Here is a 60,948-nt window from a genome sequence, read left to right on the forward strand (position 1 = left end):
ATTTGGCGATTCCTACAAAGCAACGAAAACAAGACCAGACCTCCCACCAAGCAGACAAAAACAGAGCAAAAAGCTCAGAATTTTCGTTGCGACCCTTTCGCTCACTCTACCGCACAATTTCACTGACCCTTTCATACTCTCATCTAAATGTTTCCCTTCTCTACCTTCTCTGCCAACTACTTGAGCTTCTGCCGACCACTTTGGCTGTTGCATCTTCTTGTTCTTCATCTTCTATCTTCTCTCATCTATCTTCGTCCGCACTCCTGCTGAAAGCTTCCCGATTGTGGCGGAAGTTCACCTTAAGGCGCCACTATTTTGGCGGGTTGGTTATGTCAGTACATCACCAAAAGATTCACAATTGTGCCCTAAGGTGAACTTCCGCTAAAATAACAGCACTTTCAATAATGTCCTCTCGCCCTATCTTCCAATAGGGTGAGAGGACATTATTGAAAGTGCTGTTATTTTATGTCCTCGGAAGCACCACCATTGTGACGGAAGCTAAGAGAAAAAGAGAAGATAGAAGATGAAGAACAAGAAGATGCAGAAGTGGTCGGCAGAAGTGGAAGTGCTCGACAGAGACGGTACGGAAATATTAGAGCGTGAGAGAGTGAATGACGATAAGAGTGTGAGAGAGTTTCTCAAAATTCTAATCAAACTATATTACACCAAATATAAGTTGCATTTTAAATTCTATATATACCTGTTATCGTGGCTGGTTGCGGATGATGGGAGTGGTTACCAAACACCCGTTACCAGATAACATTCCTTCTTAATGTTAGAAAAACAACAAATACACTTGTCCGCAGCCAAAACTTTCCTGCTTTTTCAGATGCTTTTGCATAATCGTATATTTTTAGACTGTTTATGTCATAAAGTACGAGAATGTTGGAAACTTGCTGAAACTGGTTACTTTTTATTTTTAAAGTGACTGTTTAGGGTTATTAGATATGACGCTGGAGTTTCTGGCTGGATGACAAAAATAATCTGGGATTGAAAATAACATGTGACCCCCCCGGCAGGTTTTTTTTTTTCGCATCTAGAGTCAGCTGGTTCCATTGGGCAGATGTGAGAATGTTAATAAACAGACAAATAAAAGGAAGTTGTTGGATTGTAATTAACATATGCCATTAGTATCTGTCTCTTTGGCCAGACACAGCAGACAGGCTGAACCCATACATACAAATCAGTGTCTGCCTGAACTGCAGAGAGGAGAAAGAGAGATGATTTCATTGTTAGCGTCTAGTGTTGTCAGCAGCTTTACACACTAGTACTTAGAAACAAAAACAATAAAGACCATTGTATTCTAGAACAATAATACAGCATTTAAAATCCCCTTTAACTCTTTGAGTGCCGCACTCATGCGCAACCTTCTCTCTTAAAAACAAGGCTGTCTGCAACTTTTTGGCACTCAAGGGGTTAATTTAATAACCCGTACTATACACTTTTATTTTCTAATACAGAAAATTAATCTTTATAGTAGTTCTCTTTGGAAGTGAAAATGTTTGCGCTCTAATAAAATGCTGGCAATTTGGTACCAAAAACAGCTATGACTACTAACACTTTATTGGTTGTATGTGGAAACCATAGTGATTTTAGCACTTTGATCGGATTATGAGCATAAAGCAAGACAAGGCGGAAGAGTATTAGATTTCATAATGTTTATTTTAATAACATTAGTTTAAGTTGAATATCTAAAGCTGAGATTTCAACAGCAACACCATAAGCAGTTTTGCTATCAATAAATACAGTAAAAAATAGATTAAATCATTTAGTGTATAAAACCGTTTAAGTACAGTGAGGGGATTTAAACGCACATGAGAGAGGCCTAAAGCTATCCTGAATCTATGACGAGACCAAGGACCGAGGTTATGTACATCAGGAGAAATAGGCAGACTAGATGGGCCGAATGGTTCTTCTCTTCCGTCAGGTTCTATGTTACCTGCTTTTTGGCCAGACTAAACCATGGGAAGTGATGATACACACAGTGCTGAGGGGTGTGAGCGGTGGATATTGTGGTAAGATCGGGGTAGATCCAAAATCATAGCACCAAGGAACATGGCCGCCCAAATAATTTTTTTCTGAGGGATGTGGAAAACACTTTCCTTTGTCTGGCGTAGAGACATTACATGACGTGACGTCAAGGCGCATGCTGCCGCTCCTCTCGGATATTCAGACGAATCGCTACATTCTGCCAGTGCAGTCATCCAGCAGAAGTTCTTATTTTTAAGTAAGCAGGGGAGCTTGTAATAGATTTATCACTGCCATTTTGCAGGTTATCCGGAACCATCCATGTTCAGTAGGATAGACAATTATTCAAAATGCCTGTCCTTTTTTTTCAATTGTTAGGCGAAAATTAAGTCAGAAAATGCAGTTACATGTTAAAATGAAGTTGGTTATTCTGTCGGGCACCAGCCCTCTCATTTTTTCACTTCCTTCCATTAAAGTGATTGGTGGTCCTCATCATTAAAAGGCAATGCTGGGGTAATTTCTGCCGTGAAATCCTGCCCTGGACAAATAAAATAAACAACTTATATTTAGAAAAGATATTCTGGTACAAAGTGTGCAACCAACAATGGGACACAATCTGCACAATAATTTTATTGCTATGGTTAGAAGACAATTGTTGAATATCTTTTAAAAAAACTTCCAATGCGTGTATGTGAATTGGAAAAAGATTTGTAAGATGAATGTGATATGCTAATTATAAATAGTTTAAAAATGGAGCAAAAATGGAGCAAAAAAAGCAAAAGAGCCCTAGAGCTCCTAGATTTGTGTGAGGGAATCATGTCTCAGCATGTTACATGTATCCAGCAGGCAGCTGCACTAGAAAGCGTTGGATCAGCCGTGCTATCAGATAAGCAAGAAGTGCTATTCGGTACCTGCCCACCAAATCAAATTCTAGGTATGAGTAAACTGGGAAATCTGTTTCAAGCTGTGCTCAGAAAGTCTACCATGATAGGACTTTCAGATTATTAAGTGATCGGATGTATTATGGTATATATACATACTCATATAAACCAGAAAATCAGAAAATAATTGGTAGTTATTACACATTGCAAGCATAACTGTTAGAAAACATACTAAGAAAAAACAATAGATTGGAAGTTGATGGCTAAATCAAGTCTGTAACAGAGCTGAGAAAAAATAATTGGCTACAAAAGCATCTGTCAGTGGGTACGGTAATGAACTGATGAGTGAAAACAGATTAATACAAAAAGTAACAGCCAGTGGCTATTCAACAGTGCAATATAGTAAGTGAATCGACTAATATCCTCTGGAACCCAAGATCGTTAAAATTAATGAGATTATCACCATATTCCATCCATGCTGTTCAAGAAGTCTCTTTACTATGTTAAATAAATGTTCACTTTAAGGCATCATGAAAAAGAAACTACGGAGTTACTACAGAGTTACTACAGAGTATGCTCATTATATATCTGTTCCCTAGAACACTAGTTACTCTGATATCTTGAACAAGAGGGAGGGCTGGGAAAGCAGGGATACAGGTAATTGCTGCCTAGGTTTCTTTGAGGATACAAATGAGTCCAGGATTACCTCTTTTTATTTGAGTTATTACTAGAAGTTATTTCTATTTTACTTGTGTATCTCCGTAACATTAACATGATCACCAGATCCCTTGAGAACTTGTCACATTGCATGAAAGGTAGCAATTATCCTTAGTTGTTATATATAATAACAATGAAATTGCTCTGGCAATACAGACTTCTCTCATACATATCTACACCCAGCCCATTGTCTGCTGTGCTGGTACTGGGAATTTTTCTATTACTGACAACCTTGGTTTTGGGGAGACTACCACTAAACAACATCTGTTCTAACATCCACCCATGCCCAGACTATTCTACCCAGTGGTCTGAACATTAAAAAGCCTTATTTTGTATGCTGATTACTCTCCCTACCCAATACATGTACCCTGCTAATCCAGGGACTATCAATGATGTCAATGTTCAAAAAGTATACTTTGTGCATTCACTAGTACCTACATTTCCACTACAAAACTATTACAAATGTAGACATAACACAAATAATCATAGATAAGTAATTTGTGTTTGCACTTAGTTATTTACCAAAACTATGGTGAAAAAAGGGAATACGTTTCATAATGATCAATAAATAATGTAGCCCATTTATATTTGTTTTAACTTTTAACATCAAACACTTGTACTGTTGATAAAAGTCTAGAGCTACATTGAAAAGTCAGTGTTCATTCTGTATCACAATCATGACAATCATGGAATAAACAGTTGTCCCAGCTATTAACGTAGGCGTAACATTTCCTAAACCTTTAAAAATCATAAGGTTCTTCCTTTGTTTTAGCAGATGGATAGATAACCAGATAGCTAGATAGATAACCAGATAGATAGATAGATAGATAGATAGATAGATAGATAGATAGATAGATAGACAGAGAGACCCTATCTGAGTATAAAAGCTAAAGAATAGATGCACTAGACAACCTTCCCTATTACTCAAGACGTATTACTTCTAATGCAAGGAGTTGCCAACAACCCCCTCGGACAAATAGCTAATATTTTGAGAGAAGCTACTACGGTGCAACTTGCCATGTTCTTTTTTTTAACTGTTTTGCTTAGATGGGAGCTGGATGGAAAACATCTGACATAAATAAGGTGTCTTGGGCCTAAGAAAATGTATATATAATCTGTGACACACAATCATACATGATTATATATGATGTATATGTATATGTTTATATATAGAAATGTGTATATATTGAGAGAGAGAGAGAGAGAGAGAAAAGGGGAAAAAATAAAAATGGAGGAGAGAAAACAAAAACATGAGAAGAGATGAAAGATAAAAACAGCGAGAAAGGCGAAAAAAAGAAAAGGAAGAATAAGATTTGAGAAGAGGGCGAAAGTAGATGAGTAAGGAAGGAAGTCGAGCAGCAGGCAAGGAGTGAAGATAAGAGCAAAACAAGACTTGTAGAGGTGGCAATCCTATCCCAGACGTTGCTGAACACTGTATAGTGTTTTCCGCTACTTTTTACAGCTCTATACATAAAATAAACCTACATCATGCTATATATGTATATATGTTTAAAAAACTATGCTCTGTCTGATGAACAATATTATAGGACAAGCGTTATATAAGCGTTACGGCTGTTTAATATATGCATTTATAACTAATCTGGAGGGCTCTGAGTTACATTGCCAGTAAAATGGATTACTAACCCACAATACAAACACATACTTATTTAAAGGAATAGTTGTAATTTTTTGTTATTACTTTAAGTTTGTGAAATATTCTTAATTTTAGGAGAAATCCTCAACCATGTTAACATGAGGTCAAAACAATTATGGTTCCATTTAGTGGAAGGCTTCATGAGTGGCACAGTTTTATTTCTGAGAGTTACTGTTCTAAGCTATTAAGAGAAAGAAGAAACATTAATTTCCCTTAACAAGCTAATCATATCTTACCTCGCTACCAGCAAATATATAATGCATAAGAGCCATGCTGGGCTTGTATAGGCTGAGACAATTTTAGACATCCATTTGGGATAATTACTGCATGCTGCTTTAAATGGAACACGCTTTTCCTTCACCTCATTTTTATCTCAATGGGACATCTTTTGTTTACTTCTATTTTGTTGCCCTGCTACCATTCCCGTGTTAAAATAACTATGTCAGCCAAAAGAAAAGCTGGAAATAGAACCCTTACTAACTCTCGGCAGCTGCAAATGTGACTTGTTAAATAATGGAATAGGTGAAATCAGTGGCAGAATAAAAACATTATTATGTTTGTTCTTTAGTACAGTTACTATGTTAATGACAGGAGTTTTGCAATTAATGCACTAGAAAGAGTATATTGCAACATGGAACTATGGCCTTCTAAAACACCATGTAACCAACTGAACCTTAACAGTGACCGCTGTCTTAGGATTGTGTTTTGACTTCTGAGGGCATCTTCAATGAACCTCAACTCATTAGGTTTGCTTTGGAGACGTGTCTCCAAATCTAGGTCAATGTAATATAGTGCATTGTGAGTAGTCAACATTAACAGCACTATAAAGAACTTGAATTTAGTAATGTAAACAATTATATTGCTTTCAACAATTTCTAGTAAAGTTACTAGATCTCATCAAGCATTCGTTCTATACACAAATATACTGCAACAAAAAGTACCAAGAAGCCCTTCAACAAAGTCATGTTGGATTCCCCTTTCTGGACATGCAGTCTTTGGTGGCATAATGAGGGCACGGTTTATTCATCCACCCTTGGGTGCCTTTTCTGTACTAAAAGTAAATGTAGCTGTGCCCCTTCCTGCTAAGAGGGAGAGCATTACTGCCACTTGGTTACAGGGGCTCAGCAGAGACTACATCTACCTTCTCCAACAAACCAGTTGTTCCACCACTGATTCCATATTCAGGTATTGGCTGAAAAAAAAGAAATATTGGCTGCTATGGTTAAAAGACTACTCTTAAAAGTTGGCACTAGAGTTACTCTTCCGAAAAAGCTCCCATCATGCCATGTTTGACATTTGACATAATTAACAGTCTTTGATTAATTTTCCTCAATATGCACCCAGAAAATTATCAGTTTGATTCCGGGTTGGATTTTTGTTCTTACTACACAAATCTGTAACCTTCCATTTATCATGTTAAAACGCAATTATTGCTTATCATTAATAAGCAGGAATTTTAAGCAAAATCTACTGCAGAAATTATCTATCCTACTTTAAGTCAGCAAGTTTACATGTATTTGTGTAATTGCCATGTGTGAATATTTTGATTTTAAAACATAGAAAAAGGGAGAATTATAAATAATTGGAAAAATGTTTTAGCAAGGTTACTAATGTCAACAAGGGGCAAGAGGATTATGCCAATTACCATAGTGTTCCAGCCTGGGGGGGGGGGACATAACTATGGGCATGGGACGTCTGAGGAACATTAATGTATTCTTAAAAAAAACATGTTTCTGTAACAAATTTTCATAGTCATAGTTTCAGCTCAATAATTCCCATTTTTTAGCTTTCATTTAATTTTATTTATTAATGTATAAAATGTTTGTTTAGTTGGATTTCATAAAAGCAGAAATAGGATTCAGGACAGAGCTCAAAATGATGAATTTACTGGAATTCATATATGTTAGCATGAAAAGAACTTATTATATAAAATAATACATTTATTTTTACTTACAACACATTTTTAAGCAAGCAGATATAAGATCTTTAACAGTTAAACACAGGTCTCATATGTACCTCGGCACCCACATGATGAAACTTTGGTTGCTTTTCATCTGTTCCAAGTTACTTATTTACTACACATACCCATAGTTTCCCTTTTGGCCTTAGGGAATTTTGGTTTGGGTTAAATATTTAACTATTTTTTCCTCCAGGTTATAATAAACTATGGTATAATACTGTTATCTGGATTAGTGGGTTTTTGTTATGGACCACAGTAGCAATCTACAAATTTTCTTTAATATTACAACAATACAAAGCACAAATTACAGGGATTACTGGAGCCCCAGAAAATTAAAGGAAGTACAGAAATGCATGAAAAATCACATTTTGCACAGAAATGTAAATACTCAAGCAGAGCGTTAAGCACCAACATATTCCACAGCAATGTACACCATTAAAGGCCAACCCCTGCAAAATTCTAATGCAGGAAGGTCTGAGCTGGCTGTTGTTTCTCATGAATTACGTGAAATATTGAACAATAGCAATATAATTAATATATTAATCACCGGTCCGCACAATTTTAAATTACAGGGTATATTGAACTGACCTTGAAATCATCATAAACAAAACAGATAATTGGTTAGTGCACTTATCCATCTGCAGAGCCCGGAATGTGCAGTGCCGCGGGTTTTTAATGGATCCTCTTTTGCTTTAGGTTATATTGGGTTGCTAGATTAATATTGTACACCGGTGATAGTGTACTGTCTTGTTATGAATGCATTTTGTATTTACACTAATTGAATTTCCCCTGCAAATAATGAGGATAAGTACTGCAAAACACAAACTCGTTATATAAATACTAATCATCATACTCTGGCTTACCTAATATAGTTCCAGTTTTAGACAGTATATTACAATTTCAATAGTCCTAGACTATATGTGCGTATTTGAAAATATGTATCATTAATTTTGTACCGTATTGGCTCGAATATAGGCCGCACTTTTTTCCCCCACTTTAAGTCTTTAAAGTGGGGGTGCGGCCTATATTCGGGGTCTAGCGCCCGACGCCCGGGACATGCAGTCCCGGGTGCCGGGCAGGCAGCGGGGTTAGGATACAGATCCCCCGCAGCGGTGCAGGGGACCTACGCGTATTGCGTAGATGTCCCCCGCCGGCCCCGCAAGACACCCGGGAGTCTGCTCTGGTAAGTCGTGGGGGCAGAGTGGCAGCATATCTCGGGGGGGGAGGAGGAGGACAGTGGCAGCATATCTCGGGGGGGGGACAGTTGCAGCATATCTCGGGGGGGGAGGACAGTGGCAGCATATCTCGGGGGGGGAGGACAGTGGCAGCATATCTCTGGGGGGGGAGTGGCAGCATATCTCGGGGGGGGATACAGAGTGGCAGCATGTTTTTTTGGTGCTTTTTTTTAAAGAAAAAAACTTTTTCTTTAAAAAAGCACCAAACTTTTAGGGTGCGGCCTATATACGGGGGCGGCCTATATCCGAGCCAATACGGTAATTATATATATTTTTTTGGGGGGGGCTTTAGTGCTAGATTCTTGCACAACATTGTGTTCTTAGACTAGAACCAAAAACAGGCCCCGCATTTACCTCATAATGGAGAGCCGGCCATGTGCTCTTTATGCCGTATGCACCGATTCTCTTTGAGTAGGTTCTTGAGATTCTCCATATAACCGGCCCCACATACACTGTGGCCTGCAGACATTTCATTTACTATCGTATTTGCTCGATTATAAGACGAGGCTCTCAAAAATACCCCTCGTCTTCTAATCAGGCATCGTTAGGTCAAGTATTTCATCTTATTAGACAAAAAGTACTTGAAGACGTGTTTGTGCTTTGAATGTAAATGTGCAGACAAATCGATTTTCAAAAGTGGCTCAGCCAACAATAACAACATTTTCTGAAAGGTATTTTTTTTCTTTACAGGAATGATTCCATTGAAACGTGATAAAAGCAGGGTCATAACCAGTGGCGGAACTACCGGGGTCGCAGGGGTCGCGACTGCGACCGGGCCCCGGCGGCAGGGGGGCCCAAGCCAAGGGGCCGCCCGAAATCTTTTTTACGTTTTTTTTTTTTTTTTAAATAAGGCAGGGGCGTCCAACATGCGGCCCGCGGGCCAAATGCGGCCCGCGAGACTTCAAGGTGCGGCCCGCGTAAGATCGGCAGCCAGGGCAACCGATCTTACACGAGCCGCACCTCAAGCCCTGCTACTTACTTGTGGGAGGGTCTTCTGGACAGCACAGAGGAAGCGGAGTTCACGTGACATCCTACTTCCTCTGTGCTTTAGCAGAGAAGGCAGAGGGAGGCCGCGCCCCCTGCTGAAGTCTGTGAGCGGCATCGAGGAGCTGCAGTGCAGGTAAGGGGGTGGGGAGGGTGTTTGAATGAGTGTGTGTGATTGAGGGAATGAATCTGTGAATTAATGATTATATGAATAAATGAGTGTGTGTGTGTGTGTGTGTGTGATAGCATGGATGTGTAAGTGCTGGAACCTAGACATGATGGGACTGTGATTGCTGTTAGCAATCACACTCCTATCATGCCAAGTCAGCCAGTACATGCTGAAATCTGGCCAGCTGCCCCCCTTGTGTAGTGATGCTGCCAGCAGTATGGGGTCTGCACTTACAGCCACCCTGTACCAGCATGTACTGGCTGACTTGGCATGATAGGAGTGTGATTGCTAACAGCAATCACAGTCCCATCATGCCTAGGTTCCAGCATTTACTGGATGGATGTGTAAGTGCTGGAACCTAGGCATGATGGGACTGTGACTACTGTTAGCAATCACACTCCTATCATGCCAAGTCAGCCAGTACATGCTGAAACCTAGCTATCTGCCCCCCTTGTGTAGTGATGCTGCCAGCAGTATGGGGTCTGCACATCACTTACAGCCACCCTGTACCAGCATGTACTGGCTGACTTGGCATGATAGGAGTGTGATTGCTAACAGCAATCACAGCGAGCACAGTCCCATCATGCCTAGGTACCAGCATTTACTGGTTGCCTGGGTATGATAGGAGTGTGATTGCTGTTAGCAATCACACTCCTATCATGCCAAGTCATATTGCTAATTTTGTCCAATTGTGTGTTACCTACTTTTATTAAACATGTGAGTTTTTATTATTATTTTTAAAGGTGGGGGTCATTTTCGGTTTTGGCTAAGTGAACCCTGAATGTTTTGGTCCAGAATTTTCATTTTAGTTCATCCCTAGAATAAATCTAGGGAATCCTGAATTTGTAGTCGCAAAACTTTCAAGGCCCAGAAATCAGTGAGAGGAAGAGTAAAGGTTTTGTGTTATTTACTTTATTTTAATCTGCATATTTTATTAAAGGCCATATTTTGTGTCACAGTAAAAATGAGTGCGGCCCGCGCACGTATACAATTCTGATGAAGTGGCCCACTGCAGAAAAAACTTGGACACCCCTGGATTATGCCCTTTGTACATGCCCCCCTTTTTCTTTGATTTTTTTACAGATATGATTCAATATGTAAATTGAATTTGTTGAATTAGTTGAAAAAAAATTGTTGGGTAAAAATCATGTTTTTTTGGGGGGGTGAGGGGGTGGGGGGGCCCTTAACAGATTCTCGCACCCGGGCCCTGAGGCGTCTAGTTACGCCCCTGGTCATAACATAGAACTTCGGCCCATGTGGTGCAGAGGGGCTACCTACGGCTTTTCATTGCTGACACTGCCATCTGAAAATCAAATTAAATAGAACCAACCCTGGCTAACATTTTGGTTATAGAATGGAAGAAGGTATTGGAGGAGCACCTCAAACAATCCCCTTATGCATTTGCCTCTTTCCTTGCCCCTAGTCCTCTGCTGGCTCTTTCCATTTAGTATTATCGCTGGCTCCAGCAGGAGTCTGGGGGGTAACAAGAGCCCCTTATATGCATGCGCTGAAATCACTACAATACATTTTCTTGCCGTTGAATGGCTACTTTAAACCAATCTTTTCTTTTACATGGGCATATAATAAATAAAATGCCTACAACGCTCTTACTAAACCTTGGATAAACAATAAAGGGACAGGGATCATGACATTACATTTTGCTGCACAATGATGCTTGTATAGTTTAAAACTTAATTAGTGTTTGTGTTGGCAATTAACTATTACAAATGAAGGTTCCCTTGCCAGCACAGATATGAATATAGATTAGATGTATTAATTAACCATGAAGTAAGTAAAGGAAAGGTTACCTCCTCTGTGGATTTTTCCATAGAAAGATATGTCTCAATGGATTTTGATGCTAGAAGCACTTATTTCAGTGCAACAGAAAATGTTCTGTGTGCCAGAGTAGAAGTGAACAGCATCTTTACATTAGATTACCATACCTGGGACTTGGCCCCGAGAAATCTGGGAGAAGGGGCACTTCTCCAATTCTCCAGGTCAACCCCTTACGAAAAATTACTGCAGTTTTTCTGAAGTAATACTGCAGTTTTTTGGACATGAAAAAACTGCAATACTGCACTTTTACTGCAGTATTACTGCACATTTACTGCAGTTTTACTGCATTTGTACTTCACTGTACTGCAGTATTACTGCACATTTACTGCACTTTTTTTTTATATTGCAAACCTGCAGTTGTACTTCAATGTACTGCAGCTTTATTGCATTTGTACTTCCGTACAAAAATAACTGCAGTAAAACTGCAGTACAGTGAAGTACAAATGCAGTAAAACTGCAGTAAATGTGCAGTAATACTGCAGTAAAAGTATTACTTCAGAAAAACTGCAGTAATTTTTTCGTAAGGGACACCCGAATCCTTTCGGGTCGTGGGAGCAGGATCCTGCCACTCCCTGCCTTTTTACCCTTTAAATGGGGGTGTTTCCCATGATGTCACCGGGAACGCCCACTGATGCAGCAGGAACACACCCAACATTGGTGGGACAACCCACTGAGATCAGTAGGCAAGCCTGGGCCACAAATTCCCAGGTATGAAGATTACATACAGAACCATTATTACCTGGGAACTTTCTGGCTCCGACTACCTGGAGCCCTCCCTTTCCAAGATGCAGATGAACAGTCCTACTGACATTGATGGGCTTTCCCAAATTCTATTTGTTATTGAGGTTTGAGATAAATCATTAAGTATGATCCTTTATTAAAAATATATTGAGAAGAACGGTGGATGTTGCTCTTTAAGTGGATATTAATTAGGCCAGCACTGAGCCGAGAAATAAAGTGATAATTATATGCATAGGAAATTGTGAGGACTGACTAACACTAAATAACTCAGAGAATGGTGTATACGGCAGTGCACAAAATTCAACAAAATATTTACTTCTCAGGAAATTGATGTCTTAACATACCATATGTGTTCAGGGCACTCGTTGTGAATTTCTTTTAAAAGAAAATTCTAAACAGAAAATGTCAGGGGTAATCAAATTATGCATCTTTCTGTTTTATCTGTATCGTTCGTGGATTCCAAGTGTTTCGTTCCAGCTCATCTCTGCTCTTAAAGTTCAGATTTCTTATTAATCCTTGTAGACTACTCAGGATATACAGAACTCTTTTGTTGGCTTTGACCCAGCTCAAACAACCAATATTATGCGTCTTAAATGAAATAGGATGTACTGCTGTTACATAGTTTTACAATTACTTTCAATCTTGCTTATCAAATTACATGCATAGTTGGCATGGTTACTTCTTCCAAGATCCAAAGCAGATGCTAGAACATAATATTATATTTATTATAAAAAGTACTTGGATCCTCTGTTATTTGCTTGTTCTATTTTCCCCTCTGTTTGTCAATTCACTACCTCCTACTTTTGAACTAGAATAACAGATTTTTATGTGGAAGAAGCTGTATACTTCAGACAAATGGGGCCAAGGCAGGGGCGTACCTAGAGTTTTTGGCACCTGGGGCGGATCCTGTATATGGCACACACACACACAACACAGCATAACTACTATCATTATATGCTAAGACAGATATCACAGTGGAACAGCTTAACTACTACTATCACTTTACACTGAGCCAGACATTGACAGCATAACTGCTATCATTATATAGAGAGTAGGGTGACCACATCAGACATGTTTTTTAAGACACACATTTTATCTGGGCTGGTCATCAATATGAAAAACGTATACATGTCCTGAAAAAACATGGCCAACGTGGTCACCCTGAGACAGACATTGACGGTGGTATATAGTGATAGAAGTTATGCTGTACCACTGTCAACTAGATTGGAAGCTTGCAAGAGCATGGCCCTCTTCTCCTTTTGTGTCCTTATGTGATTTTTAATTTTACTGACTGAATGTAACAGCGCTACCGAATCTACTGGCGCTATATTCATTCATATAATGTAATGTCTGTCTCGGTATAAAGTGATGGGAGTTATCTACTTAAGGGGATGGTAGTACAGCATAACATCCACCACTATACACTGAACAAGACATTGACAATAGTGCAGTATATCACTCTCACACACTTACTAATGCTTTCTTACCCTCCTTCCTGCTCTCTCTCCCCCTCTCTCCACACTTTCCCTCTCTGGCTTTCCTTCCCTCTCGCACTCTTTCCCTCCCCCTCTCTCTAGCTCTCTTTCTCCCCCTCCCTGCTTGCTCCCCCTTCTCTCTTTTGCCCCCTCTCTCTCGTCCCCATCTCTCCTCCCCCTCTTCCCTCTCTCTCTCTCCCTACCTCCCTCCTCTCTCTCTCTCTCTCTCTCCCTCACCCTCACCCTCTCTCTATCTCCCTCTCTCTCTCTTAATGTCTTCCTACCTCTTCTCTTTTTCACTGTTCCTCCTCTTCATTCTTCCTCTTGGATCTTCTTCTTCTGTGTTCTTCCGGTGCAGTGAGTACGGAAAGCAGTGGGTGCGTGAACCACAATTAAAGTTCAAGCATATTTATTGAAAGGGGTCATACAAACAAAGCAAACAAAATTCTAGCATGGATTTGATAAAACCCAAAAGGTTTGGAAGTTATGGGGCCCAAAATGAATATGCCTCTTTCCTTTTTTTCCAACTTGAATTTTTAAATATTTTTATTATGTGACATCTACGTCTCATTTTGAAAAGTTTAGCAGAGCACCAACTCAAAATACCCCAAAGAGGTATATATTTTTGGAGAGAATACAAGCCAGGGTATTTCACTAGGAGAATTTGGACACTTATCATGCAACCAGTGGGTCCCCAATGGCAGATGGAGCTGTAAATTTACTTTCCATGTTTCTTAGGATTATTTGCACAAATTACATGCAACTGCAAGTGGGTGGCGGTGGCTGGTTGTGCCTTTATGTCTTATCCTCTAAGTGCCAGCCAGCTGATCTAACTATAGATCAGCTGGCAACCTGTTGCCACACTTTTTTAACTTTTTTTTTTTTACTTTATTTTGCCCCTATGCATGACTAGACCTTCCTCTAACCAAGGTTAGAGGGAGAGCCCCAAATAGCCTACTCTGGGAAGTTACTAGGTATGCTTATAACTAAAAACTTGTCTTGGTAAATCCATCTACTTTATTAAAATTATGAAATCAAAATCACCCCTTCCCTTTTATCTCGTTTTTACTGTGAGACCAGTTAATCTTAGTGATACACAGTCATACGCCTGGATTTGTCTGTCAATTCACTGACTTGTCATTCACACCAAATAATGAGCCGAGACAGAAAGTTGGCTTGGATCAGGCAGGTGGGACAGTGGCCAACAACAGTGTCCTGTACTCAGCGTGCAGCCACAGGCTGGATATGCCCGGCAGCACCCAACATGACTTAAAGTGCCAGGTCCAGCCCTAAACAAAAAAATGGGGTTGAGTGTCTTCACCTGGATAGTTTTAACTATATTGAAAAATAAATAACTTGATTGGCCTATATTTGTTTAATGTCTTTAATCCCACTAACTCATTTTGTCTTTTATAAACTGACCATAATGTAAACCAATATCATAGTATCAATAAACAAAAATCAATAGAAAGTAGTAGTAGAGCTTTGTCACAAAATGGCAGAACATAGATACCCCACCACTAAAAATAGTGTTCTAGGCACACACCTATTCTACTATATGTAAAGAGCTCAGTATCAAGCTGTTCTACATATAGGGTCCCTTACATTTTTCATAGAAATGTATGCCACGATTGGACATACATCAGAAAAGCTGTTTAGACCGTTTCCTAATGTAAGGTCGTACGCAAATATTCGCATGCAACTGTTTCTTGAGATATTTCCATTAAATTAGCATTATGATATCTCCTTTCCATATGTCTCACAAATGCTTCCTGTACGATGTATTGTAGTTTAGAAAATAGTTTCCAATATTTAGTTACATAACTAAAGAACACGGAATGCTACTAATATTATAGGTTTTAATGGAGGAGGCATGCTTCCAACACAATCCCTGATTAAATATAAAAGAATCCTTCCAGACTCTAATTCTAAAATATTCTAAAATAATCAGACACAATGATGGCAGATGAAGCTGAATTGCTTTTTCATTACAAAGATGCAATTTCAGTATGTGTATTAGTCACATTGTGGTGACTCACTGAAAGGCCATTATGAGTATGAAGCAGAATACTAATGTTCTCGTATAGTAATGGAAAAATACATTTTGATAATGAATCTGACATCACTAAGGCTACTATGACATGTATTTTTTTTTATATAATATATATAATAATCTGTGACACCGAAGTTATGAATTTGGATAATTTCAGTTTAGTTTTATTGTTCATTAGTTTTATGGGTTTATCGATGAAAAATGTTTACCGCGGGGCAGGGACCTCTTTGCTAATGTATTTACACCCATTCCTTATTCTAAAGGTCTGTAGACTGTTTATTATTATATGATTGCATTTAATGTTCCTCTCATTTATTAAACCGTAACAATCTATTAGCAATAAAAATATACATACATAATCATACCTTCCTTATTTCTGTCCAATTAATATGAAACTAGTATGTGAATATACAATTTTCATAAAGAATCAGAACATTTTTAACTCTGAAAAAACACCAGATGCTCATGCAGCGGATAATGAACACACTCTAGTTGCGCATGAAGATTGAGGTTGTTTGGTTTTTCTCACATGTAGAACTTTTGTTGACTAATTTAGCAATCTCACAAAATTTGTTCGAACAATTTGCGATGCAGAAATCTGATTGTTACTATAGAAACTACAGACAGAAATTGCATGAGAGTAACTTTGTCTGTAAATAGGGACTCACGGGAATTGGGGCAGCAATCAGATCATTTTTTTTAAGGTGTTAAGAGTAGATATAGTATGGAGCACATTATGTAGTAATGTTGGGTGAAAAACCTTCTATTTAGGAAAAAAGGGTTGAACTGTGTGCTGCTGGATATTTTTTCATATGTAGCAGTTACTCCAGGGTTTGTAGACAATGCTGGGCCTATAAACCTAAACGGGGAATCAGGAAACCAAGAGGCATTGAGGGGAACAAGGTATCCTAATAAGTTGCCTAATAACTAAAGGCAACTGCATAACATAAAACGCCTGTAAGGGCAGAGTAGAGTTCACTGAAAATAAACCGAGAAGTAAATGAATGTTGGAGGGAGAGAGAAGCGGGTGGAGGAAAAGGTAGAGGTAAGACAGCCGAAGCAGTAACTCTAAACAGGGAAAAAAGATCTTTTTCCGTCCCTCCACCCTGACCAATACCCTGTGGCTTGGATAAAAACTGACGTATAGGTCCAAGTTGTGCTACCATCTGCTCAGGGAAGAATCAGAGGTCTCTACAGTGTTTTGCACTTCACTGGGTGAACCAAAAAAGAAAATAAAATGTTAGTGGCTAGTCAAAGTGTGTCGCTGGTTTTGTGTCTGTTATTATGAATCCTTATCGAGTATTGTTCAAGTGCTTCAGTGAATATTAATGAAGTGTGCTGCAAATGAGCAAAACATTCAGTCTCCTAACCCAACTTCCTACAGTAAATTCACGAGCTGGCATGTCACAAAACAGTATAAGCCACCTTCGTTCCTACGTAGATATAGAGGGTAGGGTCACACAAGCAAGCATGACAGCAAGGACGAGGGAATAACACTATATGCGCACAGAAACACACACAAACGCTACACACACAAATACTACCCTTACGAAAAAATTACTGCAGTTTTTCTGAAGTAATACTGCAGTTTTTCGGACATGAAAAAACTGCAATACTGCACTTTTACTGCAGTATTACTGCACATTTACTGCAGTTTTACTGCATTTGTACTTCACTGTACTGCAGTTTTACTGCAGTTATTTTTGTACGGAAGTACAAATGCAATAAAGCTGCAGTACATTGAAGTACAACTGCAGGTTTGCAATATAAAAAAAAAGTGCGGTAAATGTGCAGTAATACTGCAGTACAGTGAAGTACAAATGCAGTAAAACTGCAGTAAATGTGCAGTAATACTGCAGTAAAAGTGCAGTATTGCAGTTTTTTCATGTCCAAAAAACTGCACTATTACTTCAGAAAAACTGCAGTAATTTTTTGTAATGGTATGTACACAAAAACACACACACTATGTACAGGCTAACACTATACACACAAAGAGACTACTGTAATAGTCACAGTGTGTAGTACACAGAAACAGAGACAAACTAGGGGTGCCAGCCAAACCCTGCAGCCAAGCAAGGGAACTCAGCCGGGCCTGGTACAAAAGTACCGGGTTTACCCCCCTGATTGTGGCCTTGCATGGGGTTAAATAGAGACAATTTCATAAGGTCTTCCTTTTAAAGTAAACAAAGCAGGGCCAAATGTTTCATACCTACATTTAATGGAGAAATAGATGCCCCGGAACATAATATCCCCCAAAAAACCATTGTAAAGCTATAAAATATTAAACTGACATTTTATTACAGATGAAATATATTAGTAGCTCCAAGCTCCTGTAGATATGAAAGTAAGATTTCCGCTTTCCCTAAAAAAAAGTTATCTGTATCCCATTCCTATTGAACAGACTTACAGCTCCGGCACTGCACTGATTTTAATATAAGACTTGTGCACAGCGCTGGTTCTATGTTACTAGGTACTTTCTTCTTATTTTGTATTTATTTATTATTTTGTCTGGATTTTTTTTAAATGTTATTTAATTTATTTCCGCGAGTGGGAACAACCAGTAATTTCCAACAATTATGCTGTATGTTTATTGCTCTAAGCACTTCTACCTGATTTAGTGGCCCTTGAAGGGCCGGCAGCCACCACATGATACATGCAGTTACAGACTGGATATGAGTGGCTGCACGTTACATTTACACTTCAGTCAACATAAGTCTTGGATAGAACTTGTGGAACTTGTGAGCAGAGCCTTTTCTACCTAATGTAACAGTTTGTCTTAGTCTGTCAATTCTAGTCTTGCCATATACCCTGAATACAATGTATTGTAAGAAGCGCTGCGTTGGTGGTGCTATATAAATGATCAGAGGTCAGGAAGAAGCGGCAGCAAACCAACTAACTATCAGACAGAGGGACAAACCAAAAGCCAGAAATCAGGAAGTAGGTCAGCCAGGAATCAGTCTGATCAAGAACACCAAATAGAAGAACAATCCAGGAGGGCAAAACAATGCCAGGAGCAGGGTCAAAGACAGCACAGAACACATGAGCGCCTATTTGGTCTGCTGGTGTGCCTGACATACACCTAATTGCTTGATTGAGCACAGGTGAGATGGAACCAAGCAAGGGTGACCAATGGGAAGAGGAGACCGAGAACCAATTAACCCTCCTGGTGAAGACATAGGTAGGTGTGGGATCTTACAAACAGAAGGTTGCTGGGTCAAGTCTTGTAGCTCCTAACAACAGTATTATCTCCAAAGAAGTCTCCATGGTAAATTGAAGGGGAAAATTAAACTATTACTAATAAAACAAATTTTAATGAGATGTACACTCATACTGCCCACCCCCAGCCAACTGATGCAAACTCAAAAACACCAACCACTCAGACCTACTGATGAACACTCATACTGATCACTCTTTGCCACTGTGACACAAACTCAAACACTGACCACGTTCAGCCACACTGATGAAAGCTGAAACACATTGGCTACTTGTGGTAAAATCAAAGCAAACTCAATGACCACTCAGCGCCATGCTTACATCCAGTCAAACACACATACGATTCTCACTCACACTAATGCACACAGTATTCTCTACTGAAATAAACATCACTGATCTCAAGCAAATTAATTATTCAATAATTTTTATCTATTTAATATAGTGTGTGTATGTGCCTGGGTATGTTAGAATGTTTCTAAGGGTATGTTTGGGAGTGTGTGTGTCTGGGTATATCAATGTACATGTCTGGGTATGTTAGCGTGCGTGGCTCTGTGCATGTGTGTTGGTGTGTGTATGTGCTTGGGTATGTTAGCGTGTTTCTAAGGGTATGTTTGGGAGTGCGTGTGTGTGTCTGGGTGTGTCAATGTACATGTCTGGGTATGTTAGCGTGTTTCTTAGGGTATGTTTTGTGAGTGTGTGACTGGGTATGTTAGTGTGTCTTTGTGCATGTAATAATACTAATGTCCGCTAGATGTACTGCACAGAACACAACACTTGCTCCTGGAAAGAAAGGAATATATATTGCTCAGCTTTATTTAGGTACGGATGTAGAGAGAATTGTAGTGGCAGATATTGGGCATCCATGTGACTAGGGCAATATTATAAGAAAGGAAATCTGGCCCAATAGACCTGCAGGGCAATTAAAAAAAATGAAGAAGCAATAAGTGCAAAGGTAAGATGTGAAATGTAACTGTAATGAAAGATGTGAATAATGTTAAAAACAAATAAGGGAGAAAACACATCAACTGAAAGTAAGGCATGAGAGTGAGACAGGAAAGACTTTTTCATTGTGCTTGGCAACATTTTCATGAACGCTTGTGAGACAGAAATCTAAGTTATATATGCATGGGTGCCGTGGCACCAGTAGATGGTGCTATTGAGTCATTATATCTATATGAAGTTTACATTTAAGAACCATCAGGATTCATTATCAAAAGTAGTAGGAAAGAGCAGAGGTATAATGGCCTGAAAATGACAAATCATTATGTGATAGGACAAAAGAGTCAAAGCAGAGTTCAGAAAGTACTACTTGTGTCTACGATTGTTTACATAAAGCCCCGGTGTCTAGTCATTATCTTCAAGCCACAAGAATAAATGCGAGTAAAAGTAAGACCAAGTGAAATGTATTTTTTGTAATAGGTGCATGTAACATGTACGTCCCATATCTGTAAAAGCAGTTATACTGTGATGTAATTTTTACCTGGTAGATTATTTTTAATAGCTTCATATTATTGTGTATATATATTGTAATATAATGTTATAAAAATACACAAATATATTGCTATAGAAAGTGTATGTGGAATATATTTTTTTTTTATTGACACCATAAACTGACACGTTTTCCCTGTCTTTAGCTCTGGAGTGCATACAACGCAAGGAAGAACTGACAGAGGTTTGTCACGACAGGTAGACACAGAATGAGGTTCCTACGTGGATATTATGTGACGTGTTGGGGGTATATAACGTATGGGTGCCTTTCCTCCATACACACTAATACTGGCCTTTGGCTGCTTGTTGGAAAGTTAAAGGCCAACATGTTATTTGAATGTTAACATTGTCTCTGTTTTACATGTATATTTATTGTCTCAACGTGTCAAATGTTATTTAAACCAAAAGAAACACACATATATATTTTGAGGGACTATAAGAATACATTGGCATTTATAAAACCTATTTAAAAAATAATTTATTATATATAATTTTAAAATGTCAGCATATCTAACACAGTTGAAACAGCAAACCGCACACCGCCTGTGTTCTTAGTTATACAGTAAGAAACACATAGCAGTCAAAAGCCAAATGTCACAATAACAATTTATTTACTCACCCAACAACTTGCTGAGGCATTTCCAAGCCACGGCCCTAGGATAAATGTCACTTGAATTTCTATGTATATGGCTTTGACATTTAACTACAATAAAGGGAGTGTTGGCTCACAATTTATCATGAAGGGCAAACACTGCCAAGTTTCTCGAGTAAGGGCTGAGTCGGACCTGCATAATGTATAACTTAATGGGTGATCTAATATCCATAATTGCTGCTTTTTGTGAAATCCTGCCAGGACATATGCCTTCCTAGCTTATTTATACGGACACTTCAGTTGCTCCATTCTGTTTCAAGTAAAGCAACAGATTGTACATCAGCAAACCTGGCATGGCCTTGTGGCATCACATCTGCAAAGTGAACAAACTGACAGGCATCTCTTCTCCATTAGGCAAGGTAAGTATGTGCCTTGGGCATCCTAAACATAAAAGGGTACAATGCGCCAGCTGTCATGTTTCATATTTTACTAGGCTGTTCCAAGTTATTGTCCACGTCGAAATAAAACCATAAAAGCTACAGGTCTGTGTGCTGTGGAACCAAACCAATACGCTGTGATGCTAAAACCACAGATCCTTTTCTGTTCGATAGATGGATCGATAAGGAATCAGGGCTACCAAATTACGTTTAGTTTACACATGAGAAATAACATGCAGTGAGCATGACGACACACAGGGACTCAGATTTTACCTTCCCAGTATCAACTTTTATTGTATATTTATATAACTGATCCAGTTAGCAGCCTTGCTCTAGAAGATATTACGATAACTTGATTTCTCCATGAAGACTTACTTCTTCCATTGATATACATGAAGATACAATACATTACAGAGATAAAACTACAATAGTTAACCTCCATGCTAAAACTCCCACCGAGTTACCATAGATAGATGGACTTTTGCTCAAATGAAGGATGTGGTGAAGTAATAGATGCAAATGAAGGGGTTGTGTAGTAATGTAGAGTACTTCTAGTTTGTGGAACTTCATCTTAGGTACAAGATGCAGTCACATAAGCCTCTAGCACTTTCATGAGTCTACCTCTTTTTCTAAGGATACGATGACCCACTAAACATGTGCCATCTAACGACTAACACAGCAATACCCATTGTCCTTGGGTATGCAAGGACACAGTAAAGATGTTTCCTGCTACCCCAACTTTATACATCCCAAGTGTCCCCTGTTTATGAGGGGTGATGATCACTCTTCAGTACTCAGATGCATCTGTCCTCCCCTTATGTTGTTTTCTAGGAGCTTTCCATGTATCTATCGCAGTGTTCTAAAGTCCTAAAAGTTGCCATGTGTACAGAAACAGCAGACATATTTAAAAGCTAAAATGTATAGATAAAATACATTATGGCTCTTCCAATATTTCTTTCATTTTGGAATTATGGGGTACGACTTGCAAATTACAGAGCATTTTTGAAAGCCAACATTAAAGCAGTTATTTAGTCTGCCCAATGTCCTGTTGAGTGTTTCTATGCTGCTGGTACATCAGCCTGTTGACTGGGACAAAGACATGACAGCGGGCTACTGGGTCCAATCCCAAAATGAGCCACCAGGAGGAAAATAACTTGGAATTAATGGCTGTTCCCAGAACTCAGAAAGAAGCAACTGGGTTTCTAGCGAAGTATTCATCAACAATAACACAGCTCAGATGTATCAGAGACAGTAAAACTAACACCCTGCAAAGGTATGCTAGAAACACCATGGAGTAGGGGTCAACAAGGATTGGAGGGGAAAAAGTTTCATATACTAAATAATCTTCCATAAAAATAGACAGTATTACTCAATGAATACTTGGATTATAAACAATTGATTCTGAGTTGCCATCGACAAGTTAGCAATAAAAGACTGCAACGAAGCTGCAATTTTTGTTGAGTTAGAATAACTGTTTTCTAGCGAGGGACTTAAAAGTCGAGGAATTATCCGTTCCTACCCTCTGCTTCCTGTCTCCCTTTCCCCTCCCTGGATACTTTGTCTTACCGTCCCCTTCCTGGTCCGTCACGATGCCGCGTTCTACCACTTCCTGGGCGCTTTCTCTATGTTACTGGAGGTACCTCGCCCATTGTTCTGTAGCCAAGCCCCTTCCATATTGAAATGGACCCTAGCTGTCCCCGCCTCCATTGTTTCTTGGTCTCGCTCCATTCGGAGTCCTCCACACATACTACATCCTGTTTTGTCACGGGCCGCGACGGTGACGCTTATCTAGTTAACTATTTTGATCGGTCCTTTACGATTCCATTGTCATTATGTTGTTCCAGATGTATTATTCCCGAATGTATGCCTACTATTCTACATATCTCTTCACGCTGCGTATGTCGTGACGGCATTGGACTGTACCCTTATCCGTGTCTCCCCCCCCCCACTTCCTTTGAAAAAATGATTAATAAACATTGATTTACCCTAAAAGTCGAGGAATTCTATAATTAGTATTAGGAGTTTTATTATGGAGTGTCCTTTTCCCCCAGTCTCCTGATGACCAAAGAATAAAAATATAATTGTGCGAAACCCTTAGATATAATTTTCTCAGTTACAAAGGGCTACTAAAAACCACTATAAATGCCAAATTTCCCCCCTGAAAGAAAGATCAACCCTATAAAAAGTTGCAGAAATACAGAAATTCTCATATAAATGATTTTTGAGGAAATTGATGGGTCAAAAAAACAAACAAACAAAAAAAAACAACATTTCATCACCTTTTCAACTGTGTACCAGAATCATACTGTACACAAGCATAAAATTATTCATTTTCCCTTAAGAAAGAAGAAAAACATTTAAATGTAAACCTTTAATAAACAAAAAGGCTACACTGATTGTAATTGTAGGGACAAAATAACCGGAGCAAAAATATTTAGTGTTGTCCCATTTACATCAATGATCAAAAATTTGGATGTGTGAATATACTCCGCATACAGAAAATGCTCGTCACGTTTTCTATACTCCACTCTGGAGAAATCTTTCTATTACAATAAAAAGAAAATTGTCCATTACACTGTAGAGGATGTCTACGCTAGAATGCTTCAATACTGTTGGCCGCACTCTCCCAAATCTCATCGTCCACAGGATTTGGCAGCTCGCAGACTGGCGAAGGAGAAGGAATCTTTTGTCCATTCAGCGATCCATCATCCTGAGCACTCTGCGGTGCGAAGTGCTTCTCTGGTCTATTATCTTTATTAGGACTTCCACTTTCTCCAAGGATATTATTAGTTATAGTATTGGCTGAGTTCTCATGCGCCTTAATGTTCGGCGGAGCATCAAAGAAGTCATTTTGGAGGATGTATCTGACACACTGCAAAATTACATTCCTTTCATGACGTATATCACGGGCCAGTAACTAAAGAAGGGAAAATAGAGAATAAATACTGATATATGTATATATCACACATACAGACTTCAGAGGCAAGATATGAATTACAAGGACACATCTTATTTCCATTAAATAGATTATAGGTACTAGTACTAATATATATTACACAATGTATGCATTTAAAACATAAATTTCTTACCATTTCAAGAAGGGTGGCTCGGTTTTTTGTAGGCGCATTGTTCGACTTCTTTTCAGAATTGTGGTAGCTTTTCTTAGGGGGCATTTTATTTTGACTTTTTTCCTGCGATGCTCTATCCCTTGAGTCTGAATGCTGTGTATTCGCGCCTTCTACAGTATTTTCACTCTGGACACCTTTTTGAAGAAGGGCTTTATTGTCTTCTAAAGCCTTCACCACAGTCTTAATTGGAAGCTCTGAACATGAGGATTTAAAAAGCAATGTGTTAACAGTACTCCTGAACCAAAACATATACATCTATAGAGACAAAATTATAATTTGCTTCGTCTTTGCTTTAATAGTAATTTTCCTGCAGAGGGAGGTAGTGTTTGCAAATATTTTATTACAGTGTCTTAAAAATAGTAAAAAGTTATTTAAATAAAAAAAAAAAAATCATATATATATACATACACACACACATACATACACACACACACAAAACTATATTTTAATCAGGGTGCATTACGGTTGCAGACGAAGCAAGGAGTCCAGAAAAATGCTGGTAGATATGCAATATTCTCCAAGCACTAGAGACAAGGAATACAAAACATTTCTATTTTTTTGTGTTTTACTTTTATTATACCTTATTAAAGAAATTATGATTTGCTTAAGAAGGTACACTTTTATGCCTTGTTTTCCAAAAGAGCGAGTGTGTGTGTGTGTGTGTGTGTGTGTGTGTGTGTAATTTAATATAAATTATATATATATATATAAAAATATGTATGTATATACATACTTTTATTTTTTTGGCATGACACGTGCAGTTTCATATTCCATATAGTATGTTTTCTTAAGACTCACCTTCAGGTTCACTGTCACTTTCTGATGAACATCCATAGCTAGCAATGAGTCTGCTGAGGCCTGATGTTACCTGGTTTGGAACTACAGATAGCCCTGTATTCACCTGCGCCTCTTCTTTATCAGATTCTAGGATCAATAAGTAGGAGAAGGACTGATGTGAACAAATCAGGCATTCAAACACACACACACACACAAAGCAGTTTGTAGAAAGGGAGGTGAATGTGATCTGGGATTTGAATTGCTGCCTACTCTGGGTATTGTAAAAAAATGTTCATTTGTATAGTGTACATTTTTTAGCAATGATCATCAAAACATAGTTTCTGATCTTTCACAAGGGGGCAGCAGATGACTCATGATACATTCAAACCACAAAATACGTCCCTGAATATATTCATTAAGTTACAGAAAGAAAGAAATATACATTGATATTTACAGGAACTAAGGAACCAACCAGGAAAGAAAAGATTTGAATTCATTTTTTTAGAAAAAAAAATAAGTTTCCATACAATAAAGTTCAAAAGGTGCGGTGTATGTCAACTCTGAACATTTACGTAATGTGGTTTATTCACAAAACAGAATCGACAGGAGTGTTTGCCGCTTCTTGACTTCTATACATTATGAAGGCCCAGCCTCAGTGAGCTTTTGCTGCAGAAGCACTTGGCAAGCCCTGTATAGTGCATTGCCAAATCAATAAGTTCCTAACACACTGAATTATACATTATACAGGGCCAGCTCAGCCCAACTTGCTAGTGTTGGCCCTTGATGTATAATAAATAGGCGGTGCTTAAACACCAACTCTCAGATAAACTGACAACTCTCTCTTTAGTGAATGAACCCCAGAGGAACTCAGAGCGACAGTTAATAGAAGTGGACTGCTGACATATATGATTTGTTTCTAAACACAGATGCCTATATTAAAGGCAGTGAACAAAATATTATAGTTCTCAAACTTTGTTCTGTCAAATATTCCTAACTATGGTTTTCTCCATGATAAATAAATATAACCCATGAGATGAAATGAATGCCTTGAGCACCAATTTGTTCTTACTCAGACTGCAACAAGTTCTGCCTGTGAGAATTTCAAAGAGTACAGGAAAAAAAATAGTAATTACGGCTATAATAAAAGCCATACCGGCATCGCTACCAGCTAACATGTCCAAGGGGTTCACAAATGGTTTGTTGACTGGCCGGTTGGGCTTTTCCTCCTGTCCATCGGGTTTCTTGGTCTGCACTTCAGCAGAGCCACTCTCTTGTTCGACATTTTTCCTAAACTTCTTCCTAAAGTTTCTCTGTTTTTTATTTTGCTTCCAAGGTTGTCCATCACTAGCACCACCCGCTGGGCCTTTTCTCATACCCTTCATCTTCCTGGGGAAAGAACAAAAATATCTATCATTCTGATAAAAGAAAGCGGTGCTACCCTAGAAATAACAAGCACCAGTAATTTTATACTCCTACTAAAAATCAATCCTGCAGTAGCCCTTGTCCACGTCTGCCCTGGAGCAGCGATAACTGCATTGCACCACAACATAAAAAAAACACACACACACACTGCAGACTTAAGGAAGCTGCATATCCGTACAATACTGCATTCTGAAAAGGGCACGTAGTGAAAATCAATAATAATTAGCAAACAATGGAAACATCTATTTTGTCATACAGCTAAAAAACTATTTAGCTTTTAGTCAATTGTCTTTAAAATAGCATTTCCAGATCAAGATTATCTCGCATAATGTCAGAGGATTCAACACCACACATAAGAGGAGGTTGGCATTCCGATACTACCAACACAATCACTGTGATATAATTATGCTGTAGGAAACGCATCTCCGTAAATCCTTTATTCCGTCATATTGGCAAAGATCCTTCGGGTCACAGTACCACGCTACACACCCGAAACATAAAAAGAATGGAGTTAGTTTCTTGCGAAGTTCTCTGGGATTTCAACTCACCGAGACTCACGGATAAGTGGGGCCGATTTCTCTTGTTGGTAGGAACCCTCCACAATCACCCCACGGCGCTCTTGAATGTTTACGCTCCCTCAACAAGTGACGCATCATTTTACAACCGTCTATCGGACATCCTATCGCTCCCACCGCATAATTGTGGGGGGTGATTTCAATTCAATACGGGACCCTTTCCTGGATAGAAAGGGGACTTGCACCACACAGACCGCATCGCCCAACACAAAACATCTTAGAGACTTTGCTCGGACTTCAGCATTAGTAGATATTTGGAGATTGCTGCACCCTAAAATGCTTGACTTTTCCTTTTTCTCCAGTCCTCACAATTCATATTCCCGCATTGATTTTGTTTTCCTGAGTCAGAACATGGTCTCCTCCGGAATATCTTCCACGATACATCCCATTAAATGAGATGAAGTCGCTCACTGACAAGTTATCCCTCCTTGAAACACAGCATTAACGTACCCTGTGTGACTCGACGCTGCGAGACATCATCCAGACGCAAGGCGAATTGAATTTGCTACATAGTAGAGCTACACTCTACTCCCTCAACGTCACTAAACAAAACTTTTTTTGAGCATGCTAACCAAGCACGATGTTGGCACACCGCTTGCGATCCCAGAGGAAATCCCAGAATATATCCAAAATGGTTGACAGACACCAGAGATCTTGGATAAATCCAGTTGACTTTGCAGAACAATTTGCCACTTACTACAAGTCCTTATATGACGGCAACAAGGCTCCCATCAATAAGACTGATAACACGCATATCGCTAATTTTCTAGATTCGATTTTGCTCCCACGGTTGGCTACGGATCACGCTTCTTTTTTAAGCAGCACTATCACTGATGATGAACTCAAAAGCTGAACCCCAGATTACTCACCCTCTTTAAAGGCTTTCTGGACAGTCGGCCGATTCCACAGGAGCTGCTCACTGCTAGAATCATAGTGATCCATAAGGAAGGGAAAGACCCAGCGAATTGTGGGAGCTATCGCCCCATCTCCCTTATCAACGCGGACACGAAACTGTTTGCGAAAATATTGGCGTCGAGACTGAGCTCTATTATCTCGACCTTAACCCACCCGGATCAGGTCTGCTTTATTCCCCAAAGGGAGGCTCCGGATAACATCAGGAGAACACTGGATCTGATCGAGGTGGCGCTTTCGACTAACCAACCGACGATGCTCCTTGCGTTGGACGCCGAAAAGGCGTTCGACCGCATTGATTGGCACTATATGTGGGAGGTGCTGCCCTCATGGGTTGCGAGTCGCTTCCATTTCAGGTTCTCAATGGCACTAGACAGGGCTGTCCGCTCTCGCCCCTCTTGTTTGCCACCAAGGCACTCTCCCTTGGGTGGACATCGAACAGAGTTTTGTTCCACACCCTCAACTACAACACATACTCTGGGCAGATGTCCCTAACGTTTCCTCGTTGTCAGCGATGTGGACTTCTCTCACCATCTGGAGGAAGTACCGTTCTACCCTGCACCTCACGAATGACACCTCCCCTCTGACTCACTTATTTTACAATCCAGCATTCCCAGCAGGATTGGATTCGCGGCCCTTCCAGTGGTGGGTAGGGAAGGGCTTTGTGAGATTGGGCCAACTGGTTCACCAGAAGACAGTCAAGTCGTTTGCACTGCTGCGTGAGTCGCTGCAGATTCCATCTTCCGAGATGTTCCGTTATCTCCAGATCAGACATTTTCTGCTTACATGTCTGTCGAAACACCGCCTGGCAGCAGCTACTAAGTTTGAGAAACGCTTCCTCGAGGGTAAACGCTTACAACAAGCTGTTTCTACACACTACGACCATTTTCTCACGACAACATACTGTGACCCACCTTCATACAGATGCCGTTGGCATTTAGACCCGAACAAGGACTAACCGCCCCGAAGCGTGGGACGCGGCGGCCTCCACCATCCATAAACTTACGGCATGTACACTAGTAAAAGAGACTTTTCAAGGTCATAGCGCATTGGTATCTCTCTCCACTGCGCTTGTCCCATATCTTTCAGTCCGCTACCAACACCTGCTTTCGGGGATGTGGTGTACCAGGTACCTATTTACATGCGTGGTGGGATTGTACATCGATTCATACACTATGGCAGAACTCCTTCCACCAGCTCTCTCGCGCCCTGGGTCTTACGCTCTCTGGTACTCCGGAGGTCGCCTTGTTGGTGATGGACGCCACAGAGCCGGGATTGTCAATCCATAACCACAAAATTATCCATCGCATCTGCGCAACAGTTAAACTTGCGATAGCGCAAAAATGGAAGGGGCCACCACCGACTACAGCCGACATACAATCCGCTATATGGGATCTCATTGTTATGGAACAACTTACGGCCAAATTGAGGAACGAGATGCCCAAATTTGAAGCTGTGTGGGACCCGTGGCTCGCTGTACATACAGATATTACTGCTCAGTCGGCTTTACGCCATCTCTAAATAGCCAAGTCTCCTGCTGAGGTTACCATCTCCTTCTCTTTGTCTCTTCTTCCTCTCTCTTTTCTTCTCCCACTTTTGGTTCTCTTTCCCCTCTCTCTGTGATTTACTCTTTTTCTTTCAATTCTCTTTCTCCATATTATACAAAATGGAAAACCTCTGTGTGGCTCGATACTATGTGTTCCATGATTGGGCTATTGTACACGTTTGCACTGTTATGTGGCACTCATGCTTCGGTAACATTGTAAAAATTTGCTTTGTCCATGTTCACATTTCTATGACCGTTGATGTGATGCTTCTTTGTTTTATGGTATTATACCTTAATCTGTACTGCCCTTTTCACAGAGGCTAATAAAAACTGATATAAAAAAAAAAAAAAAAAAAATAGCATTTCAACATATTCACGGAAAAACCAACCACCATTTTTTTTTCTTTTTTAAATGTTGATATATTATTTTTAAGTGCCCAATTGCATTGCACTATCCTAAATCAGAACGTTGTCATTTAAACGATATGCAAAATTAAAAATAGAAAGTTCTCACAGTTTGCAGAATAACTTACGTCTCTTATCTAAATTCGCTTGTCTCTACCTAGATTTCAAGGAACCGGTCGTCTTCTTTAGGTTCACCTACTTTTTCATGGAATGGCTTTAAGCAGCCATGGGCACAGAAGGGGTCTTGTTAGACCCCCCTGAACTCTAAATGCTGGAGCTACAGGGCCATGCGGACCCCATATGGCTGCAGGTAGGAGGAGATGTGTTCGGGCAAACACAGCTAAGTAGCAGGGAAAAAAAGGAAATAAATGGGAAAGGGTTCAAAATATCTCCTTGCATTTGCAAGCGGGGGGGCGGGGTATTCAAAAGGGCTGAAGTGTCCCTTTAATAAACAAAAAATTTTTGTTATAGGACATACAAAAAAAAAAAATAATCATACAAACCCAAACTGGGGTGTTTTTAGAACTTCGCCTCGTTCTTCCCTCTCTTTTTGCAGCGTCTGCTTCCTCGCAATATTGTCTTGCGTTGGAAAGTTTCTACAATTAGAAATATGCAAATAAAAATAAGGCAGTTAGTAGAAATTGTTTAAAAATGTTTATAAAGGCAATAATTCTGGTGCTTTAAAATGGTCAACAAGACAATCAAATAGTTTATAAATTCATATTATATACTTAAATTCGATATAATATATATTATATTTAATTCGATATAATATATATTTTGTTCGATATAATGGTCCTTAATCAAACTTTATCTGATTCCAATGTGGGCTATCCCAAAGTGTTTTAATTAAGGAGCAAACATATTAAACAAAATATCAATTTGTTTAGTTATTATATTCCTGTAAAAGTTAAATATCTCAAGAATTAAGCGTGATATGCAGATTTGCAAACTTTAGAAACAACTTTGAATGATGTTCAGTAGTAAGGACAGACATACAGCATGGATTGTATATGAATAAACAAGCTGAATACGACAAGAAGAAACAAACTTACTTTCTCCTCTCTTCTCTCCACTTTGCTATCTCCTCCGGTGTATCCAGTTTTATCCTCTTAGCACCTGGACCATGCATCTAATACAAAGATAGCATAAATGCACCAGTGCGACAATTACAATCAAACGAATGCTTTCTGCCACTTGAGCATTCAGTATAAGAATTCCTAGCATAGGGCCCGATGGTCTTTATCGAGGCAGCGGTATATTTCGTGTATTAAAATGAACAGCACTCCCAAAACAATAGCCAAGGGCTGAAGACAAATGGAGGAAAATAAAATCCACTGAAACCATTTCCACTATATTCCTCCCAATTTAAATAGGAACTTTCTCCTAATATTCCCTTTCCCCTTAATACGCAAGCTATTTTCTTGCTACTCCATATATAAATAGAGCATTTGTTTCCATATGTCTCTAAGTCAGGAGAAAACAGAAGATTTATAAGAAAATGGCCCAGCTCTTGTTAATTACCTACTCTTAATATCCAATTCCACGCAGATGTTTTATTAATTATTATTATGGTCTTTTTCCTGTGCACATCTAGCTTTTGCTTATGTTTTTTATTATCAAAAAGAATCCGCAGTTAAGCCGCTTAAAGATTTTTGCAGGGATATTGTTGGGATGATTTGTTGTCTGGTGGAGTTTAGAAGCCAGAGTTTCAATTTTCAAAAGAATGAACCATTTGTGTGAATAAGTCACCAATATGCCAATAAATCTAGAATTTATACAAGGTTATAAACTGTTGAAATAGGTAGATTACACTATTCCATACCAGCCAACATTTTAGGCATCAAAATCAGGACACTTGTGGGGGGGGTGACTACAGGAGGGAGTCCGGATGCTTGCCCACCCTACAGCCTTACAAGCCTGTCTCACGACACTTGAGAGCTGGCACACAGAATAAGCTAATGGTAGCCTCTTTATGTGTTATGGAGACTATATTTATTTTTAGTCTATCTTATACACATTCTGACACCATAACCTGTAAAGGATCAGCCATGTCGTTTTTATCCTCATAATCCAACAACACTGCAGTGCAAATTTACCAATTCACATCAAAACTTTTTGTGATGTTACTTACATTTTTCCAGTGGATGTGAACAAGCTTCTCGTGGGCACTGTAATTACACCCTTCTTCTGAGCACTGTGAATAAATACAAATTAATCGTCAAGTTGTGTTGAGTTTCTGGGTCCAGCTAATTTCACTCATCTTTGTTAAGTTACCATGGAGGGCATACATTGGCCGTTCACTGCTATAAACTTGAAGAAAATGGACTTGACTCCTCTGATGACCCAGAACCGGCTACACTCTCAATAAGGCAGCCAACACAAGTGCTGTACAGACTATCCCAACACTGCTAGACAACAACTCGATAATAAACGGTAGACATGGTATTTCAGCTTCTACTGACGTGATTGAAACAATTAAAATTGCCCCCCCCCCCAAGCTCCTAACAGCTCAAACTAATATATGCTGCTAAGTGTCTGCCACCCCACTGAACTTTTGGCCTTGACCCTAATGGTGGGCATTGTCATAAAATGCATCATACGCTCATATTGGAGCACAGACCCAATCATAGCAACCCACTTTTTTCCCCCTCCATATTATGGCCGGGCCAATTTGCTGTATAGTAAATATGGATCTAGAAAGACCTACATCTTCCTAGAATTCCAATTAAAAAGCATAAGAGTAATTTGATGTAACCACCCCAAATGTGCAAGATGAAAATGTCTGCATGCTACCAGCAGTAATTTTCCTCGCACGACCCCTCCATATGTACCAAAGAAAAGCCCAAAAAAAGGTATCGAGAAGGATTCCAGGTACCACTGCCCCTCACTGCCAGGACTCGGCATCAATGGTTGTTTTATGGTCTACCATATTAGAGTAGGGGAAAAAAATAAAAAATATTATATATATATATATATATATATATATATATATATATATATATATATATATATATATATATATATATATATATATATATAATCCCCTCCCCTTTTAGGTTCATTTAAGGTGTGCCATAAGGAGAAAAGGGGGAATTATCCAACTGGCACAAGATACTATATGGCTTTGTCCTGCAAATGAGAAAAAAACAATAATTGTGGCGTATTTCCTTAATGTGGTGATGAAGCTCAATACATTTGCAAAAAAACAAAAAGCAACAGGGAATTATTCCTACGGCCAACTTGTGATTGGTGGCAGTGATTGGTGCCCAAACAGCTGCATGAAAAGTGTCCAAATGCTCCTGATGAGATACTCAGTTATCTGCTTTACAGAAATATATACTTTTATGGGTATTTTTTGGTTTCTTTGTTCAAATGAAGAGTTGTAATCCTATCACCCCAAATGGCACATTGAAATCAATGGAGGCACTTTCTGGAAGTTATCAAATACATCTACTTGCACGGAAAAGAGGGGTAAAAGGACAAATGCCTAGGGGGGAGAACGCTGCAGAATCCCCGATCAATTTGCAGAAGGGACAGAATGTAGATTTAAAGGGGTCTCTCAGCTATCATACTAAAGCAAGTGTCCCTTCAACCTGCAAAGTTAACCCAACCATCTTAACATTTAAGTACAAGTGTAGAGAAATTGAAAGATCACTCAGAAACTGGTTCAGTTGATGAGGTAACCACAAAACCTCCAAATGAAAAAAACATGAGGAATGTGTATTTGAAAACAAATACTGCAGAACCAGGAGCGATAGTATTTTAAAATTTTAGTGAAAATAAAAATAGAGTTCAGACAGACGTAATCAAACTCGCTTAAAAAAAAAAAAAAAAAAACCTTCTACGTGAATTATTGCACAGTAAAGAAAACAAGCCAAATTCAAATTACTAACATTGTCAGCAGGCAGAAGCAATCAGACAGTGCTTTAACGTATAAGGAGTTAATATAGTCATATATATATTATATTTATGCAAGTAACATGAAGTGTTACACTGAGTCCAGAGCTCTTTCCAGATACAATAAACAATGTCCAGAAATGATTAGTAAAACCAAAAGAAAGTCCAAGAAATTCAGACCAGAGGTGTCACTAGAAAAAAACCCTAGATTAATATTGATTACTATCTAGGAGCAGGAGGTAACCTTAAATCAAAAAAAAAAGTGCAGTGCTCTCCGTAAAAAACAATGTATTAGTTAGAACAAGATTAAGAACACAGAGAAACAAGAAAGAAACAGGGTGCCTTATCGAGGAACAAGTCCCCACACGGTAGTCTCTGGATCCGCTTAAGCTCAGGCAGAGCGCCGGGTCATCCGGGAGTTGAGGCAGGATCCCAAGTGTTGATTCACTCTCTCTGTGGGGAGGTGGATGCTGACTCCTCAGCGCCTATCTGGTTCACACCATGTGTGATCGTCCACCTTACATGTTTCATAGAGGAAACTCTACTTCATCAGAGGCACTCCCAGTACAGGGGATTTAAATACCCTTCCTCACAATTAAGTGGGAGGGGCCAAAACAACAGAAGCACTATGTGACCAAAAGTAATTAGATTGCAAAATCAAAACTCCTGATTTTATTTTTTGTACCCTTCGTGACAATACAGTGTATGGTGGATGTTGACGCCCCAGGGAGGGCCAGACACGGCCCCTAATGCCGATCGCGGTGTTGCTGAATGCCTCGACGCCGAGGCATTACAGCAACACCTTTTGGGTGTCTCAAATAAATTGAGAACTCCCAATCAGAAATTATTAAATAAAACCTATTATAAAATTAAGGTAGATTTTAATCATTATAACGTTTTAAAATAGGAAGCTCAACAGGGGGTTTGTATGAGATATATATAAAAAAAAAACTATATCTTTGAATGTATTTCCTGTTTATATATATTTGTATGTCTTATATTTATATATCTATATATATTATTTCAGTTACTCCAAACTGTATTCAACCATCAATGAAAGTTCTCCATATATCTTAAATAATGTATATGTCCTCACGATTGCCATTAGCCTTATCTCAAACATACCTGCTGCTACATCTTAACTCCAATGTGTCTCTTCATTTTAAATAGCAGTTTTGATTTTGCAATCTAATTACTTTTGGTCACATAGAGTTTCTGTCATTTTGGCCCCTCCCACTTAATTGTGATGAAGGGTATTTAAATCCCCTGTACTGGGAGTGCCTCTGATGAAGTAGAGTTTCCTCTATGAAACATGGAAGGTGGACTATCACACACAGCATGAACCAGGCTGATTGAGCTGAACCAGATAGGTGCTGCGGACTCAGCGTCCACCTCCCCACAGAGAGACTGAATCAACACTTGGGATGCTGCCGGCGCTCTGGTGAGCTTAAGCGGATTGCTTTTGCCTGCTGACAATGTCAGTAATTTGAATTTGGCTTTCTTGTTTTCTTTACTAAATTTGTGCAATAATTCACGTAGAAGGTTATTTTCTTTACTTTTTTTTTTTTTGATTACTTCTGTTGGAAGTTTTTTTTTTTTTTAATCTTTCCTAGTGCAGCACTTGTTTCCAAATACACATTCCTCAGTTTTTTTCATTTGCTGTTTTCTTGGTTCTCATTTCATATTGATTTTCTATATGCTAAAGCACTGTTTGATTGCTTCTGCCTGCTGATACTAGTAATTTGGTTCTCGTTTTCCTCGCTATCTGAAAGTTTACATTTTTATTTTTTTAAGTGAATTTGATTACTTCTGTCTGAACTCCATTTTTATTTTCACTAAAATTTTAAAATACTATCACTCCTGGTTCTGCAGTATTTTTTTTCAAATACATATTCATCAATCTTAACATTTATAGCTACAAGAAACAAATTGTCTTTTTTTTTTCTTAATCCAAACTTGTACAAACAAGTCTAGCGGTATAACTGAGTTCACCTCAATGCCTAATACCATAAAGCAATCTATAAATGTTTAAGAGTAGAGAGACTCCCAAAAGCCATACGATGAGCCCCTTGTATATGGTTGGCTTGAGCTTTTACGTCATCGTTGGATAGCAGGACTCTTACCTTTACATGCTGTGAAGCGTGTTCATTATATTTCTCCTGGTTCTTAAAGCCGCGATCACATGTATCACAATAATGCGTGTAAACCGGTTCTTTTTTGTGCTTTCTCTGGAGGTACAAAATCCACATATAAATATCCCATTCTCAGTACAGAAAGAGCATAGTTACTTACACTGGAAGGAAGAAAGAGGTGCAAGAAAAAGCTGTCATATTTGCCCAAAAGCTATTGCATTTGTAGTTTATTTTTTTTCTTCTCATAGTAATGACTTCAGATTTATACCAAAAGAAACATAACACAAGCATTTTAAAATAGTATAATGATGTATATTAATAAAGTTATATAGCGTGCTTCAAGGGATGATGCGGGTATCATGGAAGGTAGTTCCATCGATGTCAGGAGTTCATTCCAGCCATATACTCAATATAAAGCAATTCAAATAACTGCATCACCGTGACATCTCGCACGAGCCTATGAAACCCCTTTATAGCATGCTATTGTGAAAGGTGCGATGCATCACAACGCTAAAGCATACCGCTAACTATGCATCAGTTTTCGCAGGAGTTACTGAAACTGAGTGTGCATTCTTTATGGATTCCCAGCTGACCATGACAGTACCTTATAGTCCCTGGTCCCACTCTGACCATGCGAGAACCTGTTCCTATTTCCATCCGGCACATGGTCGGAAGGTCCAGGCCAACCTACAACACAAAGAAGCGAGAGACTCGAGTTACATAACTGTATTGAATTAAAGGTACCTCTGTCTACAAGTCCACAGTATAGGATGAGTTCTACTCATCCGTTACCATGGAAAGTTTTTTTTTTTTCATCAAAAAAGGGACTTCTAGCGTACAGTGTGTTTGAACTCTTTGACATTAAAGAACTTCAGGTAATTTGGATATTTGAAACCAAACACGTTTTGGAAGCTCTAGTTTTGAGAAGAATTTGCAGTTCTCATAAACACAACAAGCTCAATCAGGCACAATTAAACTTTCAGTATAGTGCCAGCCTGGGCGGCCACGCTATCCGTATATCTGCATCATTACTCAAGGGACCCTATTCAGAGCTTGCTCCTATAATGAAGACTGCGTTACAGAATCAGTGTTTGATGACTTATACTATCTCTTTCTGTGCAGAATATTTGATCTCAATTGCATCCAGAAGGTTCACATTATGGAGGCTAAAGATAAGCGATGAATCAATCATAAAAAAACCAAAAACACTAACATATAACATGGACAATGGAATGTGTCAGAACGCAAAAAAATTATAATTTATTATAAAACGACAATCATAAGATATTCATAACAATAACCTGATGTGTGCAGGTTAATAGAATAGAAGGATCAGAAAAACTTCGGCTGCTCTGATTTGAAAGTTTTGCTATACGTATAGTCTTTAAAGCACGTTCCAGGTTCTTCACATTCCAGCAAACTTCCAATTATCGGTTAAAAAGTAGGTATTTTTAATCATAAGATGAAAAAAGGAACCCGAGTTGGCATGTTGCACGTAAATCACCCACCTAAATACTGCCCAGAGTACGAGTGCTGCTCATACTGGGGTCCCCACTGGTTCCAACCTCCATACCAAGGTCCAGAAGGTGGTCCCGGTGTCCAGATATTAGCGGAACCAGAAGACGGAGGCCCTCCGAATACCGGAGGCTGGAGGAATGGTGGTGGGTACGGAGCGCCGTGATCCATAGCAAATGCCAGTATCGCACACTCACAACGTGCTCTTGGAGGAAGTCTCTTCCGGGTTCCTGAACCTAGGAAGCCATATTTAAAACTGGCAAACCCCCCCTCTGCATGCAGTGTAAGGCTACATTTGGGCAAGCTTGCTAAATATTTAAGTGTGTATAGACCCGGGGCTATTTTGGTATGTATTTCAGATGTATAAAATAACTAAGTGTGCTAGTTTAAATTGGCTAATAGAGGTTTGGGTGACCAATTTAAATATGGCCGCCAGGAAGATTATTGTCGTGAACTAATGTTTCAGCTCAAGCTGTGTAGCGTGTGATTTTAAATGGCGGGTTTTGTTGTGTCTTTGTAGTATGGTTACTTTTAATCAGTAGTTACTTAGGCCTGCGCCCACATTCTGCTGCTATATCACCTTTGCCCAAAGTTCGGCTGCCATCATATGCGCAACAAACATGCGCCGGAGATATTGTCGCAGTGTAGTGACGTCACCGCGACACAGTCGCTAGTTGAAGATGTCCCGGGAGTTGATCGGTCCGGCGCTCCCGCCTGGGTTCCTGAACAGTGAGGAGCAGGAGGACACGGAGGAAGGTGAGCGGATAGAACTTATAAGAGGCAAGGCCACGGTATCTGATGACGCAATTACCGGTGTGCAATAATGTGCAGTGTTAGATGGGTACTGCTGTGATTGGTGTTTTGCCTGGATGCCTTCACGTTTCGTGATCTAACCAGGTATAAAGCGGTACCGTGTTAGCCACAGACAGACAGCACGTTTGGTAAAGATGATACCTTTGTTGGCTAACTGACATATAATGCATTGCAAGGTTTTAATACTATATGATTATGCGTAATGACTTGTACATTGTACACATATATTCTCCGTTAATCTTTTAGGGGTAGTAGAAGCATTATTAAACACTCATCCACATGTACCAGACAAGCCAGAAGGCTTGTTTCCCCCCCCAGAAATCCCATGGTGCTGCCACAACCACAGGGGATTCTGGGTAGGCAAATGCAAATACGGTCAACAATGATCACCTTTTGCCTCTATATCCACTTTATACAGGGATCCCTTTAAGGTTAATGCCGGCTGTGCAAGACAGCCTTTAGACAGAACATGGGGTAAGGCCAACATAGACAATCACATCCGCTTTTAGAACCTCTGAGGTCTCTGGAATGTCTATCGTTATAGTAGGTGTGAAAGCAGCATCTGCAGGCTCAATTTATAATAAATGATTCTTGGCAAAACCATTGCAGCACAAATATATAGCCCGGTTGGTACTATGCTGCCAGTTCAGCAGTAGTGCCACCCATCAGAAACTATGGGCTGAAGCTAAGTAGAGAGTTAAGGGAGGGTTGACACGGTAACGTACTATTTTGTTCTAATTTAGCTTGACATCAAAAAATTGCCAGGAAAAAATGCCACAACTAATGCGTTTATATTTTGGCATGTCGTGCATTTTCTTGAAAGTATGGTAAGATTGGTTTGTTATATATATACAGTTGCAGGTCCTGTACTGCCTCCTGGTTACTCCTGTAACAGCAGCACTGACTCTAATGATGACAGTGATCAGGACTCCACACCTAACCCTTGGCATGATAAAAGTGGACCACATGCAAGTAAGAGGAGCAAAGACAGCCACAGGTAATCCCTAATAGTGATTGAAGGTCATTTACTTGGGGGGGGGGCATGGAACCCTTTGCAGCAAGCAAGAAGATGGACTTGACTCTAAGTGGTCTACTCATAATGTGGAATAAAGCCATAACACTTAGAAAGCCATACAAGGGATCCACTAACATGGGTGTAACGTCTTGCTGGAGCAACCTTCCAGTGTTGGATCTAAATAATGAAAAGTAATGTGTGGAGTTGAAAGAACAGGGGTGTCCAACCTGTGGCCCTCCAGCTGCTGCAGGACTACATCTCCCATCCTCCTCAGCCAGCCCCTTAGCTTAGCATTATGGGAGATGTAGTGATGCAACAGCTGGAGGACTGCAGTTTGGCCACCCCTGGAATAGAATTATGTGTGTCTGTGTATTTTTGTGTGATATCTTTGTGTGAATGCCTGCATGTATGTATGCACATTACACCTTTGTGTGTCTATGTATATTGGTGTAGCAACCCAAGAACGTATCTCTGCTTCCATCATATGTGCAAAGATTTTTTTCAGTACGTCTTCTCTGTTGGGGACATAGTACATGAGAAAATGTATTTTTTTTTTCTTTTTAGGGTATATACCTAAAAGTTTCAGGTTTGCAACACAGGTTTATTCACTAAAGGGAAAGCTGTCAGGAGCATTTGCTGGAGAGTTGTAGTTTCAGCTCCTTTAACTTATTGTGCATTATGAAGTTCAACACCAGTGAGCTTCTGTTGCAGGGAGAGCTAGAATAGTTATTTTATAATGAAATCAATGAGAATTCTTCATAGTCTTCTTACACATTTATTGTGCATTTTACATGGTCAGCTCAGCCCTACTTGCTGGTGTTGTGAATAGTGAAATGAAAGTGGAAACTATGTATGTTGCCAAATATGGCATACTTTCTGTTTTTAAATTCTAGTTTTTGATGCTCGATTAGAAGTAAGTGGTCTTAGTTATGGGTTAAAACAATTGCTTTGCTTTTCTCTTTCCAGAAAAATGAGCCCATCTCGAGCAGAAGAGGAAGATGATAGTTTTTTTGGGCCAGCCCTTCCACCAGGATTTAAAAAACATTCTGATTCCCCCGAGAGGTATTTTTCATGTTAAGTTTTCCATGTTACGTAGTGCCATGCTTAACGCGAGCCTGAACAATAAACAAATTTCACATTTACTCAGTGCGCTTAACCATCTTTTCAGCCAGCATGACACATTCAAGAGAATTATACCACATCAAATAAATAGTAGTTATTCTGGCAGGCAATTTACAGCTTATTCAGCTGTAACTGAATCATCAAGGAAAATTTGATAAACTAATAATATACATTGTATAAATCAGTGATCCAGTTGTGTATTGTAAAAATCTATTTAAATTTACTATTTTATTAAAAATAAAGAGGGACTGTAACAAATTATTGGAAAAGATATATTGCAAAGACAATATTTCCTCCCAGATGAAGCACTAAAGTCTGATAGAATACCCTTTGGGGGCTCCAGCAATGAAATGGTAGTTATGTGAGACACAGTGCTCCACTTAGAAGGAAAGTTAAATGCCATCTTATAAAATTAACAATTTGTGACTATTTCTCTTTAAGGGTCTAAAAGTGCAAAATGAAAGTGTACAATTCTGCACATAAATATCCTTAAATTATACTTAAACAGCACGCAATACAAACTCGGTTATAGCTAAATGTGAGAACGCGTCATCCATGGAGTGCTGTAGCTCGATGAAGCTGATATTTGTTCGTATTCTCACTAACTAAGATCTTTCTTTAAGACCTGTTATAGGTCCTGCCTTACCGCCTGGCTTCAAACGCGAACACTCGGATAGTGAGGACAGTCTCGATCATGGTGGATCTTGCAATCCTTCTGGCTTCAGGGAAGGGGTAAGTGCCGGTCATTGTCTTCTAGACTTTCTTATTCTATTAATACAGAATCCTCCTTGTACGTAGTGGTGCAAAGGAATACACAAAAAAGTCTTACAGCTACATTAAGTCAAATTATTTCCACAGTAAACATTCTTTTAGAGAAAATATGTTTTATGTATTTCCTTTTAAGATAAGTGTCCCTTAGAGTTCTTGGGCACCTTAATTGTGATTCACTGACAGTAATTCACATGAGAAATACTAGCATTATGGCATTATTACTACATTCTTACCAATAGTGATGTACTTTGTCGCCTGCTTTCATTGTACTAGCGAAGAGTTTAAAAAACAAAAACAAACGTACCATCCCACTTAATGACCGGTGAATTTGCTGCTGTTCAGTAGAAAAGCCTTGTTTCACCTGTTAGTAGGTGACACTACGTGAATTATGAAGGACCGGTAACCTAATTGAAACTGAAAACCATCTATCATGTATTATTTTCATTTGAAGTTCCATTTTCAGTTATTCAGATATCCATTTCCAGCTTTGACACCCACTAGAAACCATTACAATACACTTTAGTACATTTTGCTGTTTACTCGTTGTCAGGGTGTTAAGTATTCCTGTTATTTAGTAACACCGCGGTTGGTGCTATATACATACCCCATCACCATAGAATTACACAACTCTGAAAAGATTCCGTCTGCTGTACTTTCAGTGTTATATATTTGTCTGTTTACCGTCTTAGTGCCAGAATGTTTGTCCATCTGTCGGTGAAAACATTTTAGTCCGTTTCTTTTTCCTTTCTTTCTTCCCCATTCCTATTGCTGCTTGTTACGTTGCGATAGAGACAGAAGCAGCCTGAGCCTTTTCACTTTATTTTCAATAAAAGTCTTGTTTCAAATTTGTCACAAAACTCCTGCATCATCTGGGCACATTCACTGAATAATACTCCTATCCTTTGTATATTTATGGTTTTTGCCCCTTAACCCATGTGGTCATGTGTGATGAGATTTGGGAAACATGAACTACACTTCACGCCATTACCACGGTACGTTTAATTCACCCACGCTGAAAAACCATTGAGGCGCCATTTCTAACTTGCTGATCACATCACATAAAACACAAATCTTTAAATCGATGTCCTTTGTCACAGCAGGTTTCAAGAATTTCAACCCGTGTTGAAGCTGCAAATGGGGAAACAAAACATGCGCAGAATACATTTGTTTTGTCCAATATGGTTTACTTTTAATGAATGCTTTCCTTTTCCAGTATACTCTCTAATTGATGAAAATGCAACCAAGTGGCCAGTATCCGCAAACTAATGTGTGGATTCTGTCCAAGTCTGAGCCAGATGCTCTGTCTGGCTACCATAACCACTAGGACAGTGCTGTATGGTTAGTAATAAAAATGACAGCTGCCGGGATCATTGCCTGCAAGGAGATACGGGAATAGGGAAGCTGAAAACACAAATCTGTTTGCAACTAAAAAAGCAACGTTAAAAGTACAGTTTGAGTAAATGGACATTGCAGGGAAGCTTTTTGAATGGCCAGGAAAACACTGGGCCGATATGTATTTTTAAGTTTAGAAATTAGTATGTAGTAAATATTACTATTTCGTACCAAAGTCCAAAAATTAGGAGGGACCCCAATGAAACAAACTAAAACAAAGCCAAGTGCTCCAAATTTTCATGCATTCTCTCAATGTCTCCCTACCTTCTGGTAACCGCTTCTTTGTCGCCCTCTCCTTTTCTGCAGCTCTGCTACTTATCCTGCCTCTTCTTGTTCCGTCTTCTTTCTTTTTCTGCTTCTCCCTGATTTCTGTTCCATTAACCTGGCCTCCTGGAGGGCATCTGCAACAGGGCTGAGTCTTGGTGCACACCACGGGGGCAACCTCGCCCCCAGTTGAAGTGGCATTGAACCACTATCAGGAAATGCATTGGGAGTATAATGGTATTAGGGCCCTGTTCAACAAAGTCACATGGTAGCCATTGGGCTAGAACATAAAATGCCCTTTTAAAACAAGCGCATGTTAAACAGGGCACCACTGTCCTTTATGTCTGCAGAAAACAAAATCATAAAACTTTATTTTATGAATTTAATTTGGGGATATCTGTTGTGTTCCCCCGTTGGAGCTCTCTGGCTACACGTTGCTGGTCCAGACTGACCAGCCTAACTATTTACTAACTTCCCCGCCAGACCCAGCTAAGCCAAGCCCTGGACAACTCCCCCAGATAGCACACATGGGTCCAGGTAGGTAATACCACACTTGGGTCAGGGATTGCCGTTTCAGGTCCTTGCCCTGGGAGTGCATGGAACATTCTTCCCCCTCAACAGTCTCCCTGACTGAGGCTTCAGGGGGTTTAAGTGTCCAACACCTACCCATGATGTGGGCTTCGGAGGAATCCCGGACTGGGTCCTGCACACATCCAGTCTGGCATAGACTTTTCAATGAGAGGGAAATGAGCATTGGCTCTCCATTTGCTCCATCCAGGCCCCCCACATACATGATTTGTCCAGTACTTTTGCATAAAATCTGCACAAATCATCTCCCTGTGGCTTACAATGTCACATTGTCTATATAATAGCATATATAACACATGTCAAGTGAAGCAACATTTTGTGCTCATAAATGACAAATGTCTAAGATTTTCCCTTAAACAGATACTTGCTCTTCTACTCAGTTCCTCATATGGCAAACACTGCCCTGGATCTGTTCCCTGGAAATGTTTGCGTTTCTGTTTAGTTAGGCTTTTGGGCTTCACTTTGAGGACTTGCATAGCTGGTTTTCTACGTGAGCCTTTGTATTGAAATTGTCCAGCGGTTGCCTGTACAAGGCACATACAACCCCCCCCTCTGTGTTCACTTTATACAAGCTACTTCCATTGACTAGTCTGGTCATTCCAAACATTGCAGGATAAATTACTTTATTCATTCGTTCAAAAGTTCTAGACACAATCCCTGATGAAGTCTTGAGGTCATCACATGGGCGCATTATATATATATATATATATATATATATATATATATATATATATATATATATATATATATATATATATATATATGTATGTGTGTGCTTTGTTGTATTTTCACTATTTTGCAGCATGAGAACATTTGATTCCCTGCCTGCTAATCGCATAGCAGTCCTGGTTTCTTGATCAGCTGCAGGTAGATCATTGACATTATTCCAGCAGCGTTTTTATCATTTTCTCTGCCTCTCTCCAACTTAAAGGAGAGAGACAGAGGTTTAATGCTGATAAAGCCATTGCCTTATATCATCTGCTCTTTACCATGCATGCAAATTTATTTAAGAGTGATCAAGATGGATTAGGTGCACCTGGTTTGTCCCCATCTCCAGACCCTCTTCCCCACGGGACAGTCCATTGTTGTGTATATACACAATTAAACAGACTAAGTTTAGCCTTTCATGTTGGTCTTGTGCTTTATTGGAAGTTACTTGATTTCTGGAGCCAGGCATGAGTGTTCACTAAAGCAGGAAAGTTTACTATTTTAGTTGAAAGACATTACTATCCATTATTAATGTCAGTGAATGCCTTCAAGAAGGTCTGGACTGAATCCTCGTGACATATAGTTAAGTCATGCAGAAGACTTTTAAATAATCTCTTCGTATTAACTATTCAATGCACAGGGCCTGCTCGGCTTTGCTTTAAGGAGCAGCTCATTGAGGTTGGGACTTGATAATACATAATGAATCCCCTTAGAGCGAGGATATAAGGCAATTACGTTTGTTACTTTTAAAGCCTCTATAACAAATAATTGAAACATAGCTATAGTATTTTTAAATAAATGTAATCATATCTTTGTATATAACGGCTTCACATTAAAGGTGAATCTGTCATGTAATTTTAAACATGGCCATAGAGACCCTGGGCCAACCTACCATGTCCAGAGGTCCACTGCCGAGCTGTCTACAGAACTGCTTTCTGTGCCAAATGTCAGAGCTGAACCTTCTTAGGTCACATGAATCGGCCCCATACCAACTAAGGTAGCAATTTTCGACTGTGTTGAGGGGGACAGCTACATGGTGGGGAATCCTTGCTGGTCTGTTAAAGGGTGCGTTACTGACGGGGTTCAGATTGGTCTGAAACATTCCCCCAAAATAACCCCTGCTGTTGTGGATAGTAGAGGAAGCATTTAATGCAGGGGTAATATCCCTTGGGCAAAAGGGTATAAGGAAAAGCATGGGATCCACTCAGTAGTTTGCAGGAGCCCCATTAATTGTAACTTTTTTTTTTTTTTTTTTTTTTTTTTTTTGAAATGTCAAATACTGGTAATCATTTCTTTCATGATTTATTCAATCTGTTTGCTACTTGGACAAAGTTTTTTTTTGTTTAGATTTCCATGTGGGGGGCTGGAGCCCTAATCACTGACTAATTATTTTAATGAGATCATTGAATGTGGATTCTAGCATTCTTAAATGAATTGTCAGCATGACTTGGATATGTACCAACACGAAAACAACACTTGTGTTTGACTTTAGATTGTGTTACTCAGTTTTGTTTTTCACTACTGGTATCTGCTAAATGTGATCCCTCTTTGAAGACTATATTGGAATCCAGCTTTAGGCAGAAAGTTGGAACATCGTTCTTGTGCCCTGTCTGCATTGGATGGCTCAAGTGATACATTTATCTTGCTTCTCCGTTTAGTTATCAGTACTATCTCATGGTGTGGCTCCAGCAAGATGGCAATCTGCCCCTTTTGAGGGGACAAGGTCTTGTGATTTAAAAGAAAATAGCATACACAGAAAGAAAGGTTGGAATGCAGCACTCAGTAGTGAGATGGTGCACGAGCCAGGGTACCACCAAGTTCTTCAATAAATCCAAAATAAAGAAATTGAATTTAAAAGAAAATAGGTGATCAATAAACTTGTTTCAAATATCCCTACAAAGTGATTTGGGCCAAATGAGGCGCTGTAGCAGTGAACAGATGTGTATACACAGATGAGACCTCTTCTGAAACTTCAGACAGGAATAAGCTCTGAACAGCGGCAAAGGTTGTGTTTTGGCCTTGTTGATCTGATTCCCCAAGCGCCTTACACATTAATTCAATTGATGCGGATCTGGTTTCTGCACGAGCACATTAGTTGCGTATATTAGAGACCTATTTCTGCATACATAAAGTTTTTCTGAGAAGTATGAGGGTACAAAAACTGAATTAAGAATGAGGTCGATTAATTGGCATTTAATGATGGTTAATGTCTGCTGTCAGACCTCGCTCTTAAAACGCAAGAATATTAAACTCTTATAGCGTGGCAGCTGGGGACTTCTCAGTTCATGCCAGTAGGCTGCCATCAGTTTAACTTGGAGCAACAAGCTCCCATCTTTAGCTTTCCACTCCAGCTAAGTGATATTTCACCTTTGGGACACACTAGCCATCTGTTGGATGTAATTGGAATTTAATGCAGAGCGTGCACATGAAATGCACTACATTTGGCTATAGCTTAACCATATCCTCGTACCCCTTGCTCAATAGAAGCTGCGGACTGATTCTTGGTGAACAGGGATTAATAGGCAAATGCAATGTTAATGTGATCGCTCTTTTCATCTGCTTGTTGGCATGATGGCAACCTAACTAAATAGATATTTCATTAAGAGGGCCTTCTGAGGTTTGCAAACTCGGTCACGTGCAGAATTTTGGCAGGATTAAGAAGATACCGATGCAGAGACCTACTTAAAAATGTTACAGTAGTTGCAATGTTCAAAATACTTTTTTACATAATTTCTATGATAAGAAAGCCTCACATTATTGCATTTTTACTATAAACTAGAACATATTGCTATTATGTTATACAGAGCTGTTACGTGTAATATTTGACTTCAGGGAAGCATTCATTCAAAAATCATTTTTGTATTTATTGGGGAGGTTTGGAACGGTTACTAGCAGGGTATGGGTTAATGTAATGGTACCAACATATCTGGGAGAGGAAATGCATAATAACTGATATCATCATTTGCAGGCACTGGCAGGAATTTCTTTACTAAATTTTTAACACCTCTGCGGTGTTTTACATGGAATGAATCTTCAAGCAGATCCCAGTGATGTTACAATGACAAAACTGTGGGAACAAGAGACCCAGGTCTCCAGGCAAAAAAAAAATAAAACTACAAAAAATGCTTATCTGCCCTAAAAAAATAAAATATATATATATATGTATATATATTTTTTATTTATATAGTGCCAACAGTTTACGCAGTGCTTAATACAATACATAAATTCAAGGGGTATGACAACGCAAGAATTGACAGACTAAGACAAACCGATACAGTAGGTGGAGAGGACCCTGCTCGCAAGCTTACAATCTAGAGGGAAATGGGGTGACAAACATAAGGCACAGAGTGAGAGGCAGTGTGGTGGTTGTATCAATGATAAGGAAGTTCTAGCAGCTAAGATGTTGCGGCTTCTCTGAAGAAGTGGGTTTTTAGATGTTTCTTGTATGTCGGGAGGGAGGGTGAATGCTGAAGGTTCCTTGGGGGTAGATTCCAGAGATATGGGGCAGCTCGAGTGAAATCTTGTGGACTGGAAAAGGAAGAGGTGATGAGTGAGGAGGAGAGCCTTAGCCCATGGGAAGAAAGTAGGGATCGAGTAGGAGAGTATTCGCTAATGAGGTCATAAATGTATGGAGGAGGGCCTTATAAGTAGGGCTGCAACTAACGATTATTTTAATAATCGATTAGTTGGCCGATTATTTTTTCGATTAATCGGATAATTTTTTTTTTTTCTTTCAATTTAAAATAATGTAATAAAAAACGTACAATTTACACTTTCATCTCTTTATCACAATGGCCTCTCTATTCACCTTCTTATTTTACTGACATAATAATAAAATCTACAAGAACCCAAACACTGTTTCTCAAACTAGGTTTTAATACAAAGTTATTAGTAAATATTCATATGTTAACTATTTTTCATATTTAATATAAACTATGAGAAAAAAGCCTTGTTTAAATTTTTTTTATTTACCAAACTGCCCCCGGTTATGCACATCTGACCCCCAGCTTGCCACTCTGCCCCCATATATGCCAGTGATATGCAACTGAGCCCCCTGATATACCTTTTACCCCAGATATGTTTATGCCCCCCTGATATGCCTAATATCGATATGCCTTATACCCCCTGTATGCCCTGAAATTCATAATACCCCCCATACACCACTATAACTCACCCATACACCACTCTGGCTCCTCCCCCCTCCCATACACCACTCTGGCTCCTCCCCCCCTCCCATACACCGCTCTGCCTCTCTCTCTGCGATGCAGACCCCCACCGGCTGACAGAGAGGATGACCCTCTGTCAGCCGGTGGGGGTCTAAACGATGCGCACAGCCAGCCTCCGTTACTGCCCTTCACTTACGCTGAGGCTTCTATGAAGTCGGTAACAGAGCCGGGTAGAGAGGCAGAGTGATGTATGGGAGGGGGTGAGAGACCGGCCGACAGTGAGGGGAATCCAGGTCCCCTGCAACGCTGCGGGGGATCTGGATTCTAGTGTTATAATCCGATCTCTGTTTGAGGTCGGATTATAATTTTTATAATTGATAAAAATCGATTCGATTAATCGATAATGAAAATCATTGACAACGATTTTTATTATCGATTTTATCGATTAGTTGTTTCAGCCCTACTTATAAGTTAGTACCAGGATTTTAAATTTAATTCTACAGGTAATTAGGAGGTTTATACTCTCAAAAGCTCATCCTTAAAATGGAATGTTAGTCCAATAAAAATGTATAAACTTTATATTGCAATACTACAGCTTCTGTCACTACGATGAGGAAACCCCTGGTCACCATTGGGCGAAAATTGATAATTTTCCAAAATTTATAACTATTCTGAATAGATTGAAAATTCATTAAAAAATAAAAGGGAAATTTGGGTGTCTGTATGTAGTGGCCAGGAGACGGACCGGTTAGTAAATGAGCAATTGTAACATTTCAGTTTCTTTAAAAACCAAAAAAAATCTTGTTTTGTCTGCTGTTACATGAACAGTTATGTTTTGCTGTCATATTATCACCAATTGCTTTATATAATGCCATCACTTTCTGCAGCCCTGTACAATGGGACCTCAAATAACCCAAAACAAATTAACTTTTAATGACTAAGTGGCAGTGGAGATGTTAGAATGCAGACCTGCTTTTTAAGTAGATGTTCTGTACGGCTGTTATTGTTCCCTGTCTAATTGTAACATTCTAGCATCTCAAATGTTGAAAAGTAACAGCCCTCAGTATCATTGCTCTGAGCTAAGTAGAAGAAAAGAACCATTATTATTGGTGGCGGAGAGGCTAATAAAAGTAAATTATGCTCCCATTGAACGCCACAAAAAGCAAAAAAAGACAATAACACAAGGCCTGTTTTGGTTGGATCTCAAGTGGGCCTGTTCTTAAAATGGACACTCCAGCGTCCCAGGCAGTCTCATGAACAATTATATCATATAAAAGTACTTTGTAAGTAATGCCTCCTTTGTGGTTCAAAAGTTTGTGCTGTTGATTGGCTCCTTGAAGAAGCCAGTTGGCTGGAAAATGCTGCCATTGAAATCAGTGGGAGTGGTTTCTGTGTATGTAAAATGAGGGTCTTCCTAGAGCCCCTGGAACACTAGAGTTGGCTTGCTTTAAGCATATCACTTGGCAAGAGATGTGTTTCGTCGAACTCATCTCCTGCATGACAAATAGGGTTGGAGAAAAACAAATGCATACGGGGAGGCCTGCAAAAATAGAAAGGGACACTCCAGGCGTTGTATGTGCTTTAATGTTCACCATGTGCATTTGGTCCCTTTACTCACCCCCAGCCATTTTCCGTGCAGGAGATGTGTTTAACCGAGTACATCTCCTTGCACATGATACACACGCTAACAGTATTATTTAGCATTGACTCGGCTAACACTTCTGGCAGGGGTCTAACGAGAAACCCATCCATGGACAGTCTGCCCCTGTTTGGCATGAAACCTCGGACCCCAGAGCGGACGGGGAGCTGCAGCTGAGATGTTATACTTCATGCTTTTGTAGGTTAAAGTGTTTTGGGGGTTCTCTGGGATACTGGAATGCCTCTTTTAAAGGGACCACTTGGGTATCATATGTATTAAAGTACATGCGATGGCTAGTGTCCCTAGATGAAAGTATCAGTGCATCTATTAAAGCAAGAGAAGCCAGAAAGGTAAATGTTGTAAATCATAATTATAGTAATGTATTATAACCCTTTACCTGTAAAACCTATATGGTTTGTTATTGTACATTTAAATAAACTGCCGTGTATAATATTGCTATTGATTGTTTTGTGCCCTTGTTGGAAATCTGAACCAATTTGTGGCTTTCACATGGCCTGTCGCTACAGAACAGTTGGAAATATTTGTGACTGTAATTCCCGGTGCGGGTATAGGAGGGGAATGCTAATTCAGATGTCACTTTGGATTTGTGAGCTCTGTTCCACACCGCTCCTCTCCTGACAGCTCTGGGAGCTGCAAGGAAATGAAGGGCAAAAAAACCTTTGAGCTGAAACTGAAAGCTATATTTAACATAACCCGGAGGTGTATAAACCAAATGATCCTCCAGTCAGAAGGCTGTATACATTAGACAGTTTCAAATTGCAGTGACCATTTAGTTTGTAAGGTTGAAAATATACAGATGTATTATATTTTAACAATTGCAAGAATTCAGCACACACAGTAAATACTATTAAAAAAAAAAAAAAAAAAAAAAACCCTACCTATGGTGTATATTTTGGGGATTCTGTCACGCTGTATGGTCACATATTGCTTAGCCCGCCACCTTTCACTTTTCATGGCTATGTTGCTTCTATGGACACCATTAATGAGGCACATGTGTTGGCAACCCTAGGGTATAGTCAGAACCTACAAATATGCACAGCACAAAAAAAATAAACAGAAATAGGAGAGCAGAACCTAAAAAAAGCCTGAACCAATGCACAATAGCCAGCAACTTTACAGTGAGAGAGAGAACCTAATGGTGAGGAATAATAAAGCAGATACTAAGAAAAATGCAAAGTAATGCTTTTTAAAAATAAAAATCATGTTAATAGTTTATTGTTATCATTTCACCATGGACTCTCTTTGTATTTTGTGAAATGATTAAAACAAATGTGTGAAAGACAAAGCAAAAGCAGCATGTCAGTAGACGGGGAGATCACCCTGTGATGAAGAATAATGAAGACACCAGTGGTGGCTGTGATTACTTTTTTCAGAATGCACTAGTATGTACATAGCAGCATGAACCAATTAATGCTGGAACCTTTCTGTACAGCATCATGGTCTTCATGATAGAAAACCCCGTAGAGACCTATCATGTTGCTACCTAATACCTGATAAAAGCTGAATTATCCCATAGCCATCGCTACCTCTATAAACTGATGTAAATATAACTAGATATAAGCATGTGTCCAAAGTTCTGTAGTTTTTAATTGTACAGTTAACAATTTTATTTTCATTTTTTTTTATTTTCTTTTTTTTATGAGGGCCCCATCATTGGGATCCACACGATAAGAGTGCCCAAAAACAGATTACTAAAATACACTGTATATGGGGTCAATGTGGCCCTCTAGAACATTAACAAAATGTATTACTGTTATCATGAAATATTGCAAAATATACATTTTTTTTTGATTCCCTGATTTCAGAAGAAGGTCCCACTTGTAAGAAGTTTATATTATTTGTATGGGTACATCAAGCATGGAAAAGGGGAAAGCTTACATCTTTTAAGTTAGATATTTTTTGTTTGTGTTACCTTGGCAAGACGTGTTATTTATATCGGGGGATTTTACCAACTAAATCCAAGTTTAGTGAATGAGGCAACTTGGTGGATGGGGTTATACCAATTTTTCCACTTCTACACAACATAGAACATGGCACATGCTTAGCAGACAACCGATAATATATTTGCTTTTAATTGTTTTGTTTAATTGATCCCCAGGGTCAGGCCAGTGATGAAGTCATCGGTCCGCTTCCTGCTGAAGGTCCGGCTACATCCAGTGTTTTTGATGATTTTGAACGCAGAGCTTTGAAGATGAAACAGAAGCTGACTGCGACAGACGATGTAAGATAATTGGAATCCTGCATGGAAATAGAGTTTTAGTTTGATTGTGTTTTGCGGGTCACTTTTATATTTTTTAGTTGTAAACAAAACAATTGTAACAAAACCATATTCATAATCGAATGTGTACTTTCAAAGCATGCCATTAGTAACTTTTTTTTATGACAGATGCCCGCAATAGAAAATTACTTTGGGTAGTAGTATGGTTCAAGAGGGAAATGTACCTGATTGACAGTTGAGAATCCCTTTAGGGAATCCGTATAAAATATATACTAATATAACAGAACCCAGGGGCGTACCTATAATATTTGGCACCTGGGGCGGATCCTGTATGTGGCACCCCCCCAACACTTTAAAACTGCATAGCTTCTATCGTTATATACTGGCGCAGACATTGAAAGTGGTACAGCATTACTGTTATCATTATATACTGAGGCAGACATTGACGGTGGTACAGCATAACGCCTAATACTATATACTGAGGCAGGCATTGACGGTGGTACAGCGTAATCCCTATCACTATACATTGAGCCAGACACTGATAATAGTGCAGCATAACTCCTATCACTATATACTAACCCAAACATTGATGTGGTATAGGCCTACCACTTCATTGTCTGGCTTAGGGATGCACCGAAACGAAAATTCTGGACTGAAACCGAAAATCCAGCATTTACTTGTCCGAAACCAAATATGACCCCCACCATAAAAAAAATCTCACACTTTTACTTAAAGTAACACAGCAAAATAGGACAAAAAAATCAATAACAATATTAATACTCAAACATCCTACTTGTGCCATCTTTGCCTTTCCACAAATCAATTTTACATCTATCATATACACAAACACTTTAACAGTCACTCACTAATTCACACTTTCATTCACATAATCATTTATTCTTTCTCATTCACACAAATTTACACATTCATTAATGCATTCTCACCACCTCATTATCTCCCTCATTCAGACAATTCAATATTATACCCCTCATCACTATCTACCCCCCCTCCCTACTATCTACCCCCCTATCATCCCTCCCTCCCAACTATCTACCCCCTTCTCCCCCTTTGTAGTTAAAGGTTTTTTTACTTACCTTCCTGCTCTGCCGCTGCGCTGCTTCACTGCTTAGCGCGGCGCTCAGCATGACATGCCCGCACCGCGATGGAGTAAGAGGCCTCGCGAAGGAGACTTTTTTTTTTTTTTTTTTTTTTTTTTTTACACGGAGGAGAGAGAGGGGCGCCTAGCAACCGCTCGGCGCCCCTCTCTCTCCTCCGTGTAAAAAAAATAAATAAAAAAAAAAAAATTAAAAGTGGCGAGGCTGTCGCCCTGGCCCGTGGCACCCCCCTGACGAGCGGCACCCGGGGCGGACCGCTCCCCGCTAGGTACGCTACTGACAGAACCATATGGTTTCTGAAACATTCCGTTTTTCTAATATTGATATTCTTTTACATAGACGGTGCCAGTCTCTCTATTCTTGTTTGTTTTCCTTAAAGAACCAGGGCATCTAATATTAAGACAATTAAATCTGGACCTCAAAACCAATAATTAGGTGTCTTATTTTATTTATAAGGTGATGTTTTGAATGTATTGAGATTTAGAATTTGGGCTGTGGGATCACAGTTGCTACTGCAGGAAGAGCCATATCAATTTCTACCATTTTCCACGGTCAATTAGTGAATATTCGATAAGAATACTTCTATGAATATGAAATTGAAACATGCTTGTGTAGTTTTAGCATAGGCTGTACAGAAGCCTCTGGCTTTTTTACTTAGCACCAGTGAAGCCAATCTTGTATCATAAAATTTCTGTCTTCCTGGAAGGAGATTCTGACCTTTTGAGCATTGGGTGCTTGTATAATACATTGTGTGCAGTTATTTTAATTGATTTCTTACAGGTGATAAATGCCACAGTCTATATTATATGTGGCATCTTTGCGCAGTGCTGTAGGATATACTGTCTTGTTACATGAGCACGTTAAGACAGAAGCGACTTGCCATGTGTTGTAACTTGACATTGCATAAGGGAATGTGTTCTATTTTTTAACCATAGGATGGGTTGAAGTCTGCTACCAGAGAGTCATGGATGACTGAGCTTCCCCCAGAGATGACAGCGTTTGGGCTGGGCCCAAGATCCTTTAAGAGAAGAACCAATGAAAAATCAGGAGACCGATCGATTTGGACAGATACCCCTGCAGACAGAGAGAGAAAAATACAGGTAAGGATTCATTTTTTTCTGTATAAAAAAAAAAAAAAAAAAAAAAAATGCAAATCAGAGCAGTTGGTTGCATTGTTGGAATACCTATCCCAAGAGGAGAGAGTAGGTGTAATTATAGGGGAGAAAAAAATAAAATGGAGTTTAATTTTGAAGTTTTTTATTTATGATACAACCTACTGCCCCATGTATATTAAAACTTGTCTCCTGCAAGGTACTGGACATGTCATAAATACAGATAGGAGTTTGAGGAATCTTTCTATGCATTATAGTGCAAAGGAGGGCTGTAGTATACCTTAAAATATATATTTATATATAAAAAAAATTCTCAGATACTGGCAGTGGTTCTCAGTCTTCGTAAGGCTTATTTATTATCTCAATTGTGATTTTATTTCAAAGGAAAAACAAGAAGCAAAAGTTTCCAGCAGTAAAGAAGTGGAAATATTCCCATTATCAGAAAGAGACAAAAGACTGGCCGACCAAGTGTCCACCTATAACGTAAGTGCTGGAAGGCAGAGTGTTTGAAGATGGAAAAAGGATCCGTTGTTCATTGTTTAAATCCGAGAGCCACATTATTAACATTACTGCAAATAGTAAAATAAAACTCTATACTGCTTTCATTATTTTAGAATTGTATTTCCGTTCCTTCTGGGGGTTTTTAACCATTGTCTAGATCCTTGTGGATGCTCATGGGTTTAAATTCCCTGGTTTTAATCATTCCTATATTAATTGTGCAGGTTTTGAAGTAGGAGAGTTGCTAATGGCTTGATATAGTGGGATATCACCCTGCCTGGGAAAATAAAGAAATTAAATAGCAAAATATATTAAGTTGGCAGTAAATAATACATTTTTTTTTAAATAAAAATATTCACTTTAGAATTAATGTAAAGGGTACATTAAGACGGAATTCCTAACTACTTTATCCATCATAGAAATATAGAACTTGACTGCAAATAAGAACCATTTGGCCCATCTAGTCTGCACATTTCCCCTGATGTAAAGACTCAAACCTTAATCAGTCCTTGGTGTTTTTGTAGATTCGGGATAGCGTTAAGCCTATCCCATGCGTGTTTTATTTCCCTCACTGTATTGGCCTCCACAATTTCTGATCGCAGGCTGTTCTGTTTATCTTCCACCCTCTCAGAAGGGTATTGTAACCCTTAATGCTCTACCTTTTGTATGTTGATGTACCAATAAAAGCTTGAGCGAGTAGCTAGAAGTATGACATTTTGCATGAAGCGGAAGTCATCTTAAGTATGCACATGAGAAAAATATATGTAAAATACACATTAATTTAATGGGACAATATATTTAAGTTATTCAAATGTCGTCCTTGTTTTGTTTTCATAAGGGTATCCACATTCCTTTTCCTTAATATTATGACTGCATTTATATTTTAAAGAAGTAAAATATTTGGTGTATTTCTAGTTTTATTTGGTATTCAATCTTCTTTATATATATTACATGAATGTGTCCCTTTGTACTTATAGGATTCTAAAAGATCAAAATCCCTAATGGATATCCACCAGAAAAAACTGAAGCGGAAAGCAGAAGAAGATAAAAACAAGCCACAAGAGAGGAGACCGTTTGACAGAGACCAAGACCTTCAAGTCAACCGATTTGACGATGCTCAGAAGAAAGCACTGTTCCGAAAATCCAAAGAGTTAAATACTAAATTCTCCCATGGAAACAGCAGCATGTTCTTGTAAAGGACAATGGAGGTCTGAGGCCATCATGTACAGACTTTTGTATCCCTTCTTAAACTGTCTGATCTAAACATCCAAAAAACAATCTGTTTTGGTAAGTTGTGCAAACTCTATTCTGTTCTGCCTTCCCCAAGCCTTGACAGTTGCATTCTGTGTGCTTTTTTTTTTTATAGGGGTTGTGTGCATGGCTGCTGTGGACCCCTCAGGGAGGGTGGCATAATTGCATTAAACGTTTTCAAACGCTCTACAAACTGGGTGTGGGTGTACCTCATGGTTGCGGGGGCTCTCATTCTTTAAGCACAATACAGAACCACCCTTCCCTTTCTGACACTTTTTTTTTTGTCCTTTGCATCATTGTGTAAAGCTTATACCCAGAACTACCAATTTAGGGATAATTGCTTATTATTGAGAGCTAACATTTTTATAGTTTTATAGTGCAGATATGCAGGTCTATTTTAAGATTTTCTATAAAGACTCCAAAACGGGCAAAATATCATCAATGCACAGTACTGCGATTGCAGCTGTAGTTACCAGTAATTAATGGGGGTAGATATAGAAGATATGAAACAGAAGCACCATTTTTGTTGCAGTTTTTTTTTGTTTTTTTACATTTCTGTTATGCTTTTGTTGACAAATCATTTTTGTAATTGCCCTATTTAACATAAAATGGACAGTCAAAACTTGTGGATGTTATTGTTTCTTCAGTTTTTAAATGTGTACCAAAATAAAGTTAAATTAGTTGTTCTCTGATTGTGTTATTTTATAGAGATAAATTTGTGAATAAAAAATAAAAAAAGCCATTGCAGAGTATATTATAAGAACGAATGTCCTTATGAATTAAAGTGTCTTCTACAACAGCTAGACTAGAGTACCACACATTCATAATGCTTTCCATTTCATATAAAATGCAATATTATAAGAGGTGGGATGATATGGTTTGTGGCAAAAATGATCAGAAATGTAATTAATTATACCACTTACTTATAGGTTTAAGCTGTACTATTTCCACTTGGGTTTTGAGATTCTTTTTTGGTGGGGTCGCATGGAACACTAAAACAAGCCTTTTAAACGTTTGTGTTCTTCATGTAAGTATCATGAACATCACACCACAAAGAATACACGAGGCTCTGATGTATTTGAATGTGTCTGTTTTACTTTTGCATTCATCAACATTAAAATCATGCTGTCACGTTAAGGATTGTCTTCAAGGGGTGAGAACTACAGGCCACAGAATGTTTTCCTCCCTACAATTCTTCAGCATACCACAGAGGGTTACAGTAATCTTGGGAGTCCCTAAGTGTATACTTGGCATTGTTCCAGTCAATCTGGAGATAACTGCTAAATGTGAGCATATCAACAAGAGCCAACAGCATGCCATTTGTTTAAATACCAAGAGAGCTTTTTCTCACTCCTACAATATGTCTACAGTGTTTAGAGTGGAACCCGCAATGAATTTTGTATTCGTTAGCTGGGGATTTATGTAATTGCAATGGTAGGACTCAAAGACTCTTACAGCAACGCGAGTCATATTTAGGCCACTTGCTGTGTCTTCTTCTCTATAGGTACAGTGCTTCTTTTATATAATGTGTGTCAGATCAAAAGGCTCAGAGGTCTGACTGCTGCTAGTAAATAAAATATAAGTGACAGATCCATTAATTGAGGTCTCGAAGCTGAATAATGAAAAACAGGAATGTTTTCCCCAAAGCGTTAACATATCGTAAGATAGGTTTATGGCCGTCCTGTGGATGATGTATAGCAAAATATAACATTAACAAAATATAATAGACTAGTAGCTGGCCTGACTTCAGGCTTCTGTTAAAGGGATAGCAATGCCTTTTTCTCAGATCAGTGAGGTAAACAAAGTTTATTACCTTATTTTAGGTAATCAAGCAATGTGTCGCTCAGGAGGCAACCTCATATTTCCTTCCTATTTGTTTTTTGGTGTGATCATTTAATTTAACCCATTCTTATGTGTACCTAATTGAATAAGGTCACCTGTTACCAAGGGGTGGTTGGAGCTTTTAAGGAAATTATTTTGTTTCTGTTACTTTTATTAATTGATTTTTAATTTATTGGGAAAGAAGGGGACAATTTGGGTTTTGTCCACGGTTTGACTCTCACTAGGTAGTTATAATTAGCTTAACTTGTTCTGGAAAAACAAGGTTTACCTTTTTAAATTGTATGCTGTTTAGGTGGTTGTCGCCTAAAATTAGCAAAACTATGAAAGTTAACCCAGGTTCCAGCACTCATAAGGTTAAATCATAGATGGAATTAGTTGGTGAAAAAACACATTTTCAATTAAATGTGTCTCAAGTACACTATATATCAACAACTGCAATGAAACAATTACAATACCTGACAATGAGTCTTTTACATCACTGTGGAGGGATCTTAGCCACTCTTCCTGGCAAAATTGTTTCATTCAGTCACAATTCATGTCAGGACTTTTACTATGCCACTCCAAAACCTTAATTTTGTTTGTTTTGAGCCATTTAGAGGTGGACTTCAGATTGTTGTCATAACCCAACTGCGGTTGAGCTTTGGTTCACAAACTGATAGCCGGGCTTTCTGGTAGAGGGCAGAATTCATGGTTCCATCAATTGTAGCAAGTTGCCCAGGTCTGGAAGCAGCAAAGCAGCCTCAAACATCACACTACCACCACCTTGTTTTGACTGTTCAGGTTGATGTTCTTATTGTTGAATGCTATGTTAGCTTTACACCAGATGTAATAGGATCAGTGTCTTCTAAATAGTTCTCCTTCAGTCTACAGATTGTCCCAAAAGTCTTGGAGTCACGGAGATGTTTTTTTGGTAAATGTGAGAGAGAAGCCTTTGTATTCTTTTTGGTCAACAGTGCAACTCAGCCATGGATGATGTTTTTGCACGATTCGGGAACACTATCCTTAACTGAGGCACGTTAGGCCTACAGTTCTTTACATGTTAGTCTGGGTTCTTTTGTTAACTCCTGGGTGAGTCGTCAATGCGCTCTTGAAGGAATTGTGGCAGGCCGGCCACTCCTGGGAAGGTTCAAGTTTTCTCTGTTTGTATCCCAGAGCCTTAGGAAGGTCTTTGTAACCCTTTTCCAGTCGGATAGAGATCAACAACTTTGTTACTCATCTGTTCTTGAATTTTTGTAGATCATGTGCTGCCTTTTGATACTTTTTAGCCTACTTCACTTTCCAAGACAGGTTCTACTTTATCGATGTTCAGATTCAAAAGGACTGGTGGTAATCATGCCCGTGTGTGTCTAGCTAGTTAAAATTGATTTTAGTGATTATGATATAGATGTTTCATTACTGATTTCAGAACGCAGGCAAAAATAAGAGAAGGTTTCTTTGACACCGATGTGGGTATAAGAAAAGCCAGAGGCTGTATCAAGGTGAAGTATGCAAGAGCACATTAAAATACTAATCTGATATTATAGCAATCATATAGTCCCTGACATCCTTGTCCATTAAGTCCCATCCAAATGAATCCTAAAGAAATATCGTAGGCAAAAAACATGACACATATAGCCCTAAGGCTGTATGTAACGGATATTCCATGTGGTTATAAGAGAATTATTCATCCCAAAGAAATGTCATTACCATAGAATACTTTTGCAGTTCTGTGAAATTGATCAGCGATAAAAAGTGAGTCCATATGATGCACTAATTTTTTTCAAAATTCTTTGTTTTGGTAAAACAGGATTAATATTTCAACATAAAAGAATAAAAAAAAATATATATATATATTATATAGTACCCTATGGCCCAACCAATCTCTTCACCTCCCTTTTTGAGGACAAAGTGGGGTTAGATAGATTGGTTAGGTAATTTACAGCATCAGAAAGTTTTACAGATATTTCGGGACTTTAATTTGGCTCATAATTTAATTGCAGTTGGAGCGCCACAAATCTCTGGTCACAGAAATTTGGCATAGAAGATCACCAGGTGAGATTATGGACATCTCAGGTTTTAGCACCATTCCAGAAAGGCTACACTATTTTATTATTACAAATATGATTTTTTTTCCGCTGGTCTTTGTATCTATTCACTAAGGGTCACCTTTTCCACATGACTCCGTGACATTGCTCGTTCCTGGTTCACATCCTTCCTTTCTGATCAGCGTCTCCGTCTCCAGTAGCACTTCCCCTCCCCTCCCAGTTGGAGGCCTGTGCCCTAATTTTTGTCCCTAAGTAACTTGTCTGTGCCTTCTTTGACCCTGCCCAGTGACGGAACTACCAGGGTCGCAACTGCGACCGGGCCCTGGTATTCTGCCAGCCAGGGGGGCCCAAGGGGTGCCGAGTGGTAGTTTTCAGCAACTGCTCAGCGCCATTCTGTCTTCTCTGCTGCCGCTTGCCTCAGCGCTGCCCCGACTGCAGTGGTGGGAGCGTGAGGTGTCTGTCTCGGGTGCCGGCGATTCACGCTGGCATATGACGTCATATGCCGACACTCAGCAGTGAAGCCGTGCGCACCGCGGCAGAGCAGCAAGACAGAAGCCTCGTGCTCCCACCACAGGACTGCCCGGTAAGACCTACAAAGGGGGGTAGGGAGAGGGTAGATAGTGAGAAGGGGGGGTAGGGAGAGGGTAGATAGTGAGAAGGGGGGGTAGGGAGAG

At 39.2% G+C, this 60,948-nt stretch overlaps 2 protein-coding genes across 2 annotated transcripts; one reads left to right on the forward strand and one right to left on the reverse strand.

The window, feature by feature from the left end:
• Window positions 1–23,996: 23,996 nt before the first annotated feature.
• LOC149279488 (FMR1-interacting protein NUFIP1-like) lies at window positions 23,997–37,886 on the reverse strand. Its single transcript, XM_089501125.1, has 10 exons — window positions 37,709–37,886; window positions 36,805–36,887; window positions 36,192–36,296; window positions 32,303–32,365; window positions 31,224–31,300; window positions 30,672–30,764; window positions 26,462–26,694; window positions 25,330–25,455; window positions 24,493–24,725; window positions 23,997–24,320 (listed from the first exon to the last, which is right to left on the reverse strand). Exons 1-10 carry the CDS (start codon window positions 37,884–37,886, stop codon window positions 23,997–23,999), a joined length of 1,515 nt encoding a protein of 504 aa, XP_089357251.1.
• A 509-nt stretch (window positions 37,887–38,395) lies between these two features.
• On the forward strand, window positions 38,396–56,353 carry LOC149279489 (GPALPP motifs-containing protein 1-like). Its single transcript, XM_089501126.1, has 8 exons — window positions 38,396–38,528; window positions 39,384–39,525; window positions 40,510–40,605; window positions 41,289–41,397; window positions 52,313–52,435; window positions 54,483–54,647; window positions 55,044–55,142; window positions 56,135–56,353. Exons 1-8 carry the CDS (start codon window positions 38,396–38,398, stop codon window positions 56,351–56,353), a joined length of 1,086 nt encoding a protein of 361 aa, XP_089357252.1.
• The last annotated feature ends 4,595 nt before the right edge of the window (window positions 56,354–60,948 follow it).

Source organism: Sceloporus occidentalis, unplaced genomic scaffold, assembly GCF_023333645.1.
Source record: "Sceloporus occidentalis isolate IW3139 unplaced genomic scaffold, rSceOcc1.0.p SCAF_164, whole genome shotgun sequence".
Taxonomy (NCBI): domain Eukaryota; kingdom Metazoa; phylum Chordata; class Lepidosauria; order Squamata; family Phrynosomatidae; genus Sceloporus; species Sceloporus occidentalis.

Coding starts and splice junctions, on each gene's coding strand:
- LOC149279488 (XM_089501125.1), bottom strand. CDS start 37,886: ATGGATCACGGCGCTCCGTACCCACCACCATTCCTCCAGCCTCCGGTA. Junction 30,765..31,223: donor TGGAGAGAAGAGAGGAGAAA/GTAAGTTTGTTT, acceptor TTCTAATTGTAG/AAACTTTCCAACGCAAGACA. Junction 24,321..24,492: donor GAGCCACCCTTCTTGAAATG/GTAAGAAATTTA, acceptor TCCCTTCTTTAG/TTACTGGCCCGTGATATACG.
- LOC149279489 (XM_089501126.1), top strand. CDS start 38,396: ATGTCCCGGGAGTTGATCGGTCCGGCGCTCCCGCCTGGGTTCCTGAAC. Junction 41,398..52,312: donor CTTCTGGCTTCAGGGAAGGG/GTAAGTGCCGGT, acceptor ATTGATCCCCAG/GGTCAGGCCAGTGATGAAGT. Junction 54,648..55,043: donor ACAGAGAGAGAAAAATACAG/GTAAGGATTCAT, acceptor TTTATTTCAAAG/GAAAAACAAGAAGCAAAAGT.